Here is a 61,509-nt window from a genome sequence, read left to right as displayed (position 1 = left end):
TTTAATGTTTCATTAAAATCTAAATTTCGAATTTTGTACCTCTCAGTGATGGCTTCAGCAATTTGGACGAAAAACCGTCTTGATTTGATTACCTGAATTAAAAATTGGAATTTTTGTTTATAAAGGATTTTTCAACAGGGACGCTACAAAAGTAGAGCGACAGGGACAGCTAACGATACCATATTTCTCGCCGCTTTTTTGACATTTTTCTTCAATAAGGTTTGCTATTTTATGATGGAAAGATATACGAGTCAACAACGAGTCGAAATTATTTAAATTTACAACCGAAATTCGGAGTCAGTGGCCTCAAAGTTAAGATTTCCACGTCCAATTTGTGGTCGTCATAATCGTCCTAGCAGATCAATAATTGAGCATCTACAGAAACTTCCAGATTTCTACACCTCCCAGATGTTTTTGAGAGGATAGGACATTCTTGGAGGATGAGTCAATCCATTTTTACACAGATGGGTCAAAAATAAAAGAAAGGGTTGGTGGAGGTGTGTACTCTGAACGACTGATAGCCAGGCCGCTATCAAATCTCTGGACTCTGTCTCTACAAACTCTATAACAGTCCACAACTGTCGATCATCTCTAATGGAGATGCCACTACAGTTTAATATTCACCTTTGCTGCTTGCCGGGCCATAGAGACATTCCAGGAAACTGTAAGGTAGATGAACTCGCCAAGAACGGTACAGTACAGCCCATCCTACCACGTTTAGCAAGTACTGGCATACCAATCGCTACCTGTAAACTGCTGCTAATGCAAGAGGCTCTGAGGAGGGCAGGCACCAGGTGGAACAACATCACCACGTGTCAAGCCACAAAAAACATCTGGCCAACACTGGATTTAAAACGTTCAAGGTGCTTGCTCTCTCTAAGCAGATCGCATATGAGCTCGATAATAGGTGTCATAACCGGACACTTTCAAAATTGTCCTGTATTCTCAAATGACTTTTGCAGAAGCTGTATGGGCGAGGAAGAGGAGGAAACAATTCTTCATTTTTTCTGTGCATGCCCTGTTCTGGCTCGAAAACGCAAGAATTACCTAGGAGAATTCTTCTTTAAAGATCTAAACGATCTAAATCATATCGGTATAATCAGCAGCCTCTCACGTTTCGTAAGGGACTCAAGCTGGTTTCATTGAGCTAAGGAGGAAGCCTTAAGATTCACAATGGGCCATTAAACTGGCCTAAGTGTGTCCGTTTCCATCTTGGACAGCCACTATAACCTAACCTAACCTAACCTAACTGGCAAAATTTGAACCCATAGTACATAGCACAGTACAAAATGTTTCCGTACCAGTGAGACAGAAAAGTGTCCTTAGTGTCGAGAACATTGCTGCCGCTGAGGTTTCAGTTGCAAAAAGCCTAAATGTGTCTCTCACACGCCCGTCTCAAGCGTTGAGCATATCTGTGACGTCGTTGTGGCACTTATCTTGGCCTATATCCTTACGCGAGAACTGAAGTCACTTGACCACCAGAATCGTCGAATTACGTTCGTGAATTGAGCTGAGCAAGAACTTGAAAATAATTCGGAAATTTCATCCAAAAATCATCTTCAGCGATGAGGCTCACTTCTGGGCTCACTTTTTCAAAAAACAACGTATGCGGTATTGCTTAGGCAGCAATCCACACGTACTCCATGAGTCATCAAAAAATTTTCTTAAAACCTGAATTTCCGACTTTATTGATTTTGAAGTTAGAGAATGCAATTCCTTAAACTTGGCAGCACACTCCTTGAAAAAAGGATGAAAAAGCATGGAATTTAATAAACTTAAATAAAATACTTAGTAACCAGTAAATTTCTAAAATAGCAAAAAGAGGCACATCAACGATACGCGGATGCGGCTACGTGATTTCTTGTACAAAATCCATATGCAAGCGATATCTGCATTAGCGCAGATGACGCTGCCTCAGCAATTCTTTTATTTTATTTTCCAATTAAAATGTAAACAACACTGTTGTATCACCAAGGGTTATCGGCTTGTCTATTGCAGGGAAATATTCCAAAAATTAAAATATATGCACGCTATGATTATGAGCCTAATATTTAAAACGACAAGGTACGAAATTATCTGTCATCAACAGGTTGTGGTAGATAAAGTCAAAGAAATCAAATCATCCATTGTCAAAGTTCAAGGCTTGATGTGAAGCAGCAGCAGAAAAAAAAAAAACAAAAACAAAAAAACTAAGGTATCTACAGATAAGAGACATTCTTAGAGCTTCACATCTGGCTATAAAACTCGACTGCATTTCCAGTAAGGTATCAGTTCGTGAATCACATTCGATTTGATTTGACAAGCTTCACTATGAAATTCGCATTGTGCCAATTACCTGTAGGCCAAGATCCTACCACCAATGTCAATCAAGCTGTTGAAGCCATCAAGCAGGCTAAGGCAAAGAACCCTGACTTGAAAGTTGTCGTCTTACCTGAGTGTTTCAATGGCCCCTATGGAGAAGAATACTTTGCTCAATACGCCGAAAAAGTTCCTCAAGGTCCAACCTGTCAGGTGCTCTCCAAACTGGCCAAGAGCCTTGGTCTCTACATAATTGGTGGAACCATCGTCGAACAAGCTGATGGAGGTGATTTGTACAACACTTGCACCGTTTGGTCTCCCGAGGGCAAGCTAATTGGCAAGCACCGCAAGGTATGTATAGTGTTTTGAATAAATTAATTCCGAAATACATGACGAATTAACCCCTAGATGCATTTGTATGACATTAACATCACCTCCGCTGAACCCGTTGGAAGCAGCAGCTTCCATGAATCGTCAGCTCTTAAGCCAGGCAACGAGTTCACTGTGGTCGAAATTGAAAACCGAAAATTCGGAATTGGCATTTGTCACGATATTCGCTTCGAAGAATTGGCCCGAATCTATCGCAAGGAAGGTATATAGAGTATTCCAATATTTTGTTTGGCCAAGTAGCATTTTGGATGGAATATACTCACATTTATGTTTGTGTTTATTTTTGAAGGGTGTGACATGATTGTGTACCCAGCATGCTTCTGCTATAAGCAAGGCCCAGTTCAATGGGAGTTGTTGCAGAGGTCCCGTGCCAACGATAACCAACTTTTCGTGGCAGCAGTTGGACCGGCTCGTGATGAGAACGCTGCTTTCATTTCGTATGGACACTCGATGGCTGTAGATCCATGGGGCAGAGTAATGTGTGAGGCTGGAGAAAAACGCGAAATTGTAATCATTGATATTGGTAAGTTTTGCGAGGAAGAGTTTCTGCTTTTTAAATGATTTTCCAAGGATTAAAACATAATTTTCTGTTTTCAGATTTCTCGATGGTGGATGAAGTTCGCAAGCAAATTCCGATATTTGAGCAAAGGCGTACTGATTTGTACGATACCATCAAGAAGCATTAAATGAAATGGAATTGAATTGAATGAATTGATGTGCAAGCTAACTGGAGCAATATTTGTGTAATCAATTGACGTTTATTTGAATAAATGCCAAAATGCAATTACTCAATTTTGCAAAATGATGGAAATATTTGTGTTTTATTTATGCTTTGTAAGGAGATGCGCAAGAATCAATATTTAAAGTTTTATTTCACACTTTTTAAACATATCATCGCTTTTAGAACCAATCTTTGCGATGCATTTTATTTCGTGGTAAAGTTGTAATTACACAGTTAAACGCGCACTGTTTGGAGGTTGTATTTCAACCCTTATTTGATATTTAATTGCTGTAGTGTATATGATAATCTTCTAGTCCTTTTTCTTTCGGTTTTTGCTGAAGAATTTTTTTAATTTATTCTATCGAAGCATCTTTTTAATTATTACAGATAATTGATTTTGAATTAATACTGACTAAAATTGGATAGGTTTAATAACCAAGTTTTACAATACCAACATTTGGATAGTAATGGAGTAACTGAGAACTTGCCAATTAGCTGTCATTATTAATAAGTTGCTTCGATATAACCTTTCGAAAAATAAATTCAAATTTATCTTTAGCAAGTTTATAAATGTGCGTATTTTTATATATTATTACTTTTCGTGGCAGACTTATTTCTAAAGTTTTTTGCATACAACAGAACTTGGCTCGTTTTTCAACATATGTGTTTGTTGTTATTTCATGATAAAACATTCTAAATCAAAAATGAAGGTGATTTGGGTTATCGCTTTAATATAAGTTTAATTAATTTAAGTTTTTCTTTTGATGTTTATTTGTTTTGTGTTAAATCTGATTCCCAATTCGATCGTGTTTTCTTCACCTGACAGGAAAGCATTCGTTGTCATTTACTAAATGAAGTTCACATGGCCTCTCTCCGTCGGATGTTTTTCGAGTTCTAGGGACCCATTTAGCAAATCTAGACTAACGGCCATATTTCTGCCTAACATAACAGTCACACCAATTTTTATAACAATTGTTCTGTCTAATTATGCCGTCATATAGAAGAATCTTTTACGTATTTAAACCTCATTTAAAATAGTGGGTGGATACCACGCCCCTAATGTATATCGTGCAAATCGTTTTTTATGTTTGACTTTACGCATCGATCATTAGAAATCTGTTTAATTTCATCACTCTACAAGAATCAAAAGAAGTTCATTTAAACGATACCAAATAGTAAATACATTAAAAGTAGGCGAATATCACGCCCCTTTGGTGGATAACTTCATATTTTCGATTATTATCCTTGTATTTACTTCTTTCATTCTGCTTAGTTTCAGTTAAGTGCTATATTTCAAAAACTGTTTTTGGCTATGGAGCTGAAATTTGGTAAAGTGCATATAATTGACGATTTTAGTAAGTGTTACAAATTTAAAGGTTTAAGCTTGAATGGTTCTTTAGTAAGAGAAGGGTTATAAACCGGCTGAGAACTTAGCTGGTCACTACTGTGCCCTATGATAAGTTCTCTTTTAGTTCAAATCGAAAATTTGTGTATCTAAAGTGGTAGTTTAAATTAAAACTTTGTGTGTCAAAATCTATGTAGCATATTATTCCCAGAAAATTAAATAAAAGAAATTCCTTTAATAGGTATAATTCAATTTTAATGAAAAAAGAAAGTAAATGAATAACAATTATTAATTAAAAGAAAGCAAAGAAATCGGTTAGTGCACAGTGCAAGTCGTTGCTTAACTCAACTGTGTGTCTCTCTCGTGTCTACTTTTGGCTGCTTCAGTGGTAGTTTGTACCTTTGTGCCAAGGTTGCCACCCATACGGCCATCCTGAAATTCGACTGCCCCAGTCGAAGGAATAGCATCTTCAGCCTATTGATCATCATCTTCCTCAGAATCGGAATCAAACGTGCCTCATGTTCTCCTACTTTTTTAACCACGTAGCGATCGTTACGACTGACCTTAATTATTTCATAGGGCCCAAGATACTGTCCTGTCGCAAACTGCGTTTTTTGAATTGCAAATAGCTCGCCTAAATCATAAAAAGGTGCTGTTTTTCTGTTTTTTTCTTGTATTTTGTGTATTTGTATTTTCGTTTCCGCTCTCAACTGCTGACGGTCCTCCTCGAACGCAACCATGATCCCATCTCCAAGAAGCTGTCTTAAATTTACGACGTCATTCGTAGCCATTTTTACGCCAAACATCAGCACGAAAGGAGTCCTACCCGTGCTTTCAATGGAAAGCCGCGTTAATGCTCTAATGATAGTTTTGTTTATCCTTTCTGCTTGTCCATTGCTTCTCAAAACACCAGTTGTCAATAGATGATGCTCGATATTTTTCTCATAGCAATTTCCTTCAAAGTCGTTAGACATGAATACAGCTTCTTTGTCAGAAACAATTCGCCGAGGGTGACTAACAACTTGTGTGAATAAGTTCAAACGGTTGATTTCTGTGCTGGCCGTCATGCTTTTGACTGCATACATCCACATAAACTTGTAGAAAGAATCAACGATGACCAAGGTGTAACGATAATTTTTTGCTTTGAATGGAAGGGGCTCGAGATGATCAAGATGGAAAGTGATTAATGGCTGGTCCATCCTGGCAATGGGACGATGAAACGACTCCTTCTTACCATTCTTTTTGGCAGCGAATATATAGGGGATGATATTACTGATGACTTCAGCAATCTTGCGGTCCACCTGTGGAATAAAACAATCAATTTTAATAAGTTTAGAAACCTTACCTAGACCAAAATGTCCCCTTTCGTGAAACATTTGAATGATTTGCTCTGCAGACTCTTTGGAACTACTAAAACGTGAACACCATCCACGAATATATATATACAGCACATCATTAGTTTTCGTAGGTACCGAACTTGGCAAGAATTTCTTTAATAGAATTTCTTCAGTTGAGCATTCTTGACTGCTTTCACAGACCCGTCCTCTATTGCGAAAATATTTGATGGATGACGGCTTAGGGTGTCGAAGTGGTGCATAGCTGTCCCGGATCGGTGATGAACTTGGCAATAAAACTAGTCTAACTGAAGTGTCCAATTTGCAATGTGAGTATTTAAATTCCTTTTCGCCATAGTGTCACTAAACGCTTTGCAGTCGGTGAAAATATCAAATCTTAACCCCAGAAAGTAGATTCTCAATCGTTTAAGTGCTTTGACTATCGCGAGAACCTCTAGTTCATAGCTTGTACATTTTTTCTCCGAGTCAGTTGTTTTAAAGCTTACAAAAAAGACTGGATGGTGCTGATCGTCATCGTGTTTTTGGACAAGTACAGCCCCGAGTCCTTTCTTAGAGGCGTCGGTATGCAGCCGAATTTGTAAATCAGGATTGAAAAGTTTCAACACCGGCTCTTGGCAAAGCAACTCCTTAAATTTTATGTAGGAATTTTCTTCGGAGGGTCCCCATATAAACGTGGCATTTGGTTTTGTTAGGTCGTTTAATGGTTCTGCGATTCTAGCGTATCCTGGGATAAATTTTCTAAGGCCGAAAAACTGCATGACTGACTTGATGTTTTTCAGCACAAAAAAATGCTTAACAGCAAATGTTTTCTCTTTCGATGGTCTTATGCTGCCCTTCCTGATAATATCGCCAAGAAACTTTACTTCCGTTTCTTGAAAGGAACATTTACCTCAGTTATTTATAAGTTTTCCAATAGTTGTTGAGATGACCGAACTGGTTTTTGTACTTTCTTAAACTTTAAGATGCTCATTGTCCACTAATAAATGTGTTTTTTTTTTAGTAAAATGAGAACTTTTTCGCTTATTAAGCAAAGTAATTCTTGTTGATATCAAAACGTTAAAATCAGCTTATGCTTCAATTTTGATAATAATAATATCAATTGTACAATAATAATTTATAGTGAAAAATAATCCCTAAGAATTATGAATTATCAATGACTCTCAAGCGGGCTATTATTGATTTTCCATTAGTTTGTTGATATGTAACTTTTAAGCGCCTGAGGTTGTAAGTGGTTTAACAACTCTATTTCCACTGCTTCTTACATTTTTTTTAATGGATTATTTAGAACTTTAAATTCACTTATAATTATTTATTTTTTTAGTTGCCTTTGTTATTTATATATTCATTTATCTGCGAATATAAATCTTACAGATAACTAACAGTAATAAAGGGTGATTTTTTAAAAGCTGTAGGAAAGTTTCTCCAAAAAACACATACAATTAAAAAAAAAAAATGCAATGGAAATGTTCACCTCACATAGGACTCAAAAAAAATGCATGACATTTTTATTTGAATCGATAGAACGGTCCATCTAGGCGGCCAATTGACCGGATAAAATGTTTACCAAACTCGCCAATCAATAAGTCCAATGGAGCGTTCTGTGTCATGTGGCACTGTCTTGTTGAAACCACATGTCATGCAAGTCAAGCTCTTGCATTTTGGGTAAAAAATGTTGGATATATTCTCATGGTTGCGCTCACCATTCACAGTTACATTACGATACGATCATATTTGAAGAAGTATACGGTCCAATGATGCCACTAGCCCATAAACCGCACCAAACTGTGACTTTTTATGGATGCATTGGTAGTTCTTGCAATGATTCTGACTGATATTCACTCCAAAATCCACAATTCTGCTTATTTAACCAAAAATGGACTTCGTCGCTGAACAAAATTTTAAGTTTTCGGAAGAAGCGCGGGATGAACTTCCTTAAGAGAGCACGTATGTATTTTGATAATACAATTCAATAATTTGCAGGCGTTCGTTTGTAAGACGATTTATAATTAAACTAGCGGCTCGGTACGTGCTTCGCTACTTATAAGGCATAGTAATTAAAAACAATTATTATTAAGTTAATTTATTCAAACAAACAAATATTTTAAATAGCTAGCCAGTAGATATATCGACTTCAAATAAATTTTGTTATACAAATAATAATACAGAAAGATGCAGAAAGGACTTTTTTTGCGAACCAATATTGTGACGGATTGGAAAAATTCAAATAACATTTTTTTTTTATAAACCAATATAACTTACAAAATTATCATCACCTTGAATGTTTTAAAAACAAATAAATATTTTATGGAATAAGGATTTTGAGAAAAATCAAGATTACAGTTTTTTTTATAAAAAAAATTAATACCTAAAAATATTGGTAACTTCCTTAAAATTGATTTCCGACTTAAACATCTTTTCAAAAATAAAAAATATTGGCTTCAAATATTTTTCTTTGAGAAAATATTGTTTTTGACATTTCAAACAATTTTTATAAGAACCAACAGTTAGTTTTGTCATAAAAATTTAAATCTACAAAATATTACGCTAAAGTGGAAAGAATTGAAGAAGTGATATCTAACTTCAATAAATGAAGGTATTGGCTTCAAAATGATTTCATTCTATGCTAAATTTTCTTAGAAAAATCGAATCTGTATTTATTGATACTTTGGCGGATAGCTTCAAATTTCGATTTTCGTCTTTATATGTACATTGACTTCTTTCATTCTGCTTGAATTTTAGTTAAGGTTTTTTGTGATTTTTACAGTGCTGTATCTCAGAAACTCTTTCGACTATGAGGCTGAAATTCGATAAGGGGTATATTATCAACTATGTTGGTAAGTGTTGCAAATTTAAAGTTAAACATTGGTTTCTAGTTAGAGAAGGGCCAGTTTGAATTAAAATTTTACCAAAAACAATTCGTGCAATTAAAGCAATAACTACTAAACAGAAAAAAAGGTTGTCATAAAAATTATCGTTGCTCTGCTTGAAATTTGGCCAAATTGTTCCATTGACTACAAAAATAATAAACCTTATTTTACAAAATCGACTACTTAATAGTCAATAAAACAATTTTCGATTTTCAACTTTGTATTTCAATATTACAACAAAAGTAGTTGGTAGTACAACCTCAGTAGTCATTATGACAATTTGGTTGTCAAACTACGAAAATTGCTATATTGATTATACGGCAGTCAAATTAGGTTTCGATTTTTAGAAAAAATTGTCATATTGACTACCACAGTTGACAGTTGTAGTGTCAATATGACAACCGTAGTTTCCATTTCTTTCAACCAAAGTTATCATATTGACTATGAAGTTGTTAAAATATGTCGGATCCCTATTGGATGCCACGGTTATCGGCTGAATATTGACTAATAAATAGTCAATTTAACTACCAAAATAGTCAATAGGATGACTTTTCCGTTCTGTGTAAGATCGGCACACTGATATAGTTTTTTTTGGACTTTATTTAACTTTTAAATACTCCTTCTCCGCTAATAAATGTATTTTTTAGTTTAATGAAACCTTCTTGATTTTGGGAGCTAACTAATTCTCGTTGATATCACAATTTTAATACCGGGCTATTTCTTCATGCTTCAGTTTAGATTTTTTAGAATAGAAGAACTGATCGATTCTACCAATTCTACTAACATACATTTTTTTCAGTTTATCAACGACTTTAAAGCAGCCTTTTGTTAATTTTTAATTAGCTGACCGATAGGTTTTAAGCGACTGCATTTCCACTGATTGTCTACGATTTTTGACTGGGTTATATAGGACTCTTCTCTCATAACAAATTCCTTTTAACAGAGCCTTAGCCAGCTTATCAACGACTTTTAACCGGCTTATAATCTTCTTAATTAATATTTTTGGACTTTGATTTTACGACCAAAATGTGCCGGATTTAACGGAAAGTAGGCCGATAACTGGCTGTATTGAGAAAAAGCCGATACCTTGCGGTATTGAGGCTGAATTGTTTGAGAGGGGGGGGGGGTGCAACTGACTAAATCAACAGAACTCTTTTTGCAATTGTTTCAGTTATAGTTCTTTCGTCTATCATTTTCAAAGCTCTTTTTTGGATCATATCCAAAAGACTTAAACTCGTTTCAGGGGCACCTGAGCAAATACACGAGTTATGTTTAGGTTTTGGACGAATGAAGGCTTTGCAAATTACAGCCAGATCAGAACTGTTGAAGAAATCCTAAGCACTTAGCACTTCATTTTTGGCAATATCAAATATGTAGTTTCGTTTTGCATTTTAACAAAAATAGATCAACTCCTGAAATTTGCAAATTTATTTTATGAATCATGTTTCTGTTCGAAATACGCGTCGAACAATTTTTTTTAACGATCAATGCAGAACATTTCAAAAACACATTCGTGTTAAAAAAATTGCTTGTAAGAACAAAAACTATATTAATTTGTTACCTACTTTATTATAATAAATTAAATATTTTAACATAGATAAATTATCATTAAACTTAGAAACTACACAAATCGTTCTTATGAGAGATGTTTGAAAACATGTTCTCTTCGTATACAAATTAAAATTAAAACTTTTCTATAAATCAAGTGTTTCCACATCCACAATTCTCAAAATATTTGAATGCTTCATTATTTCCAAACAAACGTGCCAATTCCATACAATTGAGGCCATTCACATCCAGAGCCTTGAGATTTGATCCTTGCTGATGCAACAACTTGATAATCATCAAATCCGAATGCATTCCCACTGATGATTTGTGTAGATAGAAAATAAATGTACAAGGACAAGGACATAAAATTTTAATTTCCAGAAGGAGGGTAATGCTATATGGTTTTTTTCATCACAAAATAAAATAATTATACTTTTCCATCCCTCTATTAAATGTCTAAGTTCAGTTTAGGTCACACAAACCCCCTCCCCCCAAAAACCAAATCGATGCCACAGCCACCTACATACCTGCTCTCAAAAGCAGAGTCCATCCTGACATATCATCCACCGCTTCGATGTCGGCTCCATTGTCAAGTGCGAATCTCAAAATGTCATATTGGTTTGCATCGACAGCACAATGGCAGGGTGTCACGCCATTGTTATCCTTGACATTTATGTCGGCCTTCTTGTTCAGCAGGATTCGTGCCACTGGCAGGTGTCCATAAAAGAATGCCAGCTTTAAACACCCATCACCCAACATAAAAGAAGCAGAAAAAAAAAGGAACTGAAACTAAACCGTTTTAGGTTACCTTAAGTAGGCTAAAGCACTTACATGCAACGGTGTGCGACCGTTTGAGGGATTCCCATTGTGCACACTTGCCCCGGCCGTCAGGATAATGTCAATAATGCATATTTCACCCATTGTAATGGCATTGGCCAATGGAAGGTATCCATTCTGTGCGGGGTAATCAATCAGGCTGGGACGCTGTCGAAGGATCCTCTTGATCAGGAATTGTTGACCCTTCTTAATGGCCCGGTGCAGGCACATGGTTGAAGGAGGAGTTGAGAGTGTCATTCCCTGCAATTAAGTGGAGCTGCAACATTCCGGCATAAATATTCGCAAACGAAATTGAATCGACCCGACCGACTAATAAAGGCCGACAGCAGACAGGCGAAGCAGAAAGGAGCTCAGCTCATAAAACTTAATGACACTCTGACACCGCGTTTGATGCGATGCTGAGGTCGTCCTTACCACAATTTCCTCGGACAAGCCAACCGTAATAAATTCTCTTGGATGTTCATCAAAGGACTCTTCTTCGTTCTCATCTTCTTTGTCTTCATCTTCGCCGGTGATTGTAATTTTGTTGGTGGTGGTGGGGTTTGGGGAAAGTTTAAGGGCTTTAATATGAAATCGATATGCAAAGTTATCATCCAGCTGTTCAATTGTGGTCCTGCACGCACTCGTCCTTTAAAGGACAAAGTAAAGGAAGCAATTTTTACGACTGAGCTTATACAAATTTTTTGACAGAGTATGATATTTTTGCAAACTTTTTTTTTTTGTGTCATATAGGAAAGTCTTTTGTGCTCCAAAAAGGATTCTCTTTTTTCTTCTTTTATACCTACCAGGACACTCTGTGCCAGCCGAGCTTCTTACTGTATTTTTCAATTTCATAGACATCCGAGTTGGGAACTTGATTCCATTGAAGTGTGATTGTCGTTATGGTTTGACCAGAAACTTGTGCGTTGAAAAATTGGACATTGTCGTCCGAAACAGTTCCGTTTCCCAATGCCATCTCCATCACACCATCACAATCACTATCGCTCTATGATTGAAAAGAAACAAACTGATGCAACAACCAATAAAAACACTCACATATCCTTCGGAAGGACTTAGCTCCTTTGATCGAATGGTTGCTGTTGCTGGTTTTTGAATGTATACAAAAACTTGCTTGTTGTTTTATCAATATGAAAACGATGATGGTTTTTCTCGCATAGCAACAAACACAACAAGGACAAAACTTCATAACGCATTTTCAATTCCATAGATACAATATACGATTTCAATTGGTTTGGGATAGAGGAAAGAAAAATTGTTTAAATTGTTTGCAATTGAAAATCACATAAAAGGATATAATTTGTTGTTTCTCCATCATGCGGCAAGGATGTGCTCTAAAGTGGAGATATTTTAGATAAATAAATGTTTGAATGTCTGGATGTCGACACAGAGTTTGGTGGTATTTTGCGAGATAATGGCGGCGCACAAGTATCACCACACTTGGTTAGAATGAAAATTGATTGTTATTTGTCGATGGGGAGTTCTTTTCTTTTTGATGAAATGTTTCGTAAACAATGCTAATGCTACTTTAGAGAGTTTATATAAAAAAGGAACTTTATGTTGTCATTTTTTATTGTTTTTTATTATTCTATTTTATTTGAGATGGATACAAAGGAAATCAGTAGAAAGGATATTGGGAAGTTATTTCATAAAAATGAAATTTGAGAAATTTGAAATTAAACTGGAATACCGTTTTTTGTAGATAGATACAAATATAGTGCTTTTTTTAATTTGTTTATCTGTTTTCTTACTATTCACTTAAGGAAATTTTTGGTCCCAAAATTTAGTTTTTTTTTTTTTAATCAAATTTTGTAGTTTTTAGGAAAAAATATAACAGATATACGTATACAAGTCACGTACAATACGTACACATTTTTTAAAAGATATACATACAACTTTGAATTGGAATAGAACAGAGTTAAATTTGTGTAAGTTGACATGAAATTAGCTTCATTCGATAAGGTAATCTTTTGGCATTATAGTTTCATCAAGCTTTCAAGCTTTCAATCGTTTCTGGCTTATCGACTTCACATATCCCAACAGAAAATTAAGGGGACTGTTACGTGAAACTATGCAGCTACCAAACGTTCTTTAAGTCAATTGTGGCACGAGCTGTGTAACATGTTGCACGTTGCACCCGCTAAGCCACCACCGTTCGGTTGAAACCAGCTCAACATTCTTTCCTCGTATTTTTGTATATAAGAAATTCCATACACATTTAAAGATGCCTAGAAAATATGTATGGTAGAGCTTCTGCCATTTACATGCTTTTAATTCATACTTACTTTTCACAGAATATTTCATATAGCGAGGTGACAGAAGCGTCTCGTAATGTTTGGGTCTCGAAATAGCTAATTTCTTTACGTCGGTTATTTTGCCATCAACTTGTTCTAAGTGTATCATGGACAGGCATAGGCCACCCGTTTTGTTTGAATACTTTTTAAAGGGCTTGGTTTAAAAAAGGAAAAGAAAGATAAATCCAACTGGATTACACCACGTTTTATTTTCGAATGAAAAGTATTTCAATTCATTCTGCTGAATTGACAAAATGAATATAATGACAAATCATATATGCAGATTGGAAAGGTGCCCACTTATTATTTTGAGAGCTTAGTACTTTTCAACATTCCACTTTTATGCTGGCCTTCGATTTTTGCCACTTGTTTCTTACTTGTAGATCAGGAGGAGTTGTTTCCAACGTGAGAGTCTACCTTTCTTGATGTCGATCATATCCGGTTCCGGAGTGGCAGTGAAAGTACTGCCCACCAAAAAGTGCCCAGAGGTGAAGGCAGAAAAATCTTCAGGATCATCTGAGTGCCGATTGTTCGCTTTAGATGGTGCTTACTGCTCTTGACTTCAGCCTCTCATATGTCTCCAAAGTTTGGGCAGCCTGGTAGAATAAAGTGCCAAGACAGCATAGCAAGTCATGGATCGTGCACCTGCTTCCAACTGTTTGATAAGCCGCAAAGTCTTGTTTCAATACTGCATTTGCACTTGCAAACGTCGCTATAGATGCTAGAGCGTTGACATGAGTATAAGGCTGCAAGGAATGTCTCGGTTTTCATGTCACTAATGAGTTCTAGATGAATAGCTCTAGTGCTCAGACCGACAAAAATAGCGACCCATCCCTTGTAACTTCGAAGACCTCGTTGTATAAATCGCATAGGGTTCGGCATAGTCTAGTCCGGAATGCTTAAACAGATCAGTGGCTGTGTACCCAGGTGTAGGAAGAATTCCCAAAAATTTAGCTTGCTCTTTGAGCTGACAGGTTTGCCTTGAAGGGGACAAGAAACTTCATCAGTAGAATGTATTCTTTGATTCTTATCCAAAACTGTAAGGTAACTTGTCTGTGCACCAAGATGAGGTACCTTGTGGTCGTTTTAGTTTGAAGACAATATAGCGATAGAACCAGCATGTTACACCAATTAAAGTGTTGATGTCAGAGTATTTCTAGAGAAGACCCAATGCGATCTTATCTCCTGTTAGCTTCAACGGGCTATATGAGTAGCATGCACTTCACTGACGACAAATTTTGTTCATATTGTATTGTCTGCCATTTGCAGACGAGAATATCGACTTAGAAACCTTGATGTTCTCTATCGATTCGAGCTTTTCTCGAAATTGGATCCAGTTCTTTTGAGGAGTTTCTGGAAGTGAATCATCATAAGATATAAAAGAAAGCCAAAGTTGTTGTCACATAATTTTGCCTGTAATTACTACTGTAGCCAGTAGACAAGTTGGATCATAGATTTTGGCCTATCACAAAGCTGTTGGCGTTTGGTGTTGAGAGTTTTGTGATGTTTACTTTGTAACCAATGCAATCAGTTTGACAAAACCAGCAGATCCCAAGCGATTTGGTTTCACGATCCAAACTAAGATCGCAAGACTGTTCAACCAACTTGTCGTACACGCTTATTCCTTGTAGAAGCTCGGTAGAATTTGAGTTCCATTTTCGGAGCAAAAACCTCTCAGTTTTAGTACCTAAGTTCTGCAGTTCCAGCTTTAATTGTTGAGCTGCCTCAAAAGCGTCGGCACCGTGGAGACAGTCATCCATATAAAATTACTCACGAAGAACTTTACCAGCTTGAGGGAAACCACCTTCTTCTTCGTTGGGCAAAGTATGGAGAACTTTGATGGTGGCATACGGAGAATTCGTTAGGGACAGTCTCAATAAGCGCACCACCATTGCCTTTATATTATTTTTTATTCATAACTTCTGGAGGTTATATCATTATATCGTAGAATATTCTAAGGGGCAGTTTATTTCAGTTAATTAAGAACTGTCAGTTGATTTTTTATTAAGTTTCCAATTCACTTGTTACTTTGCACTTGTGAACGCCACCTGATTTGTGAAATCAATTTACTAAGCCTTTCTGTGGGCGGGGATTCAAAAACTTTTCTGGCCGAAGAATTGGTTTCTAAGCGCTTTACGTGACCCAGCCATCTCAGACTTTTATTCTTCTAGGTAGGTCTACGTTGCAGAGCATCCCGTACAGTTCTTTGCTCTTCTCGAAACGACCCAAGTTACTATCATCCGGCTTTGTCATAATCCAGGCTTCTGCACCGTATAGCAGGACGTTGATGATCAGTTCCTTCAAGGAGGGCTTTACTTCTCAATTGATTTCATTGCCCAAGGAAACAGCGGTTAGGAAGAGTAATTCTTCGTTCAAGCTCAGCACTGGTAGACGAAGTCCTTAATTACCTCAAGGTTACATCTATCGATGGTGATGTTTTGACCGAGACGTAGCTGTCGGTTGTTTCATTAGCCGCTAAATCCATTTTTCGGCCTCTGGCTCAGTACTCACAAAAGCGCAATTAACATCATACTGAGTTCTTCCTATTATGTTAATGTCATCATACGATGAATTGGACACGTTTTCGAAAGAAAAGTTAAAATATGAAAAAATACTTGTATTTTGAGACAACATTGTGGTCAAGAATAGATTTACCCAGATCAACTTCTGTTCTGTTAAAAAAAAAAAATAACTAGACCCATTCTCTGTAACTTAAGTTTTGATGGTTTATTTAAATAAGATGATACGAAATACGTTGCACTTAGCCATCCTATTTAAATATTCATACACATTTATCGAATCTTGAATAATTTTTCATTTTATGAGAAAATCTACAAAATATTTTAATTCAATCAAAAAACCTCAACAGCGATGCCATAGATTTAGAACAAGCCAGTCCGTTTTAATCCCTCACTTTATTTACAAATTTTAATGGTATCATAAATATCTGTTCGCCTTTGTCCATATATTGGAATTTGCTTTCGAACTTCATCCACCATCGTAAAGTCTAAAAACATACATAAATCAGTTTTAAACCATCATACCGAAATCATAACGCCCGCTATATGACCAAAATCCACCGACTTACCAATATCAGCGATTATAATATCACGTTCCTCACCAGCTTCACACATCACTCTGCCCCATGGATCCACAACCATCGAGTGTCCATATGAAACGAAATCAGCGGTCTCATCGCGTGAAGACGAAACTGTAACCACAAAGAGCTGATTTTCATTGGCAAGGGTCCTCTGCAGCAATTCCCAATGCATGAGACCATGAGCAACACAAAAGGACGAAGGATACACCATCATATCACATCCTGAAAAAATTACATTTAAATTAGAATTTCTTCGAAATGGTTTTTGGACTTTTGTTACCTTCTTTGCGATATAATCGTGCCAATTCGGGGAAGCGTAAATCATGACAAATGCCAATTCCCAATTTTCGACCCTCAATTTCGACAATCGTCAATTCGTTGCCAGGGGTAAGAGCTGACGATTCCATGAATTGTACTCCCCCAGCAAGTGGATTAGTGTCAAATAAGTGCATCTAGAAAATGACAATTTAAATAGCTTGAGTTTGATATTATTAACTATATGTATATGTATGTGTACCTTACGGTACTTGCCAATTTGTTTGCCATCTGGTGACCAAACGACGCAAGTATTGTATAATTTAAGTTCATCAACTTTTTCAATTATACTCCCACCAATTATGTAAATACCAAGGAGTTTTGCCAACTTAGATAAAGCTTGACAAGTTGAACCTTCAGGAATTTTTTCGGCAAATTTTGCAAAGTTATCTATGCCATAGGGACCATTAAAACACTCTGATAAAATAGCTAGTTTCAAATCAGGGTTTTTCGCTTTAGCCAACTTAATCGCTACCACGGCTTGGTTAACATTTGTAGTAGAATCTGTGCCTACCGGTAATTGAAACAGTGCAATTTTCATTTGGAAAGATAACTTCACTAATACTGAACGTAACTAATCGACTGAATATCTACTAAATAATAGTTAAGATCTTTCAGGTTTTTGGAATCAAGTTTAATTACGAGTACTTGGTTTTCTGTTATCTTCCGCGAACTTTTGTTCCATAAGCCCTTAAGAGTTAAAATATTTAGATATTTTATACGCACTATGATAATTTTAATGATAATTACTTTATGAACGGTCCATAAACTTTAGTAAATAAAGTTGAGTAAATTTGTTTAAATGATAAAGAAAAATAAAAAAAGCACAATTCTCACAAATTAAATTCTTAGTCAAATAAGGCAGTGAATGTCAAAAGTTTTCTATGTTTCATTTCAGCGCAAATATTAAGACTTGATAACAGACAACTACATACGTCTAAAGCTTATTAGAGTTCTTTTTGCGACTTCTAAGTTTCATATTTTCTTGGTGAAGTTCTTTTAGAGACAGCCAAACAGTGGCTATGAGTATGACTCTTCCTTATTAACAAGCTCAATTTACTAGAACGCAAAGGTGCTTTTAGAGCATTAAAAGTTTGACGAGGTTAAATCGCAGTATTTCGGCGGGGCGATCCGTCGTGATTTGACGTGAGTTTACCAAAACCTTAAATCAATTATACAGAATTTGTTGGGAAACGTCAACCAGGTGGAAGCGCTCTATTGCCGGTATGTTTCCGCATCATCCATTTAAGACAAAAGAAGTTAATAAAAATTCGAACTTCCCTCCAGACATAATGAGTTGAAAATTCTTATTTTGCTTTTGGTTTAATTCTTAATTATACAAATTTTTTTATTGACCGTCCAGAATCCAAAAATGGAATTAAACGCTAAAAACTAGAGTTACTTTTCAAGAATTACAGGTCCCATTTAGTGTACGCACGTTCGATGCATGTAGTCGCGTTTAACTTCAGTCCTTGGATCAGTTGAGTTTTTTACGAGTGCAAAGCCAGGACCAGTAGCAAAATCCGCCAAATTTCGAGTGGAAGACGCAATAGATATTGACAAGTAAAACATATGGCCGCTTTCAACTTTTGGAGTTTAGAAGCATTAATTGGAAGACCTATTATATCAAAGTTTCACCACCTTTCAGTTTAATGGAACTACAAATCAACATTAAAAACTAAGTTTTTAAATTTTTTAGTTTAAATGAATTGAAGTTTTTATTCATGTACTGTGAGGACACCCAATAAGTTATGAAAACCCTTATATTGAGTTGTTAAGCATTCCATATTCGTGTTGTGTGGATAAAAAAAAATGTACTTAACCTATCTACTCTTGGTTTTGTACCGATTTTGTTGCAATTCTAGAATTTCGCGTTTATAATGTCCGCTTAATATACACTCTCTAACGCCCTTTTCTTTTTGGTGTACCACAAAGTATCCACTTAGGCCCTCACCTTTTTATATTCACCCTTAGAAATCAACTTCTAAGCATTCCGATATTTAACTTTACGCTTTCAAGTTCATAAGTTCGATGCATGATTCTTACCGCACTCAACTAGACCTCTACAGATTCCCATTCTGGTGTGCAAAAAAACTTACTCCTGTGTGAACTAGGGTCTCACGTAACCCATTTCACTATCTACTGTCTATCAAAGACTTATCCTGCCAGAGCATTGGTTTCCATGCGCTCTACTCGACCCAGCCATTTCAGTCGTTGGACTTTTACCCTTCTTGTTAACTCTACGTGTCGCTGCACAGCCCGTACAGTTCGTCGTTTCATCTTCTCCTCCACTCAACTTCGATGCATAAGGAACTGTAGATCAGGCGAAGACGAAGTTTTTAACTACCTCAGAGTTACGTTTGTCGATGGTGACGATTGGATAGAGACGTCGTGTCGGTGTTGTAGGTTTTTTCATGATGGCACCATTTTCTTTGTTTTGCTCCCATTATTCCCTAAACCCATATTTGTTGCCTCAGACTCAATACTCGATAAAGCCCAATTGACATCACGCTGAGTTATTCCGATTATGTATGTCAATATCATCATCATATGTCACTGATTGGGCGAACGTTTGAAAGATAGTGTCTCTAGTGCCGACTTTAGGAGTTATTTCCAAACTTTATGTAGCAACGCGAATTCTCCATAATCATCCTGCAAAACGGATGGGTATGACATTCGTTCGTCCATGTAGATGCTATCATATGCAGCCTTGAAATCGATGAAGAGATGGTTATTTTTTCCAGAGCCTGCCATAATATGAATATTTGATCGACTGGTCCACACTGATAAGAACTTATCAGGTTGTTAACGATGGGCTTTCTTTCTTCCTTCGGCAGTGAAGATTTTGTAAGCAATGTTAAGTAGATTGATTTTTCTATAGTTGGTGCAGTTCAAAGGGTCTTCTTTTTTCAGTCAACAATACTGAGGTCCCATTCGGGCATTCCGACCATAATGTACAGATAAGTTGGTGCATGCTCCAAACAATCTTATTTCCAGCTGCTTTAAACAGCTCGGCATTCAAGCAATCCGCGCCAGCGGCCTTATTAGACTTCAGCTTAGATATGGCAATCTTTACTTTGTCCAAGTCGGGAGGACGGGATTGTTGGCTTTCTTCGTCTATGTTGAATGGATCAACCTGCCTAACAGCGGAATTCAGTTCGTCGTCGCCGTTATACAGTCTGCAGATGATGTTTAAACTTTCGTCTTTGCAGCCTTCGGTTCGAAGTTTATGTACCTGTGAATTTCAATATTTCATTTCACCTGTTCATAAAACTTTCGAACTTCATTGCTGCTCTTAAACCTCTCAACATCTTCGAGCGCACGCTTCCCATGCCCTCTCTTTTTCCTTCTGAGGAGTCGGCGTTCCTCTCGCCTCTTCTGCTCATAGAGCTCATGAGCAGCTCTCGTCCTTTTATGCAGCTCCGCGCACCGCTTTACGTGCCTGTTGTTTGGCTGCATTTGCCTGCCGACATTCCTCATTCCTTGTTGGTGTCTGCTTGAAACCCAGCACATCAGAGGCGGCTTCTCTGATTGCATCTTGGCAATGTTGTTTTTGGTTTTTGATACGTTGTGTTGGCGGCAGAGAACTTCGAGAGAGGTTACTTTTAATTCGTCGGAAAAGGATTTGTTGATCCCTTGCGATTGTAGGCGTTCGAGCTGGTTCTCTGAGTCGATGTTAGCTCTTTGGAAAGTTGGGACATCCATTATAGTCAATTACAATATTGTCAATCTAGTTGACAGTAGTTTGATCTGAAATACTCCAAGTTCCTTTGCGAATGTTGAGGTGTGGAAAACGCGTACTGGCTGCCATGACGTTTCGACCCTCAGCAATATCGATGAGCCTGAACCCTTGTCGGAAGTGTAGTCGTGCAGGCTGTTCTTCCTGATTATTTCACAAAAGATATCTTCCCTTACTAGCTTGGCATTAAAATCGTCCACAACAATTTTAATCTCGTAGGCAAACGAGAGAGGGGGGAGAGGTGTTTCCACTAAGGCACCTCTCCTTATCCAGGCGGCAGCGGACGAATTCTCGAGGTAGAATCAACGGTGGCGTCTACAGTTCCAGTAAGGTCGAACTACTTAGTGAACACCTTATAGAGCTTCTTCGACATATTTGGAGCCCAGGCCTATAAGGAGCGGTTCATCCGGCTCCCCTTCCTTGGAGTTATACTAAGGATCTGGCCCTCCAGGTTGGGGGTTGTGCCGTCGGGGTGACTTCCTGGCCACGTAAAAACATCATAGTTTCGAAGCAACAACAAGCCTCATATACGGACGGATTCACTGTTGACAACCCACGCAAACGAAATGTGGACAACGAACTTCGGATATGTACGTGGAATGTTAGGTCCCTTAACAGAAAACGTGCAGCCGAACAATTAGCGGAAGACCAAAACTGCTGCAAGGCAGATATTACAGCCATCCAAGAAGTGCGATGGGATGGATGCGATATATACTATGGCGACTGCTACCGAAAACAAAGACAGCGTCTATTTGGGTGTGGATTTGTTGTTGGAACTAGCCTCAGGCAAAAAGTCTTGAGTTTCAACAGTGTGAGCGAGCGCATCACGACAATCCGCATCAAGGCTAAATTCGCCAACATAAGCCTAATATGCGCGCATGCCCCAACAGAGGAGAAAGATGAAGACACCAAAGATATGTTCTTCGAGCTCTTGGACAAGACATATGAGCAGTGCCCTGGCTATGACATTAAAATTGTCTTAGGAGATTTTAATGCCAAGCTAGGAAGAGAAGACATCTTTGGTGGCATAATCGCGAGATACAGCATACACGACACTATCTCCAACAACGGATTCAGGCTGGTCGATTTCGCTGCGGGGCGAGACGTTCTGGTAGCTAGCATGCAGTTCACGCATCTTAATATCCACAAGGGGACATGGAAATCTCCTGATCAATCAACCGTCAACCAGATTGACCACATTGCGATCGACGCACGACACTTCTCCAGTATCCAGGATATCCGAACATTCCGAGAGGCCAACATTGACTTGGACCACTACCTCGTTGTAGCCAAGATACGGCTATGGATATCCCGATCCAAGCCAAAGCAAGGAAGTACTGTGAGAAGATTCGACGTTAGACGGCTACAATCGCAAGAGACTGCCATGTCCTTTTCCGATCGAGTCTCTAATAACCTCCTAAGGAGTCCTATGCTTCCTGCATTAAGCATTAAAAACCAGTGGCAACATTGCCTTGCAGCCATCAGAGATGCCGCCTCTGAAGTGCTAGGTTTCACACGGCCACCACAGCGAAACCCCTGGTTTGACGACGAATGCCGGCAAGCTCACGCAGCGAAACAAGAGGCATACAAAACGGCGCTGCACAAAAGGACGAGAGCTGCTCGCGAGCTCTACGAGCAGAAGAGGAGAGAGGAACACCGGCTTCTTAGACGGAAAAAAAGAGAGCATGAGAAGCGCGCGATCGAGGAGATAGAGGGATGTCACAACAGGAATGAGGTTCGTAAATTTTACCAAAAGGTAAAAAAAACCTCCCAAGGGTACCAGCCACGAACCGAAGCCTGTAAAGACGATCAAGGGAACATTGTAGTAGAACCACAGTCGATGCTGAGAATATGGAAAAATCACTTCTCCAAATTATATAACGGCGATGACGAACCGAATTCCGCTGTAAGGGAGATAGAACCACTCAACCTCGGCGACGCAGATCAACAATTCCGCCTACCCGACCTTGACGAAGTGAAGATAGCTATATCTAAACTTAAGTCAAACAAAGCTGCTGGAGCTGACGGCATCACCGCCGAACTATTCAAAGCAGCAGGCGATGACTTGGTAGGGAGCATGCACCAACTCATCTGCAAAATTTGGTCGGAAGAAAGCATGCCCGATGAGTGGAATCTCAGCATAGTGTGCCCGATACATAAGAAAGGAGACCCTCTAAACTGCGCCAACTACAGAGGCATCAGTCTCCTTAACATTGCGTATAAGATCCTCTCTGCCATATTATGTGAACGTCTGAAGCCATTCGTCAACAACCTGATTGGTCCTTATCAGTGTGGCTTCAGACCAGGAAAGTCCACTATCGACCAAATATTCACACTACGGCAGATCTTGGAAAAAACCCAGGAGCTTCAAATCGATACCCACCATCTCTTTATCGATTTTAAAGCCGCGTATGACAGCATCTATAGGGAAGAGCTCTACCGAGCAATGTCTAGTTTTGGCATCCCTGTCAAACTTATCCGTTTGTGCAGAATGACGATGGAGAATGCACGCTGCTCTATCAAGGTCGGAAAAGATCTTACCGATGCATTTGATGTCAAAAAAGGTTTTAGACAAGGCGATGCACTGTCATGCGACTTCTTCAACATCGTTCTGGAAAGAATTGTGCAAAACTCAACCGTCAACACTAGAGGCACAATCTTCCAAAGATCCATCCAATTACTCGGATACGCAGATGATATTGACATAATTGGAAGATCAAAGCGTGATGTCAGTGGAGCGTTTTTGAGCATTGCGACGGAAGCGAAGAAGATGGGTTTAGTGGTCAATGAGGGCAAGACCAAGTATAGGCTGTCATCAAAAAAGGACACTGAACGACGACTCCTTGGACAAAACGTCACCTTGGACAGCTATAACTTTGAGGTAGTTAAGGACTTTGTCTACCTAGTCACCGCTATAAACACAGACAACGACACCAGCGCTGAAATAAAACGAAGAATAACTCTTGCAAATGGCTGCTTCTTTGGACTTAGAAGGCAATTGAGAAGTAAAGTCCTCTCTCGAGCATGTAAAATCACCATCTATAAGACACTCATCATCCCGGTTCTCATTTATGGCGCTGAGGCCTGGACCCTGTCAAAGAAAGATAAGAGCGTCTTAGGATGCTTTGAGAGAAAAATTCTTCGGGTGATTTTTGGTCCCGTACGCATAGATGGAGAATGGAGGAGAAGATATAACGACGAGCTGTACGGGCTGTACAGCGACACTGACCTAGTTAGCAGAATTAAAGTCCAACGGCTTAGATGGCTAGGTCATGTAGAGCGGATGGACATCAACGCTCCAGCCCGGAAGGTCTTCGAATCTAATCCCGAGGGACGGCGCAGTAGAGGAAGACCGCGACTCAGGTGGCGCACCCAGGTGGGAGAGGACCTCAACCAACTTGGCGTGCGAAACTGGAGACAGCTAGCTAGGGACCGAGCTGGCTGGAGACGCTTGTTGGTTGAGGCCCAGGTCCGCCCCGGACTGTAGCGCCACCTTAAGTAAGCAAGTAAGTAAGGTGGGACACTGCTCATATGCTTATTCTATGAGCTCGAATAACATATCTTTGGTGTTGTCATCCTTCTCTTCTGTGGGGGCGTTTGCGCATACTAGTCTAGGGCATCCGCTAATTCTTTGGCTTCATGTGGTCTGTTAAGGGACCTAACATTCTACGTGCAATTCCGAAGTTCATTGTCCTTAAACATGTTGGTGCTTTGCAACTACGTTTTGTTTTACGTTGTCAGGAAGTCACCCTGAGGCACTTCCTTCAATCTGAAGAACGAAGTCGTTGCTTTATCTCCAAGGGCAAAAGCCAACGTCATCGCGCCATGCATTCCTTTAGTAGCCCTGTGGACGCTTGTCATTTTCTGCCATTTTTACGTCGTTAATAAAACTGCTAAGACCTAAATATGAACAAATATCCGTCTACTAAGGTAAGAACTTCAAACCAAGAACTAAATTTCGGTGCTCATAAAGGTGATATAGTAATAAAATCCAACTCAGCGCTCGGTTTTGTAAAGCGTTGGTCAAATTTTAAAACCCTTACGTCCCCTTTTTGAAAATACGCTTCTCAAGTATGGTCTCCTTACCAAGGCGTGCATAAACTTAAGAGTTCTTTTATAAAAGATTGAAATATGTAAGTTTACACTTAGTCAATAGCCTTTCAATTTTTGTTTACTTCCATTGATGCGAGCATTGTTACTTTTCAATGTACTTACCCTTTATCTGACCTATAAATAATAGCTCTGCCATCACCATGAAATTAAACCTCGAAAAAGAAATGAGGACGTGGACAACGCTGCGCTTTACTTTTAATTATTATACTTTTTTGTGTGTTTTTAGTTTTTCTATCAAATGTTTTGATATTACCAAAACCACCCTTTTTCATTAAAATTTATTGAGAATCCACTTAATGAAATTGATGTTGGTGTCCTGTATTTTAGAATTTCGATTTAAAACGCTTTTGCTTTGTGAATCACTTTTAAATATTGAAGAAATAAAAAAAATCGGAAAAATATGAAAACGCTTTGAAATGAATTGTATTGTCTTATGAAAGCTGATTTTAATGAAAAAGTATAACCCTAGCGAAAACTCAACGCCTAAAGATTCTTGAAATGAAAAAAAAATTAGAACAACTTAAATTCCGATAGAATTTATTTGTAAGTTTGTATTTTTATTATATTTAATTGTATTTCTTATTTAAAAACATTCTGCCCCTTTAGGAGTTTGATAGCCACACGAATAAACATTATAGAAGTCTTGATTCTGCTTCAACCCCAAAAAGAACACATTCTCAGCTATTTCCTTCCCGAAATCACAAAAGTTCTGCGCATAAAGTGTGAAAAACAAACGCTTATTATCCAATTTATAACGCTTTAGAATTTCATTTTCATGATCGTAGATTTCATTGGTAACTGGCGTCGATACGATCCAATCCCGATATTCAGCCCAGGCTTGTTGGAAACTCTTAATATAAATTACAGCCATCAGGCGTGCTTCATCCAGAACATTGAGAACCGGGGGAAGTTTGAGACAGTCGGCAATCCGGCCATACTTAGCTGGATCCATTCTTGCTGAACTATTGTAAAACATCATCCAGAGGTGGACATTGAGGGTTGACATATAATAGGACATGGGTTTATTTCGACTCTGGTACATGTACATTGTCCAATCGAGAATAGTTTTGGGCACACCGCGCATGTAGGTTGAGTTATTGCTTTTGCGTAGTTCTTCCAGGGCTTTGATATTATGGTCGTAGCCATCGTTATAGATCCTGACATACTTGTATTCTTCATCTAAATCGTTAGTCTAGAAATAAATTGAGGAAATAAGTACAGAAAATTAACTGAGAAAAGTTAACAAAAAAAGAAGAAGAGCTTCCTGAGATCATAGCATATACAAAAACTATAATTTCTATAAACGGAAATTGACACAAAAGCACAGTTAATCGGGCCAATTATTAGTTCTAGGACTATTTTTAACAAGTACGTCATTGTATTGTAAGCTTGTTCATTGTAAAAATTAGTCTTTACTGAAAGTTTGGTAATCTTTATTAGCAAAGTTTGCAAGTTTCACTTGAAAAACCTTAAGTTTCAAAATTAAGTAATGAATGTATTTGTTAAAAATTAAATAATAATTGGTCAAATATTATTCTAAGCAATAGATATTAATAAATTTGGGATGCCATTCCCAAAAAAAAAACAATCGACGAGGATGGGATTCGAACACACGCGTGCAGAGCACATTGGATTAGCAGTCCAACGCCTTAACCACTCGGCCACCTCGTCATGTTAGAAAAGTTTGCAAACAAATTTCCACGGCAAGGGTGGGCTATAAAACTGGCGACAGTGTTCAATGTCAATATAAACAAAGGGTGTTTTTTCGTATATCAAAAATTAACAAACTTACATCTTTAATTTAATCTTCTAATAGGAAAAAATCGAGATACCTGTTTACCTTCTGCACAAGAATATAGTGCTTATTATAACCTCATGAATAAATTACGGTGTCAAAAAAGGGACTAGAACAGAAGCCACCACTTCGGTACCCCTATACATTTTTGAAGCCGAGAAGTCACTTGAATTCTTCTGAAAGTATTACATAAATGCTTTGTTTAAGAGAAAATAAGTTCAACGTTATAATCTTTCTTTGTCCTCAAGATATTTTTAATTAATAATGATAATTGTTATACAACCATCAAAACGATTACTTTTATATGGAAACTAGCTGACCCGACAAACTTTGTTTTGTCATATAAATAATTTCTAGAGAATATTTTGATAGAAATAAAAACCTAATTGTAAGTTGTAAGGATGTGGTATATAAGTGGGAGAGATATAGAGCCCTGTAAGGTGAGAAAATACTTAAATAACAAATCACCAAACATTTTTTTTCAATTTATTGAAATTAATTTTTTAAAATTATATATGTATGTACAAATCGCTAATTATAACTACAAAAAAAATATACATAAATCCTTTAATGCAACAGAGTGTACAATATTTTGTCTGATCTCATCTTGCACCAATTCAAAGAAACTGGACAGCATGCCACGAATAGTTGCCCGTATTAGACTTATTGATAGTCATTGCAAATGCCAATTTAATTGGAAATTGAATTGAATTGTTACACCTGTTTGTATAATAGTGATTCACGTTAATAATATATTTTGACCTCGGAATTTGTTATTTAGAATTATTGAGGCATTGAGAGAAGATGTTGCGTAACCCCAAATTGCAATAATTAAGAAAATCAGAAGATCTTGGATATGTCTGTAAATGTGTGATTTACTGGTTTGACGATGAATGCCGACAAGCGCACGCAGCGAAACAAGAGGCATACAAAACGGAGCTGCACAAAAGGACTAGAGCTGCTCGCAAGCTCTACGAGCAGAAGAGGAGAGAGGAACACCCGCTTTTTAGATGAAAAAAAAAGAGAGCATGAGAAGCGCGCGATCGAGGAGATAGAGAGATATCACAACAGGAATGAGGTTCGTAAATTTTACCAAAAGGTAGAAAAAACCTCCCAAGGATACCAGCCACGAACAGAAGCCTGTAAAGACGATCAGGGGGACATCGTAGTAGAACTGCAGTCGATGCTGAGAAAGATCACTTCTCCAAATTATATAACGGCGATTGCGAACCGAATTCCGCTGTAAGGGAGACAGAACCACTCAACCTCGGCGACGCAGATCAACAATTCCGCCTACCCGACCTCGACGAGGTGAAGATAGCTATATTCCTACTTAAGTCAAAAAAAGCAGCTGGAGCTAAGAACATCGCTGCCGAACAATCCAAAGCAGCTGGCGATGACTTGGTAGGGAGCATGCACCAACTCATCTGCAAAATATGGTCGGAAGAAAGCAGGCCCGATGAGTGGAATCTCAGCATAGTGTGCCCGATACATAAGAAAGGAGACCCTCTAAACTGCGCCAACTACAGAGGCATCAGTCTCTTTAACATTGTGTATAAGATCCTCTCTGCCGTATTATGTGCACGTCTGAAGCCGTTCGTCAACATTCTGATAGGTCCTTATCGGTGTGGCTTCAGACCAGGAAAGTCCACTATCGACCAAATATTCACACTACGGCAGATCTTGGAAAAAACCCAGGAGCTTCAAATCGATACCCACCATCTCTTTATCGATTTTAAAGCCGCGTATGACAGCATCTATAGGGAAGAGCTCTACCGAGCAATGTCTAGTTTTGGCATCCCTGTCAAACTTATCCGTTTGTGCAGAATGACGATGGAGAATGCACGCTGCTCTATCAAGGTCGGAAAAGATCTTACCGATGCATTTGATGTCAAAAAAGGTTTTAGACAAGGCGATGCACTGTCATGCGACTTCTTCAACATCGTTCTGGAAAGAATTGTGCAAAACTCAACCGTCAACACTAGAGGCACAATCTTCCAAAGATCCATCCAATTACTCGGATACGCAGATGATATTGACATAATTGGAAGATCAAAGCGTGATGTCAGTGGAGCGTTTTTGAGCATTGCGACGGAAGCGAAGAAGATGGGTTTAGTGGTCAATGAGGGCAAGACCAAGTATATGCTGTCATCAAAAAACGACATTGAACAACGACTACTTGGACAAAACGTCACCATTTGTCTACCTAGTCACCACTATAAACACAGACAACGACACCAGCGCTGAAATCAAACGAAGAATAACTCTTGCAAATGGCTGCTTCTTTGGACTTAGATGGCAATTGAGAAGTAAAGTCCTCTCTCGAGCATCTAAAATAACCATCTATAAGACACTCATCATCCCGGTTCTCATTTATGGCGCTGAGGCCTGGACTCTGTCAAAGAAAGATGAAAGCGTCTTAGGATGCTTCGAGATATAAATTCTTCGGGTGATTATTGATCCCGTACGCATAGATGGAGAATGGAGGAGAAGATATAACGACGAACTGTACGGGCTGTACAGCAACACTGACCTAGTTAGCAGAATTAAAGTCCAACGGCTTAGATGGCTAGGTCATGTGAGCGGATGGACATTAAAGCTCCAGCGCAGTAGAGGAAGACCGCGACTCAGGTGGCGCACCCAGGTGGGAGAGGACCTTAACCAACTTGGCGTGCGAAACTGGAGACAGCTAGCTAGGGACCGAGATGGCTGGAGACGCATGTTGGTTGAGGCCCAGGTCCGCCCCGGACTGTAGCGCCACCTTAAGTAAGTAGGTATGTTATAAACAAATATGTGCTACGCCACTTCTGCATCGAAAGAAATTTTAATTTTGGTCATGTCAGTGTAATAAAATCAAAATTGGAAAAATGAGGGTTACGCCACTCTCAGTGCCTAGATTATGGCTTCGATTACATTTTTCATTAATTTTTAACTTCCCATAGGAAGGTTTTGTAATGGGTCCGATTCGTCAAATTGAAAATTTTGACATTTCTCGACGTTTCAAGGTCCCTAGAGTGGAAATAAAAGATTTTTAGAAAGATGTCTGTGCGTGCGTGTGTACGTTCGTTTGTACGTCGGTATGTCCGTATGTCCGTACGTTTGTACGTCCGTATGTCCGTAGGTCCGTTCGTTCGAGCATTTTCTACACTGATAACATCCCATTCGTGCCCATTTGTCGATTTTTCTAATTATTCAACAAAATATTATCAACATTTTGTGTGAGATGAAAAAACGTTAGCCATTATCTTTTATCGTTCTAAGACTTGTCATCAAAATTTTGTTTTCTAAAAAATTAAGTAAAAGTTAGCTACAATATTTTGTATTTGTTAAAATATGTTGGATTTAAATTTTTTTTTTCGTTTCTGAGATTTTTTATCGTAAATCAATTTTTATCAACTTAAGCAGTATTTTTAAAAGTTTATACAATTATCTAACGTTAACAACTAAATGCAACCATTTTGAAGTCAATACCTTCATTTATTTACGAAATATCGAGAATCCAACATCAATTTGTTCCAATTTTGTGTAGTATTTTTTGTAGATAGTAAAAAACTAACTGTTGGATTTTCATGCAAATTGTTTAAAGCAACATTTTTTATAAAGTAAACTGAATTTAAAGCCAATATCTTTTATTTTTGAAAATGTATTTACGTCGAGAACCTGCATGTGATTTTTTAAATTCGTTTCGAGAACCTGCGTGTGATTTTTTAAATTTGTTTTCATTCATTTTGACCCTGATGAATACCGAAATGATTGAAGTGGTCAAAATCAGTTTAACCACTCTTTGAACAAAAAAAAAGAAACAGACTATAAAACCGAAACAGAAAAAGATCAATTACGCTATTTTATATGCCCACTAGACTTATCTTAATTAAAAAAAATTAAACCAAATAAAATAAAAAATTAAAAACACAATGTCACCTTAAAATAAACCCTTGGATCCTTGAATCTCTCCCTCAACGCTTCCATCTTGAACTTGAATAAGTGACTCCCGAAATGTTCCGTATTCTTAGCTCGACTAATAAATCTCTCCAGCAAATCAATCAGATTCTGATGATCATGCATCTCCATATGTTTATGTGCCACAATATATCCAAAAACTGGCCGGAAATAGTCAAAAGTCTCCCGATAACAATCATCAACTGATTTAACTATGCAACACGACAAATGAAAACTCAACATTTTGTTCTTAGCTTCGAACTTCTGACCATCGCCATCGTTTTGCAGCTCCCTCCACAAGGAAATCAATTCCCTTTCTGATGGCAAATTGCCCATAATCGAGAACATCGGTTGATTCCGGTTGCACACATATTCGTAGTACCGCTCACAAGGCGGATGTTCCTGGTAAATTGAATGATCCAATCGATCGGCGAGATTCATCAACTCCTTGATGCGTAGGTTCGAAATATGACGCGTATAGGCTATCTGACCTAAAACCCCTCGTGGGGCAATTGACAGAAGCCCGAAAAACAATCCGAACGTTATTGACCAATAGAACATGTCGCACATCAACTTTACTACTAAAAACATCGAACTTCTCAAACCTTTCAAAGAGCTTAATCGGAGAGGGATTTCATTTTTTTAAAGATTTTTTGTGTTGATTTCCAAGACGGAATTAGGGTAAGTTCCATCTAAGTATGTAAATAGTTCTCACAGTTGGAGTTCACATATTTGACATTTCCACAACAAGTAAATAGAACCACGAGATACGAGAAATTCTGTTTGTTTTATAAAATAAGTTATTCATTGAGATTAATTACATCATAATGTTATGATGGCGGAAAGCATACACCGAATAATCTCTTCAAATAGCTTTGGGAGAAATCTTCGAGTTATTTGAAATGAATTTGTATAATTTACAGTGATAAGAAATGAGAATATATGATTATTATACAGTCCGGTTAATTGAGTTGACTTTTGGTTAATTTACTTTGGGAGCCTTGAATTTAGGTCATTTAAAGATATGTGTACGTCTGGATTTCACTAAAAGTACAAATTATTTCTTTTTTTAAATAACTTACAGGGAAGGATATAAGAGAAGATACCGGTGCACATTGGTCTTAAAGTTTGGAATATCAAAATGGGAGGAAAAACAAAGTTTTCTTAAGTATGGGAAGTTAATAAAATAAACAACAATTGAGCTAGGTGACTCCCTTGAGGTACACCAGAAATGACGTTGGGAGAATTAAGAGAAGAGCTTAGGTTTGGTTAAACTGGGTCACCGGGATGGGGTAAGACACACTTATGGCTTGCGTACACCTAATCCGTCATCAGCCGAATTTCGCTCAGGCGTTGTCAGAGGAACCAAACCGCCGATCGATCCAAACAAATAGGGAGGAAAGAGAGCGTGTACATCACTGAAAGGGATATCGTCCTATAATGTATGATGACGTCTGAAAGAAAAGTCTTGTTGGGCTTACTACGACTTACTTTTCTTTTAAGCAAAACGAATGAAACATGTCCCAGCCAAGAAGATGACACGGCACCTCAGCCAAATGTATCAAAGCCTGCTTTTCCGCCGTTATCGCAGCCCGGAACCTCAACAAATTGCCGACCTAAGATACCCAAGTCAAAACAACATAAAAAACTCTATGAGAAAGCGGTGCCCATAACTTAAAATCCACGTTTACTTCTCAAAAATTTGGAAGGTTTATGTAAAGAAATATTGAAACGTTTGGTGGGTTGTAACTTCAAATCTTCAGTACTTTTCCTTGCATAAATATTTCATTGGCACATACAAATTGACGACAAAACTCCAGACCGATATCGTCCGCGGTTGGAAGCAGTGTATGCAATCGAACGTCTGAGAAGGTCGTCCAAATCGTTCCGACCGATAATTCGGTTTTAGTGTACGCGAGCCGTTATAGGCTTTTTGATTGGCCTGTTGTGATATCACATGCATTTTGAGGCTTTCTCTTGAGCTCATTGAAACCAGTTTGAGTCCCTTACGAAACATGAGAGACTGATTATGTAAATATTATTGAGATCGTTATAGAAGAATTCTCCTAGGTAATTCTTGCGTTTTTGAGCTAGAGCAGTTCAGGCACAGAGGAGTTGAAGAACTCTGTACTCATACGGTGTATGGTATCGGAGAAAGGAATTATGTCTAGGACTTCTTTTCGAGTTTTAGAAACAGGAGGTTAATTGTAACATTATTTACTACAAGGTTAGTATAAAAAAGAGACTCACCTCTGTCGTTGATATGTGTACTTCCCCATACAGTATGATGATCGTTAATATCGGTACCAATGATCAGGCTATGATCTTCTGCCGTTCTGCTTGAGTGATTATTATCCCAAGGGTATGACCAGGAGGGCCAAGGTAGTCGTGACTCAGAGAGGAAAACACTTCGGCTTAAAATAATTTGCGAACATATTCGAAATTGACTCTGGAAGGTGGCTTGAAGAATGTTGAAAGGTCGTACTAGCTATATATCTGTCAAATTTGCTTTTACTATTAACGCATCTCCAAAGCATGTGGGTTCATTTTTAGATCACATTCAGTATTCAAAATTAATTGAAATTACAAACAGCTTGAATAAGTCACAAAGTCGTATTGCAGACCTTGGTAAACTCTAAGCGTCTAATTGCTATTCGATAGGTTGAACTTCAACCAGGCTTTATTTACTTTATTTTTTAAAAGTTATTAAATGCGAATCAAACCATGGTAGCTAATATTTAAAATTTTTAATTCGTGATGGGAAATTATCTTAAAAATAATCAAAGAATTTCTACAATATTTTTTTCATACGTGCTTTAATTAGGTCCTTTTAAGTCCGTTGGTGACTCCTTAAGATGCATGTGGGGCCTCTATTACACCTACGCGGCATCGTGTACGGTTTCCGGAGATGTGTTTCAGCTTCCTCGAACTCTTGCCTATTGACGCTTATTCCACCTCGACTGTCCCACGCAGTAAGTGGATTCCACTGCATTGCTTGGCCTCCAATATGCAGTCGTAACCTTTTCGAAGCGTATGTCCAATCCATTGCACTTACGTCTTCGTATTATAGATTCGATAGGTTCCTGACCTCTCCTTCTATGAAAGACCGCATTCGATAATCGGTTCCTCCAAATTTTTGAGATGCGGCAGATGACGTTTTTATCGGTTCCATCTTCGATGGAAACGATACCCCCAAGGTATTGAATGCTCTTCATCGGTTGCGAGAAAATATTTATTTGAAAGGGTATTTGGGTTCCAAGGCTCATCATTTCTGTTTTTCCGGAATTTATTTTCAGCCCCAACCTTGTTGCCATTTGATGGAGATCCATGATCCTATGAGAGAGTAAGCAAACTTTGTCCGCCTTATCCAAACGCTTTTAATAGGATGTCAAAGTAGAGCTGAGTGCATTACATCGCTTATCAAAAATAAAAACAATATTGGCGACAAAATACAGCCCTGTCTGACTCGGCTGCGGATTTCAAAATCATCCGAAAACCTACCATCGTGCAGAACATGAAACTTAGATCCATCATATGTTGTTTTAATAAAAGCAATTAGTTTTTCTGGTATGCCTCTCCTCCGCAAAGTTTACCCGATTTACTCCGTAGTAGTCATGTTCGATATTTAACGCACTGTTCAATAAGGATCCGCAGGGTGTTGATGTGATCAATACAGGAGGATCCAGCGGGGAATCCTGCTTGTTCGGCTTCGAGTGTGGCCTCAAGGTTTTCCCTGATGCGTTCCAGTCGACTTTTGCTACTATTTTGGCAACTGCAGGTAGAACGCAGGTTCCCTTCCAGTATTTGTACTTTGTAAGATCTTCTTTTTTTGGGAGCTTGGCGATAATTCCCTTTTTCTACTCATGGGGAAAGCTTTTGGTGGCCCAGGTTTCTTTTTGAGCGGATAAAGCAGTTAGCTTGATGACGTTGGCGCTGCTTGTAGAAGCTCTGCGGGAATTCCATCAAGGCCTATCACTTTGTTATTCTTAAGTGCTTTAACTTTGGTAACGATCTCAACTTAACTAGGATTTGCGGTGCGGACTCGGAGATTAGTTTTTTCAGGCGCTTCAAAAGGTATAGTCTGCACGTTGTTTGCAAACACTCGGTTTAAGACCGAGGAAAAGTGTTCTTTTCACCTTCTGTCTTACTCATCTACCGAACTTATCACAGTACCGTCTACTTATTTCACCAGGTGTTGCTTTGAACTGTGTGCACTGGTCAGCTCTTTGGTTATTTTGTAAACGGCCCTGCAGTCACACCTGTTTGCAGCATCTTCTGATTCTTAGGCCAATGCGTTGATGTAGTTACGCTTGTTGCGGCGCACACTGCGGTGAACCTATCTCTTTTTCATGCGATACGAGGACTCTAGCTCGTTTCTTTCATCCTCTTGTGCAGCAATTATTCGAGCATTTAACTGTTTGCGTTCGTTGATCCTTGCCCAAGATTCTTCTGAAAGCCAAGTGTTGTTGCTTCCGACCGAATATTCTGTCAGCACCTGAAATGAAAACATTTTTCACAGCATTCTAATGGCGTTCGGTGCCGTCATGTACTGTGCTGCTGATTGTTCTCATTTCGGGTGACAGGTGGTCCCTAAATTGTTGACGAGTCGTGGGATCCTTTTAGTCTGGCGATGTTGAATTTTGTGGCTCGTGTTGTTCCGTTGGATCTTCGAACTGTAGCAGTACGCAATCTTAAGGTAGCTATCATTAGGTGGTGGTCACGGGCAAGTCCCATTTCGGCGCCTCTTCTGTTTCGTACATCTAAGAGGCTGCTAAAGCGTAGATTAATCCCGAAGTGGTCAATTTAGTTAGTCAGGCAATCGTACTGTCCGTCGACACCCAGCTAATTTTATGACAGAGTTTGTGTTCAAACATAGTGCCACTTATCACAAGGTTATTAGCGTTGCAGAAGTCAATGAACCTCTCACCATTATCATTGCAATTTCCGACACCAAACACAAGGCTATTGGCGTTGCAGAAGTCAATGAACACCGTTATCATTGAAATTTCCGACACCATTACATGCCTTAGCCCGTTGTTGTTATTGCCAACCTTAGCATAGAGGGCTCCCATAACCAAAATAATATCTCCGAATTGGGTGTTGTTGTAGGAGGATCCTAGTTGACTATAAAAGCATTCTTTCTCTTCATCATATGCGAGCTCCGTCGGTGCGTAACACTGTATAATAGTGACGGGTCGTATTTTACTCTGAAACCTACCTTTGATAAGCCTTTCCCCATGGGGCTCTCACGAAATAAGGTTTCTGGTTGCCGTTTTTGTAAGGAGTAACCCAACTCCAGCTTCTCTAGATTTTCCCGGATCGTGCCTAGAGTAGAGCAGTACAGTGTTACGTGTCGGTGACTTGTATTTTCCCGATCCCAACCATCGCACTTCGCTTAATCCTAAGATATCTATCCTGTACCGCATACATTTTCTTTTTAATTGGAGGAATGTGGCATTGTGCGGACCTACACTTCCGGCTTCCATAAGCATCCTCACATTCCAGAAACCAATATTTGTCCGGGTACAATAGCCAAAAGTTGTCAACGAGTTATCACATATCAGTAATTATCCGAGGCGTAATTTCGGTTTCCGTTGCGGGATGGAGTTCAGTTAGGAAGAGTGCTAATCTCCGTTACCTATCCTGAAGAGTCAGGAAACTTCGCCCTTGCAGTTTTAGCTAACTTATGTATATAGGGATACACAAATCACTGCCCGGGGGCCACCAACGAGGAGGTAAAGCAAGAACTTGAACATGGGAAGAAAGTTGCTTTGCTGACCGAAACCAAGTTTGATACCAGATCTGCCATGCCGCAAGCACCCAAAATATTATTTTTGCCATGCTCTTATAAACCTTTAAAATGAGCCTTTTATAATAAGTATGGACACATGATGTATACGTAATTAATGGATTAAATATCAAGAACATGCTTAGTTTTGTTTTTTAAATAAATTTGCAATGTAACATCCCAGACTATATCGAAAAAGCGTGCTGTTTGCTGTTTTGAATTGCAAGAATCTATGATGCTGATATTTGAGTTCTTCATATAGAATTTATAATTTAATTATTAACAGTTACTTGTTTCTGTCTTTGAAACAAACTTTCTGCTATTAAATTAATTTGAATATAAAGTTTGGTTTTCCAGAAGTCCAAAAACGCCAAAATGCAGGCTTTTATTTATTCACGTATTCACGCACTCAAGCTGTTCAGGGTTTCTAAATGAGAAAAATAACCTAGCAGCTCTCGGTCTAAGATTTGACTTACTCGTAAAGAAAACTGAACAAAAAATTGTAATTGTGAAAAAAAAATAATCTAATTGGTTCATCAAATGATAAGAAGCCCGAAAACAAAATAGTTCTAAATACCCATTAGAGGTATTGCTTATGTTTACAAATAGGCAAATTTTCACAGAAATTTATGGATATGGTTTTGAGAAAACACAAGATTTTAAGCTTGTTTCAAAAGTTACAATAATTTAGCAGAACAAACTGATGCCTGGTTTCGTGGAGTTTAAGAAATATAGCAAAATCCTATTAAGGCTGAGGTTGGTTAATTAAGTTCAATCCGTAATTATAGATTAAATTGTTTCATTTATGTTCCACGACCCTATTTAGTATACCCAGAGTCTCTGTAAGCTCTGCGTAGTTCGAAATACCTTAGATTTGTGCTAAGGCTCCACTTAACGCATTTGACCATAAACAACCAGTATCTCATTAGATGCTTCGCTTTACGAACATTTAATTCCACTCTGCTAAATTGCAGCAATTTAATATTAATAAAGACATCATTGACACCACTTGATTTGCATAATGTGCGAGGAACACACCTACTACCATTCACAAATGAAGGATTATGACACAGGAAGTATCAGGGTGCTATAACGAGCTCTATGGAGGAGGACAATTTGATATGAACGTTCTATGCGGGTATATACACAATAAGAAGACTGAAATCAGGGTCCCTGAAAAAGAAATACCTTACCTATAGGAATTTTTTGATGAGGGTTGATTTTTAAAGGAGAGGTATTTTTAGCTGTCATATGATACCGTTATAATTTCGTTTTTCCAAGAAATTGTGACAATGATAATCGAAAGTACTCAAAGATGGTCTTAATGTAAGTAAGCCAAACTGTCAAGTAGAAGTAAGTACTTATTCTAACGTAATTTGTCATATTTTAAAGAAAAAGCAAAAATGCGTTTCCATAGTTTCGGCGTTCTAATAAAAATTATTCTTTTATTCGCAACGTATGGCACATGTTTTAAATTTAATTTGAAATTTTTGTGAAATTGGGGTGTTTTAGGAACACTTTAAAAATCTTTAATGAATGTGTTATAAGATCTATACAAAAATTCATATTTATAAAATTATAAGGGGTTATCCATTTTGCGGTTTTAAAAGTATAAGGGCTGGAATTCGACATCTTTCAAAGTAAGTTGTTAAACCATTTTTTTTCAGTTGAAAGTCTAACTTTTACGACGCTTAACGCATACAAATTGTTAAAGAAAATGGTGTTACTGCCACAGCCACATATCGGTGTTTAAGAGGAAATTATGGTTTACATAATCGTCCACCTGCGAAAGCTATTGGCAAAATTGTGAGGAAATTTGAAGAGACTGAATTGGTTACAGATATTGTAAGGAATGTGCATAAGCACATTGCTGTTAGTATAAAGAGTTGCCGAAGACCCGAATGTGTCGATTCCTCGTTTTCAGGAATAGGACTGTTTTGAGGCACATTATGACGTATTTTGCATTTGGATCTACACCTTCATCCAAATAAAGCCCATCTCACACAACAACTGAAGCTAGCTAACCATACACAACATCGAATGGATGCTTCAAAGACAGCCGAAGGACGGCGATTTCTCTAACAAAATTTGGTTTAACGACGAAGCATATTTCTCACTCGGTGGGAATGTTAATAAATAAAATTGTCGCATTTAAAGTTTAAACGTTCCTCAAATAATTGAAGAGAGGCCATTAAATCCACAAAACGTCACTGTTTGGTGTGTTCTTTGGTTTGGAAGTGTGATTGGACCTTACTTTATCAAAAACGACGATGTCCCCGTCAATTAGGATCGTTATGGTCAAATGATAAGCTAATTTTTTTGCCAGCTATTGAAGATAACGACTTAGAAAACATGCCACACAATTCGAGCGAATGTGTCTTTATTTCAGGAGACATTTATTGGCCGCGTGATTTCTCGTCGTGGAGAATCAACTGGCCACGAAGATCGTGCGATTTATCACCGCTGAACTTATTTTCTAAGTACCTTTTTGTCGGTTAAGCGAGAGACCGTTTTTATGCAGATAAACCTTTAACTCTTGCGCACTTAGAAACCAACATTCGTCAAGTTGTGGCTGACATAGCCCCTTATATTTATGTCAAAAATGGTCGAAAACTACCTTAAAAGAATCGATGCTTGCAACAATTCGTGTGGTGGTCATTTTAATGCTTTTTTTTATAATAAGCGCATACTCAAGGGGATAATACTACCCTTATTATGTAGACACAGTGTGTGCACTAGGAAAGGGAGAGATGGGATGAAAGAAGGTTTCAGTGCACATTGGTTTTGAATTTCTAAATGGCTGGGAAAGACAGAGTGCGGCAAGGCATTCCACATTCGCATAGTACGACAAAGGAACGAATCTCTGTACTTGACAGTACGACCGAAGTTGGGATCGAGGGTATATTGATGAGCATTCCTAGAAGCGCGAGTAAAACGGTTGAAATGTTTAAGGGGAGGAATGCAACTGGCATTTCCCTAGAGCATAAACCATTAAAATAACGGTAAAAAGGGTGAGACAAGAAACATTTAAACGATTTTTAGGCGACGTAAATTATCCTATAATATCACCAATCAATCTAAATGCTCTACGTTAAATACTGTCCAAGAAGCTTAAGTAAGTTGCTGGAGCACCAGCTCAAATGTGGGAGTTAAACTCAAGCTTTGGACGTATATAATTATTTTAGATAACAGCCAGATTAGAGGGGGAGACAAAATTCTTGCATCGCCTTAGAAAACCCAAACATCTTGCAGCATTTTTGGCGACACCGCGTATGTGATAGTTCCACAAAAGGTGATTGGCTTTAACGATACAAGACAGAATTGGGTTTTCGAAGCATTAAATTCCACGCGGTTTCTTATTCCCCATTGTACAATGCTGTTTAGGTCGTCATTAAATAAGCTTATCAGTCTTTGCAGTTCCACATGCGAAGAAGAGGGATGTGAGTTTTAAAACGATTATGAAAATCAAAAAGTACTATCATCAGCGAAACAATGTATTTAATTAGAAGTTGCAGACAGGTGATCATTACTTAAAATTAGAAAGAGTGTTGGAGATAGAACAGAGTCATAGGGCACACCAGCATTTATTTTGTGGTTTTCAGACTTGAATCCATCCAATACAACTTGTATTGAACGATTCGAAAGGTAATTACTAATCCAATGAAGGAGGGATTCATGCAAACCGAAAGCACGCATTTTCGATAAGAGAGCCTGATGCCAAACCCTATCAAATGCTTTTGAAATATCTAGTGCAATAATCTTACTTTCTCCAAAACTATGTAAAGATTTGTTCCACTATTGGATGAGATGAGATCACCAGTGCACCTATTGCTACGGAAACAGTGTTGTCGGTAATTAAGAAGCTTTCGATCTTCGAGATATTTCTTGAGCTGATAATTATTCAACGTTTACATGACCTTGGAAAGAAGGTACGTAAGGGCAATCGGTCGGTAATTAGACGGTGAGAAAGATTCGCCTTTTTTGAGAATAGGCTGGACAAATGCAGTTTTCCATCCGCTCGGAACTAGACCTGAGAAGTAGGATAGATAAAAAAGCTTACGCAATGGTTTTGCCAGCGTTGAAGAACACCTCTTTAGAACAACAGCGGGGATTTCATCGGGACCAGCGGATTTACGAATGCTGAGATCTTTAAGAACACAGTATGAGTGCTAAAAAAGATTGGTCCCATAGAAACACTAACGCGCTCGATGACATGCGGAGTAATAACACTCACTTGGTCGTTGAATTGGTGGAGAACAGCCAAGCACAGATTAGCTTCCTCTAAAGAGCTAACAAAAGGAATGTCATTCACAACGAATGTAGGAACCGACGAAGAGGAAGAATTTCTCATGTTTTTTACAAATTACCAAAAACTTGTACTGCCTTTGGGACATTGCAATATTTTTTGCCGTAATTTTTGGTCATGTAAAAATTCAGTCCGTCGAATATGAGTGTTGCATTGCAGGCCTTCCTACATAAACCTAGAATGGAAGGCTGCAAGGACGAAAGTGGAAACATCATAGTGGAACCGCAGTCAATGCTGAGGATATGGAAGGACCACTTCTGCAGACTGTATACTGTATAACGGCGACGAAGAACTGAATTCCGCTGTCAGGCAGGATGACCCATTCGATATAGACGACGAAAGCCAACAATCCTGTCCTCCCGACTTAGACGAAGTAAAGATTGCCATATCTAAGTTGAAGTCTAATAAAGCAGCTGGAGCAGATGACTTCAATGCCGAACTCTTTAAAGCAGCTAGGGATAAGCTGGTTAGGAGCATGCACCAACTTATCTGTAAGATATGGTCGGAAGAAAAAATGCCCGATGAATGGAACCTCAGTATTGTTTGCCCGATCATGAAAAAGGAGACCCTCTAAACTGCACCAACTATAGAGGAATAAGTCTTCTTAACATCGCCTAAAAAATCTTCTCTGCCGTAGTATGTGAACGTCTAAAGCCCATCGACAACAACCTGATAGGTCCTTATCAGTGTGGTTTTAGACCAGGAAAGTCCACAGTTGATCAAATATTCACATTACGGCAGATCCTAGAAAAAACTCAAGAACACCAAATCGACACCCACTATCTTTTCATCGATTTCAAGACCGCATATGACAGCATCTACAGGGACGAGCTGTATAGAGCCATGTCTAGTTTTGGCATCCCTGCCAAACTCGTCCGCTTGTGCAGGATGACCATGGAGAATTCACGCTGCTCCATAAAGGTTGGAAACAACTTAACAGAACCTTTTAATGTCAAAAAAGGCTTTAGACAATTTGATGCGCTGTCATGCGATTTTTTTTTAACATCGTGCTTGAAAGAATAGTGTAAAGCTCACACGTCAACACTAGAGGCACTATCTTTCAAAAGTCTGTCCAATTACTGGCATATGCTGATGACATTGACATAATCGGAAGAACTCAGCGTGATGTTAATGGGGCTTTTGTGAGTATTGAGGCAGAGGCGGGTTTAACGGTTAATGAGGGCAAAACAAAGAACATGCTGTAGTCTAGAAAGGACATAGAACACCGACGTTTTGGTCAAAACGTCACAATCGACAGACGTAACTTTGAGGTAGCCAAGGACTTCGTTCTTCGTCTACCTAGGCTCCGCTGTAAACGCAGAAAACAACACCAGCGCTGAGATCAAACGCAGAATAACTCTTGCTAACCGTTGTTTCTTTGGACTAAGAAAGCAATTGAGTGGTAAAGTCCTCTCTCGAGGGACCAAAGTGTTGCTATATAAGACCCTTATCATCCCCGTCCTGCTATACGGTGCAGAAGCATGGACCATGACAAAAGCGGATGAAAGCACCTTAAGTCGCTTCGAGAGAAAAGTTCTTCGTGTGATCTACGGTCCCATATGCATCGAAGTGGAGGAGAAGATGGAACGACGAACTGTACGGGCTGTACAGCGACGTAGACTTAGCCAGAAGAGTAAAAGTCCAACGACGCATGAAAACCAATGCCCCGGCCCGGAAAGTCTTCGAATCCGCACCCACAGGACAGCGCAGTAGAGGAAGACCGCGGAGAAGTTTGTTGGGTGAGGCCCTAGTTCACACAGGACTGTAGCGCCACCTTAAGTAACCTTAAGTAAGTAAGTAAGGCTTCCTGGCTTCCTTGAACTTATTCCTGTTTACCTCAGTTGGATTGACTTTAAAACAACGAAAACGTACCTTCTTGACCCTAATAACCTCTTTACAGCTCGCATCAAACCATGCATTTTCCTTATTTGGGATAAAACTCGTGATCATATCAACGCTGTCATCAATGTCACTATCGAGGGACATATTGCCCAGTTAAAGATCCTAAAATAATTATTGATTGAAACCGTCCCAGTTGGCTTTATCGTATTGCCAAACAATTCTCTTAGGATCTCTTTCTTTTACTGCAGAGTTTTTACACAGAAAATTTGCTGATATTACACGATGGTCAGATGTGCCAAGAGGAGATAGAACACTTATAGTGTCAGAGTGTAGTGAGGTAAGAACAAGTCAAGAGTATTTTGTGCTCGACATACCACGTCCGATATTCGAGTGGGCTCGTTGACCAGCTGAGTTAGGTGGTTCAACTCAGTGAGCAGAGTTAACAGTCGGCGTGTTTAAAACAGTATGTGAGTACACAAAAAAAAAATCACTCTAAGCTCATGAATATTACAATAATCTACCTTGAAATTTACAGCCATTGAAAATAAAAAAATACCAAAAACCAAAGCAGACAAAGATTATAAAAAAAATATCACTGAGCTAAACCACAGAATGCCATACGATACACGCCACTACTAGTGTTATGCCTCGAATCCGGCCCTGAAAATGATTGAGTATTTCACACATAATGTTTAAATTTAAATAATAAACATAAGTTCAATTCAAAATTATATGTAAAAAAAATTATAATTCGTTAAAGCATCACGTGCAAATTCAACAATTTTAAGATGATTTTGAAATAAAAAAATATATCAATTTGTACATGATTTAAAACACAAAATAATTAGAAAACTTTGTTTGAACCTTCAATTGCAATAATAGTTGCAGAGTTATGGAAAACTATTGCGGTAATTTAGAGCATGTTTGCAGTTTCTATAGACAGTTCACCATCCAAAGTTTCCATTAAGGATTTCAAAGAACCGAGTTAGGGGAAGAAAACTCAGTTCGAAATACAGCCGTCGAATCTCTTGAAGTAGAGGACACGATGCAAAGAAGTGTGTGATATCTTCCGGTTCTCCGGTGTTAAAAAGTTAAGATTCAGTTTTTCGACTGGGGCTCTACATATTATGTAACCCTAGAAGAAAACTCGTAACTGAAATAATTAGCCTGTTATATTATTTGGTGGTTGAGGTTTCTTTACACATTTCTTGATAATGTTGTTGAGGCTCTTGAAAGATGTTCACTGAAGATATGTGCATCAGTTCTGGCGATCAGATCATTGAACATGGCGTGCGATTGATTCGAATTAGACTGCAAAAAGAATAGATTACTGCTATTTGAAGAAACTATCTGGTTCCACTCCTTAAACGGGGAGACAGTTGTTTGCGTAAGCCTTGTCATAATGGATTTGTGAAGGCTTCTTTCATCCCTTCTCATTACTTTCAATATGTAGTCTGAGTTGGTTTTAAGGTTTGTAAAGAGGTGTCATGCCTAACTCTACATATCTATCTAGCAAAATTGGGCGTAGAAGATGGCAATCTGAAAAAGCGTTTGAAGAAATACCTTTGCAGGGCTTCAATTTTCTCCAGTTGTAAATATCCAAAAACTTTGGTACGGTAGCACATGCAGCAGTTCACAGTTGCTTTAAAAAATCGATAGTTGGATTTAAGATCGATTTTTTAGTGAGAGTAAAACTTAGGCCAAATCAAGTTTAAAGCCACTTTGGCTTCGTTGCTTTTTTTCACGTGTTTTGAAGCATTAAGATTGTAAGACAGCAAAACTCGAAGATATTTGAAATGATGAACGAGCTCAATAGGCGCGTTGTTTAGGGACTCTGCGAGTCTTCATCTCTGACGCGGTTCAAAAATCATTATTTTTGTTAGTATGGACGCAGAGGCTCCAGGAGACGCCAGTAAAACTAAATCATCGCCGTAGAGCAAAACTTAGATTTTTTCACCGGCAAAGAGTATTGTGACTTCCCACTACGTTGATTTTGAGGTTGTCGTGGTTAGGTGGCGCGCCATGGTTGAAAGTTAGCATCAGCAGCAGAAGAAGAAGAAGATGGAGGAGTAGATGATAGATCGCTGTCATCGAAGAAATCAATCGATCTGACAGCAAACATTTGGGGTATTAAAGACAAGTCTGATTTTATTTTGACAATCAAACCTCGTGAATATTTTTAAACAAACGATTTACCATTGATTTGTAATTTATCGCCTTTAAGAATTATTTCTGCGTTTGAATTTGTCTCCAGCAACTTGAGCCTTATTTCGACGAGAGCTTGTTTTCTCTTTCGATATATAAGAGATTGTTCGTGGAATACACTAATAACTGAACCTTTTCGCGCCGCGGCAATGATCTTATCAGCAATTTCTGAGGAGTGAAGCTCCGCGTTGTTGTTGTAAATTGCCCGGGAACTTCTGATGGTCATATTCTCATCTTCCTTCATCTTTAGCAGCCCTTTGCAAGTCTGCAATGCGACTTGAGTTGCATCGGTTTCTTCATTTAATGAAAGGTGAACGACAACGGATGACTCATTATCATCGTGAAATTATTTCCGGCTAGTTTTCTAGCAGTTCGCATCTTTGAGACATATCGCTTAGTTTGAGGTTGAGCTGAGTGTTCGCGGTTCTTAAAGTGCAGACTTCATCGTAGAGTCGTGTAAAGTCGTCCTTTGTAGCTTTTCAGTGATTTGTGTGTCCAGAGTAGTTTCCAGTTTTTTTTTTTAATCTTCAACAGACATCTTACCACTTCCGTTGCCATACCTTTTTTGTATAATACTTTTTATTATCAAAATTTGTTTCGGGTGAGATTTCGTTAAGAATTGTTTTGTGTGTAGTTTTATACATAGGGAAAATCCCGTAAAGGCGTAATTGACTTTGCTCGAAGTTAAAATTAATTAAAGAAAAGCTTCGTACCTTTGTTTGAATGATGAAATTAAAAACGCCGAAACATACACAACTTCAAAAAATGTTGAAATACAACTTTTAAATTATTAAAGTGACTTTAATTTAATTTAAATATGAACTAGTGGCATTAAACTTAAACACTTCAACCTTCGACAGATAAAATGTCAATTTTATTGCGTTCAGAAAGTAAATCAGGTCTTTAATTTTCATTTTGGAAAGTTCACCAAGATCTTTAACGATTGCCGTTTTGAAAGTTGACATTCTAGAACGGACTAGGGCATGCCCTTTCGTGTTGGCCTCTGCATTTTTATAATATATTATTCTATTACTTTATTCGCATTTACTAACTCTAAACTGTCAAATGTCAAATTGTACTATTATAGTTTACCATTCTAAAAAATTGCTATGAATTTGACTTGCCTCATGTGACACAGTTACATTGACATTGACTTATCAAGAACTTAGGTTTTACTATTAAGTTCGTAATTGCATGTTTTTATCTCAATTCCGTTTATAGAACACATCATGTATTATGAGTCTTAAGGATTGAGCTATTTTCACCCGTTTGTTATGCGTTTCACACCCGTTTTGGATAAGTCTCAATATTCACCTAGCATTTTGTAAGTCTTTAAAAAGTGTATAAATGGGAATTCGTCTAAAAGTTTACAAATGACTAAAACTTAATCCAAAAGAAATAAGTTTTTGAAAAAAATTGAAGCTAAATACCGACAATAAGAACATAAAAGTGCCTGGCAATATTCCACAACACATTTTTTTTTGTTTATTTCATCGCCATCACTTTATTTAATTATGTTTTTTAGGAATTAATTGTTTATTTTCTTTTGTTTTCTGTTTAATAAAACGCTGAATCGGTTTCAATGTATTTTTTTTTGTTTTATTTATACTTATTTCTTTAGCGAGATCAAAAATGACACGTCCGACCGATATGACTAACACAATTCAACTGAACTAACTACTTCGGTTGGCGTGCTTTTTGATTCTCTCTCTTTACTTAAATTCTATTCTAGTGGCAGCCCTTTACATTTATTATTTTAAATAAAGAAAAGAGATCTTACAGTTGTACATTTGGTTTTGTTTTTATTCTGTTTTTTTATATTTTTTGCTTACAATTCGGCCTTCCTGACACACAATCGTCCCGATTGTCTTCCGCTAACCGATCTTGATTGATGTATGGCTTAAGGTTTGCTACCTCCCATACTCCACTATAGGGTATTTGGCTGATCTGAAACCCTTCAACGTCACCCAGCACATATCTGTCATTAGGTAATACTTGCCTAACTTCGTAGGGCCCTTTAAACTTGGGTATTATTTTCTTACAGACATTTGATTTACTAACAAAATTTTTCACCAATACATAATCTCCTACTTGATATTTCTTATTCACTCTCATCTGATCTTTCTTTTGTTTATTATACTCCTGTACTCTCATTATCTTCACAGCCGCTCTCGTTCGTATTTTCTTTAAATCCCTATCACTCTCATTATTCACTAATCCCTCCAATACCTCCTTTAATGGATCAACAACATCTCCCCTTTGACTTACACCAAAAAGCAACTGACTTGGATGAGTTCCTATTCCTTTATGTAAAGTATTATTCATGACGAACTCAATCTTCACTAACGCCTTATCAAGTGACAATTCTAAGCCGCCGTTTGTGTTCACCCTTTCGACCTGTCCATTGGCCTGAGGTGATGCTGTGGCAATTTTCACGTGCCTGACGTTGTTTTTACCTAAAAATTCACTAAAGGCAGCAGAGGTAAACGCACTGCCTCTATCAGACACAATGACTTTAGGTCTACTATACGCATTGAAGTAAGATTTTAAACAAGAAATCACTTCTTTTGTGCCTGCAGAACTTACTGCATACAACCTAGTGAATTTTGAAAACCCGTCTACTACCAAGAAAACATATCTTTTCTTGCAAGATCTAAGCGTCACCGGACCAAAGTGGTCGATATGCACAGTGTCGAATGGTACATCACCCTTCGGGATGTTGTGCATGAGACCTTCATGCTTGCCCATCTTTGCTGAAAATACTAAACATTTAAGGCAGTTACTAATGTGGTCCTTCACTTTTTTATTTAATTCTGGAAACCAATAGGATTTCAGAATGTTGTCTACCACTTTTTCGGATCCTACATGTCCTAACTCATCGTGATATTTTTGCAAAATATTTCGTTCCATGCATGATGGCACTACAAACAGTATATTCTTTCCCATTTTCCTATAGACTAACCCGTTCCTCAACTCGTACATCCTATCCTCTTGCACCTGTAACTTTTCCCTAATCTTTTGTATATTCTCATCCTTATTTTGGCAAATCGACAACGTTTGTTCGAATGTGTTATCTTCAAGTACCAATATGGTGGGTATACGACTCAACGCATCCACATGCTGCATCTTCCCACCACTTCGATGCTCCAAGACGTAATCATAGTCTTGTAGCTCGAGAGCCCATCTAGCAATTCTAGGATTTATTTCCTTTTTATTTAATGTTAACGTCAAAGAGTTACAATCTGTAACAATCTTAAACTTTAACCCGTGTAAATAAATCCTGAATCTTTTTAACGCATTGATAATTGCTAGTGTCTCTAATTCGAAGCTATGATACCGTGATTCGCACTCTGTTGTACGCTTCGAAAAATAAAAGACTGGGTGGAAAATCCCATCTTTTTTCTTTTGTAGAAGAATTGCCCCAAAACCCAACGCGCTAGCATCGCAATGCAACTCGGTTTCGTCCCGCGGATCGTAAATCGCTAATATTGGTGACTCGAGTAATTTCTGTTGAAGCACTCGGAAAGTGTCAACCTCTTTTTTTTCAAATTTGAACACTGCATCTTTCTTTATTAATTTATATAACGGTTCAGCTAACAGAGAGAATCCCTTAACGAACCTCCTAAAGTAGGAACATAGTCCCAAAAAACTATGTACTTCCTTAGCATTCCGTGGGATAGGAAAATTCTTCACTGACTCTATCCCTTTTTCGTCAGGCCTAATACCTTTCTCTGATATTACATACCCTAAGTAATGGATTTCTGATTCTAGAAACCTACATTTATCCTGACGCAACTCTAACTTATTCGCAACTAACCTCTCAAAAACCTCATACAATATTTCCAAATGTTCTTCCACCATTTCAGTCGCTACCATAATGTCATCTAAGTAGATGGCAACCTTACCAGCTCGAATTAAATCCTCAAAAACCTCGTTAATGAATCGTTGAAAAGTCGAAGGCGCGTTCCTTAAGCCAAATGGCATTTTGAGGAACTCATACTGTCCTAATGGAGTCACAAACGATGTATATTTAACTGACTCTTCCTCCATTTTGATATGATAAAAAGCGCTTTTCAAATCTAATAGTGAGAATATCTTTTTATTTGCTAATCTATCCAACAAGTCATCTATTAGAGGAAGGGGGTAGTTATCTTTAAGTGTAATTTTATTCAAGGTCCTGTAATCGATACATAATCTTATATCGCCTGTTTTTTTCCTTACCAATACTATGGGAGAGGCATACTCCGATTTGCTAGCCCTGATTACGCCTTTCTCTAATAACTCATCTAATATTTCCTGAACTTTCGCCTTTTCTAAATAGGATAACCTTCTGGGTGCACAATTGAAAGGTTTATCATTTGATATCCTAATCTTCATCTGCAGATCGGTTTCGGGACACTCGGGACGCCTGCGGTTCATGAAATCCCGGTACATTTCTTTAAATGCTTTCTTTATTTTTAGTGGTTGTTTACATTTTTCGTTAAATTCTACTTCGTTTAATTCATCAATATTTATGTTCATTAATTTAAAATATTCTTCAACAGTATTGTTTTTTTTTCATTTGTTACATTCATAGATTTAAATGCATCTTCATCTGTAACTTCATAATCGCTTTCATTATTTTCTTTTTCTAGTATACTCTCATTTATAATATCATTTTTTTCTAATTTATCTTCTCTCATTTTTTTCTCTTTTTTTAATTTTAATCCTGCCAATTTTAAAAAATCTCTACCAAGTAATACTGAATGCTTCAAAGTATCATCTTCTACGACATACAGTTTTAATTCAATCTCCTCGAAATCAAAATAAATACAAACATTGACAAAACCGAGTATTTTTAATTGACTTTTATTGATACCATAAACTATTCTACATTCGTTATCTTTAATTAAAAAATATGAGGGCACATGTTGCCTTTTTATTATTGAAATAGGGCTGCCAGTGTCTAATAATGTTCCTAAAGATAATTTATATGTTAACAAATTTATTCTTAATACAAAATATAATTGTCTTACATATTCGTCCTCTTCATCTTTGTTGATGGCATGTAGTACTACGGCCTTCCTACCGGGGCACTCGGCTGCTCGATGTCCAAACTGGGAGCAAACATGACATGCTCCGTATTGTCTCCTTTCCTTTCGGCACTCATAAGCGTAATGCCCAAGTGAGTTACAATTGTAACATCGGATCGTCTTGATGTCTACCTTTCCTGGAACTGCCACTTGTCTGGATGTAGAAGGACCCGCGTTCGCTGGAGCGGACATCCTTGACGATAGCACCTTAGCCTTGGGCAATTCGATTTGCCTGAATGCGTCAGCCAACTGTTGCTTCGTCGTGAAACACTGGATGCGTGCTTGAGTCTTCAATCCAGGATCAGGTATTCCTTCGATTAGATTCTCCAACACTTCCTCTTCGTCCAGATCTAGTTTATTTGCGAGAATAATTTTCTCATGCATATAATTTTGGAAACTCTCCGCAGTCTGCCATACTCTCCCCTCGAACGCTCGTTTTAAACTTAATCGGCTCTCATTTGTCGCAAACATTCCATCCATCTCCCTCAATAATTGCTCTGTCGTCATGAAAGCGAGATTGGATTTTGAGTGAAACCATCTTAACGCATTTCCACTCAAACGACTCGAAATAAGTATTCGCGCATTATTGTCATTTAATTTGTATGCTTCAACTACATCCCTCAGCTGAGCAGCCCAGTGTGAAAAGTACTCTCCTCGGAATTCTGGTAAGAGTTCTTTTAATGCTGCTACAGCTACTCCGACGCCACTGGAACTAGGAGTATTGAATTCTTTCTCCTTTAAAATTTCCAGTTCTCTTTTTAAGAGCTCGTTCTCTTTCATTTGCAAATTGAGTTCTTTCTTCAGTGATGTCATCTCTCGCTCCATTTGTTCCATTCGCTCTTTTGTTCTGTCGTTTTGTTGTCTCTCGTTCTCATTGTTTCTCTCGTCTGTATCTCTTTCATTATTTCCCTCATTTGTTTTTTCGATGTGTGTGCTCTCCATCTCCATATTTGCTGTGGCAGCGTTTACGCTGTCTACAAATATATCTATGTGCGCATCATCGCTGTCGTCGTCGTCGCCGCCGGCATCTGGCTGCACGTACTCACCCCTTATTTCTGCTGGTAGGGAGAGCAATCGCAATATTAGTTCGGCTTTTGTGCCGTTGGTTTTTTTTTGTAGCCTGTCTAGCCACGACCGCAGCTGAACGGCTGTATATTTTTTCAGCGATTCGACTCGTGATTCGTCGTTTTCCATTTTGCGCGACACAAATTTCGTAACTGAATGCGGTTTCAAGAGCAAAAATGTTAGTTAGGCCTTATATATTTTCTTTCTTTTTTTTTTTTTTTTAGTACACTAAACCGCATACAGATTTGGCGGATATCTATCCCACTTCTGATTTTTAGGAATTAATTGTTTATTTTCTTTTGTTTTCTGTTTAATAAAACGCTGAATCGGTTTCAATGTATTTTTTTTTGTTTTATTTATACTTATTTCTTTAGCGAGATCAAAAATGACACGTCCGACCGATATGACTAACACAATTCAACTGAACTAACTACTTCGGTTGGCGTGCTTTTTGATTCTCTCTCTTTACTTAAATTCTATTCTAGTGGCAGCCCTTTACATTTATTATTTTAAATAAAGAAAAGAGATCTTACAGTTGTACATTTGGTTTTGTTTTTATTCTGTTTTTTTATATTTTTTGCTTACAGTTTTTAACTTTTTTTCTCAGCAATTTTATTTTTACACAACCGATATGCTACAAGAACTTCATACGTGCTTGTACAGCTATGGTCAACAAAATGGAAACATTTCTTACTTCTGAGTTTAATTGTTTTTTTACTTAAAAAGAACTTTAAATGGGCATTCCTAGAAGTACGGGTAAAATGGTTAAATTGTTTGAGAGGAGGAATGTATCTGGCTATTTCACTAGAGCTTTGTTTATAAAAATAGCGACAAGATAATGACAGACATAAAACCTTGTGAGGCAGCTCAAGTGATTACGATCACCTATCATTTTTAAAGCTTTCTCATGAATTCTGTCCAAAAGACTCAATTGAGTTATTTTAACACCTGTCCAGATATGCGAATTTTAATCGAGTTTAGAATTTTGGAGTCTTTATAAATTACAGCCAGATTAAAAGGGGGTAAAAAACCTTTTGCATCGGCGGAGAAAACCTACAGAGTTAACAGCATTTTTGGCGACTTCGCATATGTTCTCACTCCACAAGAGATAGTCTGTGATACTCATACGAAGAACTTCAAGCTCGCACTAACCATGGATAGTGGCAAAGGAGGAGGGTTACGTTTTTGAGACAGTAGATACAATGGAGTTTTGGAAGCATTCAATTCTACACGATTTCTATTACCCATTGGACGATGCTGTTACGATCACAATTTAATGAGCTTATCATATGCTGCCGTTGGTAGTCCACATCCAAAGAACAAGGTTGAGAATAAACGACGAATCTGAAAAGCTGAGGGTATTGTCATCAGCGAAACAATTAAGTGGGTTAGAAGTTTCAGACAAAAGATCATTTATAGAAAAGTGTCGGAGACAAAACTGAGCCCTGGGGAACACCAGCGTTTATTTTGTGGATATCGGATTTGATTTTAACACGTCCAATACTAATTGTTTTTAACGTTCCAAAAGGTAATTTATAACCCAACAAATTCATCAATACCAAATGCAACCATCTTTCTCAAAACCGATGAAAAGTTTTGTGTCACTGTTTGGTGATTAAAAACCATGGTATCCCCAGTGGACCTACTAGTACTATCATCAAGAAGCTTTCGTTCTTCAAGATTTTATTTAAGTTGAAAGTTGATCAACGTTTCTATGGCATTGAAAAGAGATTACGTAAGTATAATTCAACGATAGTTGGACGTGGAGTACCATTCGCCTTTTTTAGGGATAGGCTGGATAAATGATGTTTTCCATCCACTTATGCTTTCAAATTCAGGAGCATTCATGTCACCCAATGGCGTCATCGAATCAACAGTAACAGTAGTGTTAGAAATGTTTACCAACTTTGGTACATTGTATAATCTTTGCGTCATTTCTGTTCATGTACAAATCTAATGCGCCGAAAATGTCCGCTACATGTCATTCTACTTGCTTACTTATACTAAGGCCCTCAGACCTGTTAAATTCGTTGGGAACCCCTTAAGGGGCATATGACGTCTACTACGCCTACGCTCTTACGTGTGCTGTTTCCGGAGATGTCTAGTTCCTGACCTCATTGGTTATTCGGTTTTTCCAGAAGATCCTTCGGTTGCTGCAAAGACAACTATTCACGAAGATTTGTAGCTTGTAATCGTTGAAGTAACCAAAAAGTTATTCCTCCAAATTTTCGACAGCATACCGAACCCCGCTTTTGCTTTGCCGATGCTGCAGATGAAGTCTTGTTGTTTTGCCGGAATTGATTTTCAGGCCCACGACTTCTGCTTCTCTCTCCACTCTTGTTGTCATTTGATGGAGATCCATAATCCTATGAGACGGTAAGCAAACATGGTCCGCGTAATCCAAGTGGTTTAAATAGGATGTCAAAGTCCGTTGGATCCTTCCGCTACCTGACAAATCTGCAAGCAGTACATCGCTTGTCACCAACAAAAATAATGTCTTTCTAGCTTTCTTGAAATTATCCCGGTTTTAATTAGTTGGGTTGGATTTGTAAATCCGGAAACTTTCATCTTTGATCCTCGTAACCTCTTTACAGCTCGAATCAAACCTTGAGTTGTAGTTGTCCTTGGATTTCATAAATTTTACGTTATTTGGAATAAATTGTCTTATTCTACAAAGAAACCAAATCTGCGCTGGAATTTACGTCACTATCGAGGATGCAGTTCAGTTGAAGTTCTTGAAGAAGTTGTTGAGACGGTCCCAGTAGGCTTTTTCGTATTGCCAAACGGTTCTCTTATGAGTTTTTACGTTTACTGGGGTATTTTGGCATGAGAAATTTGCAGATAGCTTAATGTGCCTGATAGCATATTTACCCGGATCAGAGGTAAGAAGCAAGAAGAAAGTGTTGGCGGATTGACTTGCAAAATCAAGAATCCGAGTTAGCTTGTCAACTAACTAAGTCAGGTGGTTAACCTCAGCAAAAATCTCGAAATACCTTCCTTCGGGTGCTGACGGATCAGAATAGCGAACCCAAAAACAATTGTCCATAAAAACGATCTCACTGCGCGGAAAATGGGATGCAATTCTCTGGACAGAGACGGACCGCGCATCGAATTCTTGGGAAGTCGAATTACTATCCACACTTAGGCTGCGTATGAACGATGCCCCTTTACATACATACATTGGGTGGCGCAACAGTCCGTTGGGAACTAGGGCCTAGTGACGTACAACTCTCAACCATTCCTGTGTGCGAGTACTGTTGTCAGGAATTGAAGGGACCTACAATTTTGGGCCGAATCCGAACGGCTAATTTGAGAAAGCACTTTGTCATGACAAGAATTACTCTTTAAGGATTTGTCAATTCCTCGCAAGAGGCACAGGCAGGGATTGAACCCAAGACCCCTTGCATGACAGTCCAACGCACTAACCATCATGCCACGGGTACGATGCCCCTTTAGTCAGTAAATTTGAATAAAAATCATATCCAAAACTAATCATTGTAGTACTGAAGTCCTCAAGAAATATGTTAGTACCAACTTAGCTCTATAAAAAACGTTTGCATGAAGTATTACTATTTTACTCCTACTGCAAAAAAATCAGATGTAAAGAAATATTAACAAGATATTTACATTTTATTAAAATAAAATGTTTAAAATTTGATTAGTTCTCTTAGACAAGTACAAAGGACATAATTACCATAAATTAAGCATTGTTCTATTGTTTCTGCCACAGCTGTAGGTACTTACATATACTCAGTACTTACGAGTAAAGCATTTTTCCAGCTGCTAACTGGATTCGGGCTTAATTCATTGAAAAGAAGAGAAGTACCAACAAAATATTTTCGTTTTTCTCAACATGTCCGCCATACTCTGCTACTTATATACCAGTGTTACCTCAAACGCCCCTCCCCTATTTCCTTATTTCCACCACCTCTTTATCCTGTCGATAATATTCATGTTCCATGTTGAACTTTGTTCTCAACAGTTTTTTGTAATACCTTATAGTTTTTTTTTGTTTTGTTTAAAGGAAGTATTTTTATCCGAAACACGCCCGCCCAACCCAAACCTATGAACAAGACTCGTACATACCTATAAAAAGCACACAATGAAAATGAAAAGTTTTTCAACTTTTTCCGCTGAGTTGAAAACTTTCAACATTTTGCAATAAATTTGTGTGGAATAAACTTACCCCCTTCATTTATTCATTTATTATTGTGAGACTCACAATTCAAGCCCGAAACATTTTCTCTCACTTGTTTCCTCTATTCGATAGCGATACAGCTACCATCAGCACGTAAATTTATGAACTCCTAACTCTGAGGCAAGATGCTGCTGCCGTCCTTCGTCGTTGCTGCTGCTACTGCTTCTGCTACTGTTGTCCTCGAAAAATAGTCCAACTCTTTAACAACGAAAAGTAAAAATCCGAAATTCGAAATCTGCACAACTAAGAAAAAATCAAACAAAGTTAAACATTCGATTGGGTCGTAGAAACTTGTCGGAAACATGAGAAGGAGCTGATATTTTGAAAAGATTGCAATTATTTACCTGCTCACGACCAAAAGGAATTGTAATTATTATATCAACTTAAAAAAGGGAGAAGAACATCTTTGTCTCAGTGAAAATGTAGGGAGAATGCGTATCTTCTAGAAGAAAGAGGATTGTCATAACAGAATGGCGTTTGGAAGTTTTCAAACAGGTTAAAAATCTGCACGATACGAGGAACATCGAAGCAGAATCATTCTGAAAACTTGCAAGTTGGATCGTATAATTCGAATAAGGCGACGCAGAACAAAATGTTTCCGCCTACCAGATCTAGACGAAGTGAATATACATAAGATATATTGAATCTAAAGGCTAGAGCTAAAGGCTTCGACATCAACTCTTCTGCAAAATTTAGACGTAAGATATTATGCCCCCCTTTTTTGTTCAATTTCAAAAAAGCAGCCTTTTGAACGGTGCCAAAAAACAGAGGCATCAGTCTCCTTAACATCTTAACGTCTGAAGCTGTTCTTCAATATTTCCATATCAGTATGGCTTCAGACCGTGGAAGGGAAGTCCATTATAGACTAAATACTCACATTTTTGCAGATCTTGGAAGAAAAACAGAAATTTCAACTCGATACTCATTACCTTATTATCGATTTCCAGTGTAAGACATCATCTCCATCTCTGTCAAACTTGTTTCCTTGGCCAGAACGACGATGGAGAATAAAGGATCCTCCATTACGGTTAGACAAGATCTCACCGATAGATTTGATGTCCAAAAAGGTTTAATACAAGGCTGTTATGCGACATTGTTTTGGAGAGAATTGGGCAAGCCTCACATTAAGGGCCATCGATTCTTAAATGTCAACATTTGTAAACTTTCGGAGGAATTCGACTGCCTACAGAGAACAGTGCCGGACAACGACACCACGCTGAAATTTAAAGAGATAACTTGAGACTCGTTGCTTCTTTGGATTTGGTATTTAATTGAGAAGAATAAGATCCTCTCTTGGCCAAATAAAGCTCCCCTTTGTAAAAACCTATTTAATTGTGTAGAGGCTTAGACATTGTCGAGGCAGAACGAGAATGTTTAGGATTCTTTGAGAGAAAAATTCTCCGGGTTATTTCTGGTTCCGTTTGCATGGATAAAACCACAAGCTGTACGGGCTCTACAGCGACACTGACTCCTCAAAAGAGTAAGATGGCTGTGTAATGTCTTCGAATCCAATTATTAGAACAGTGATGTAGAATAAGAGAATGGTTTAGGTAGTGCTCACAGGTAGAAGAGGACGTCAACTAATTTTGTTTGTAAAAGCGGACACTAAAGGCTGGAAACGAACTTTTATTAAAGTCCAGTTCCATTCCGGACTGTAGTGCCACTTTAAGTATGTAAGCTTTCGGAGCCTTAAGATCATAGATTGCTTCTAAGTTTTGATGAATTTATATTTCAATCTGAATGTGCCATGTTTTTGCGAATCCAAAACTTGCTCTTGAGTATGTCTAATATATATCGCAAGTAAAAATTATAACAAACGGAAGAACACCAAGAAAAACGATCCGAATCCATCGCAAGGGTTAATAATGCTGTGCAATGTGGGTTAGAGAGGTTAGACGAAAGTTTAGTTCTTTGTGGTTCTAGTGGAAGTAGTAGAACTTTTCTTCTTTACTGATGATGTTGTGTATAGTTCATTGAAATGAAACTATAGTTTGGTACCTACAAACTTGTAGATATATTTGTATATCTATATCTTCTATATATAGAGGAACGAATTAACGATAACCCTCGAGGAACCAAACAAATGTGAAGGAACAAGGAAGACTCCTCCGTCAGCCCTCTTTGCCGCTGATGTAGAACAGGGAAGCGCGAGACAGCAAGAGCAAGAGGATAGATTTATGCAATCTGAGTGAATATTAAATTACCCTAGATCCGCTTTGCTATAAATTTTGTGCAATTTATTGTGGAACAACTTATGAAGAATCGGTGCCTTGAGTAAGGTAGTGGTGAATAAGGGAGTATCTATATAATGTATGTACGAGATGAGTATGTGTTTGGAACTAATTCATAAATTTAATCGTTTAATTTTTTGTCTTTAAGAACTTAAGTATAAATTGTTCTACTCTACTCACATAATAGAGATGAATTTCGTACTATAAGGAAATTTTGAAGACCAACATTTTTTTGGTACAACAATACACTTTTCATGTACAGTTCTTGTCTACTAAGAATTGATTACTTTAAAAAGAGTGAGGGAATATTATAAAGGGTTTTTCAATAGGGGCGGGTAGATGTTGCAAAGTATTCCATTTCAAGCTGTGTGAGGTATTGACAAGATTATTTATGCCATTAAGTCTGAAATATGACATCAATCAAATGCCCGCCTCGGCTTCTTACGGTGGCACCGATCCGAGTGGTCCAATTTTCAATGACTCTTCCGCATAGACCCGGCTGAATTTGAGCATGTGTTATGTTCAAATAATCGATCAATCGATTGTGGTTTATTTACATAGACCTGCGACTTCAAGAAATCCCACAGGAAAAAGTCTTGAGTTGTCAAATCACATTACATTGGTAGCCAATTCACATCTACCTTGCAAGAGATAACCTAACGCTCAAATCTTACTTACTTACGTAATGTGGCGCCACAGTCCTGTGTGAACTAGGGCCTCACCAAACAAACTTCTCCATCTAGCTCGGTCCCTAGCTAGATGTCTCCAATTTCGCGCTCCACGTTGGGTGAGGTCACTTTCCACTTGTGCGCGCCACCTGATCCGCGGTCTTCCTCTACTGCACTGTCCTGTAGGTGTGGATACGAAGACCCTCAAATAGTTCCTGCCAAATGTCAATCGTGGCTTTTACTGTGTGGCACATAGCGCCCCGCCGCGCCTTCCTGCTGAAACATGTCGTCTAGGTTCATATGCTTCAATTAAGCCAAAAAAGTAGATGGACCAATAACGCCGCCGGCCTTAAATCCACACAAAACGGTAACTTTTTGAGGATGTACTATCACCTGACGAACCTCGCGTGGTTTGGTGTTATCTCATATACCTTTATTTCGCTTGTTAACACAGCCATTCATGCAAAAATGGGCCTCGTTTTTAAAAACGATTTTTCGGACAAAATTGGGGTCCTCTTCCAAACGATTCGAAGTTCAGTCAGAGAACAAACGGCGTTGTCTATGGTCATAATCATGAACTGTGAGCTCCTAGGTTAGTTGGATCTTGTACGGGTGTAGGCCCACGTCCAAGTTGCCGACTTCTTGTGCAGCGAGGAATAGACTGCCCCGGGTTCTGCTGTATACTTGAACGTACGTGTTTCGAAAAAGGAGTTTCCAACCTATTTCTTTGGTCAAATTGAAGTAGCAGCGTTTCGCTAGGGTAATTCTTCGTCGGATTTAAATTAAGGCGTTGTTCGTTAAATTGCAACTTTTTCCCAGGTAGATGAACTACTCGACTTTCTCTCGACTGGCATAGCCAGAAATTCTGAAAACCTGTTAAAGATAGTGCAATCACTCCTGTGCACTATCTGATCCAGGACTATGTGTTGAAGAAATCAAATCACACATGGAATACCTCGGATAAGTTACTATGCAGTTACTCGTTCCACCGCGGATTTTCGAATTTTGAAATAGTCATCTGGAGCTATGAAAAAGGCAAACGGAGGAACCATTTTTGAAGAGCTTATGTTGAGTGTTTTTTTTTCAGAGGAATAGAACTTCCTTTGGCGATGTATAAAAGATGACAGTGAAAGGTGATTTCAGAAATTAAACATGAACAAAATTGCGCCAGAACTATGTTTTTAATTCCTGAACACTTATTTCTGAAATTCTCATTTGTGATGTTTACGATGCACTTATTTCTGGTTTTAGGCATATGCAATTAGGAGCCGCATTACATCCCTAAACATGACTAAAATAGTGAACGCTATACAGGCAAATGGTTTGTAGTCGTCTTATTCCTCATGATTGCAAATCATTTTGATAAGAAATGTTTCCAACAGCGGTAGCTCTGGAAAACCAATTTTTTCCGGATTAGCTAAAGAAATTGACCTGGGAATTGGATACTCGTTTGTGTGAAATGATTGCATTACTATGTCATTATGCCGATGAAATATTATAAATAAATGGTTTTTCAAAATATCTTCTCTTAATCAGTCACTTAAGATAAGCCATCATGCAAGTTACAGCGTAGAGCAACACGTGCACACGATAAGACTTTAGTATCCAAATAGTTGTCCTATGATACATGGTGTTTTTTTTTAAGTCCACTATTCAACGTTTGGTGGCCGAATTCGAGTATACCGGCTAAGTGAACAATCAGTCAACTCCGGAACATCAATGAAACGCAAGATCTGCCATAAACATCACCGCTGTTCGTTGAAGTCTTTTTTGCAGATTCTGAGGCAGTCAATACCGCGTCGCTAATGGCGAATCTTTTTTTGTGATTTGAGCCTGCAAAACCCAACTGGCTTAAGAGCTGAAAGCAGCATATGGAAGTCGAGCAATCATTTCAAGCGATGAGGGGCATATTTGGATTAATGGCTAAAATAAGAAAAATTGCTGGATTTGGGACGACACCAATCTAGCGAGGTGCTAATCCATCCACATAAAGCAAATGTTATGAAAATTATTCTTGATGACCTCTAACTATTTGTGGCCTGAAATTTATCATATAGACAAAGACGTAAGGTTTCAATAGGATGACACTACGTGCGGCACAGCTCAACCCAAAATCAATACTCTACACTAGCGGTATCATGGCATGGTTATCTCGTGTCAAGGAGACGTGAAATAGTGTGATTTGAACCATTTCGACTTTTTTGTGTGCGGGTTTCTAAAGTCGTAGGGCGTGGATAAAACGTGAACTGACTTGGCCTTCAAAAACAACATAATCGATGCCAACGGCTAAATTAAGTGTGCCAACCAGAGGAGGCATGATGGTTTGCGTTTCGTTAAATCATAAATTTCGCTAAGTTTTACACTTCTTTTATTTCCTTTTATGAAGAAGTACGAATGTATGCGATCATTTTCCTCCTTATTAGTTCTGCTTACACCTCGTGCAACAAATCAAACATAATATTTTTGTAAGTTGTATTGTATTATATTTAAAGGAAGTGAGTTTCAATTGATTTTAATTTATAAATTCCATAAGTGGTGACCCCGGTTCATTCAAGATAGCTAAAATGCTGATAACTAATAAAATGGACAACAACGAAGACAAAACTAATAACTCAAACAACGCTACAACACTGGCATGCATCAGCATTAGAATATGTACCGGAAACAATTATCCAAGTTGAAATCCGTATACCTCCATTTTGGCACGAGAACCCCCAAATATGGTTTTCACAAATCGTGGCCCAGTTTATAAATTCAAAACCATTATTGTTGCAATAGAGTCTCAAGTCTCTGATGTGGCAGTAACCCCACCAAAGGAAACTACGTTAATATAAGGCACTGATCATAGAACGATTCGGAGACTCTGAACAACGTAAGATAAAAAAACTACTCTCTGATGTCGATCTTGGCGATAAAAGACAATCACAGCATCTTAACGAACTAAAAAGCTAGGAGGTAATCATATCGCCGACGAATTTTTTAAATCATTGTGGTTACAAAGTTTAACTAAACAAGTACGCGCCATATTACCAGCTTCAAATAAAGAGCTTATCGCTTTGTCTAAATTAGTTGACAAAACAATGGAAGTTGGCAATTTTTCTCCTACTTCAGAAGCACATTCAATTGGCATCAGTTAAATGAGTTATTAATAAATCACGATGTGACTGCAGTAACCATCACAGTAGAAGCTCTAGTTTTCGACGGCCTTTTTCGACTCGCTCTCGTCAACACAAAGAAAAAACCTTAATTACTGCTGTTTTTACAACATGTATGGTAGTGATGCAAAAAAATTCGTGAACCTTGTACTTTCAAAAGAGAATCAAAAAACTAGAAGCGCTCTCGTTAACCACGCGGCTACACCAAGTAAACAACGCTTTGGTCAATAGATATTAAAATAAGTTGCTTACGATTCATCTTCCAAAAAGAAATTTTCCATCGACATCGGAGAAGACATTTTAGTTCTACCTCCTTCATAAAGTGA

General features: G+C 38.2%; 6 protein-coding genes and 1 non-coding gene across 7 annotated transcripts; 1 reads left to right on the top strand and 6 right to left on the bottom strand.

Annotated features, from left to right (window-relative positions):
• The first annotated feature begins 2,258 nt into the window (after positions 1-2,258).
• On the top strand, positions 2,259-3,499 carry LOC129939825 (omega-amidase NIT2-like). The gene is made up of 4 exons (XM_056047987.1): positions 2,259-2,649; positions 2,707-2,890; positions 2,978-3,211; positions 3,286-3,499. Exons 1-4 carry the CDS (start codon positions 2,311-2,313, stop codon positions 3,372-3,374), a joined length of 846 nt encoding a protein of 281 aa, XP_055903962.1. The 5' UTR covers positions 2,259-2,310; the 3' UTR covers positions 3,375-3,499.
• A 7,125-nt stretch (positions 3,500-10,624) lies between these two features.
• On the bottom strand, positions 10,625-12,429 carry LOC129941040 (putative ankyrin repeat protein RF_0381). The gene is made up of 5 exons (XM_056049580.1): positions 12,147-12,429; positions 11,776-11,989; positions 11,356-11,601; positions 11,052-11,259; positions 10,625-10,841 (listed from the first exon to the last, which is right to left on the bottom strand). The coding sequence occupies exons 1-5, from the start codon at positions 12,320-12,322 to the stop codon at positions 10,678-10,680; spliced, it is 1,008 nt and encodes a 335-aa protein (XP_055905555.1). The 5' UTR covers positions 12,323-12,429; the 3' UTR covers positions 10,625-10,677.
• Positions 12,430-16,548: 4,119 nt separating this feature from the next.
• On the bottom strand, positions 16,549-16,970 carry LOC129943453 (omega-amidase NIT2-like). The gene is made up of 2 exons (XM_056052920.1): positions 16,741-16,970; positions 16,549-16,659 (listed from the first exon to the last, which is right to left on the bottom strand). Exons 1-2 carry the CDS (start codon positions 16,964-16,966, stop codon positions 16,568-16,570), a joined length of 318 nt encoding a protein of 105 aa, XP_055908895.1. The 5' UTR covers positions 16,967-16,970; the 3' UTR covers positions 16,549-16,567.
• A 24-nt stretch (positions 16,971-16,994) lies between these two features.
• LOC129940677 (omega-amidase NIT2-like) lies at positions 16,995-17,608 on the bottom strand. Its single transcript, XM_056049088.1, has 2 exons — positions 17,270-17,608; positions 16,995-17,204 (listed from the first exon to the last, which is right to left on the bottom strand). Exons 1-2 carry the CDS (start codon positions 17,606-17,608, stop codon positions 16,995-16,997), a joined length of 549 nt encoding a protein of 182 aa, XP_055905063.1.
• A 7,821-nt stretch (positions 17,609-25,429) lies between these two features.
• Positions 25,430-31,272, bottom strand: LOC129939114 (uncharacterized). The gene is made up of 2 exons (XM_056046990.1): positions 30,636-31,272; positions 25,430-26,111 (listed from the first exon to the last, which is right to left on the bottom strand). Exons 1-2 carry the CDS (start codon positions 31,242-31,244, stop codon positions 25,503-25,505), a joined length of 1,218 nt encoding a protein of 405 aa, XP_055902965.1. The 5' UTR covers positions 31,245-31,272; the 3' UTR covers positions 25,430-25,502.
• Positions 26,509-26,590, bottom strand: Trnas-gcu (transfer RNA serine (anticodon GCU)). Its single transcript has one exon. It is a non-coding gene; the product is annotated as a tRNA-Ser (tRNA).
• A 17,915-nt stretch (positions 31,273-49,187) lies between the features above and the next one.
• On the bottom strand, positions 49,188-50,354 carry LOC129942776 (uncharacterized). Its single transcript, XM_056051845.1, has 2 exons — positions 49,810-50,354; positions 49,188-49,751 (listed from the first exon to the last, which is right to left on the bottom strand). Exons 1-2 carry the CDS (start codon positions 50,344-50,346, stop codon positions 49,740-49,742), a joined length of 549 nt encoding a protein of 182 aa, XP_055907820.1. The 5' UTR covers positions 50,347-50,354; the 3' UTR covers positions 49,188-49,739.
• Positions 50,355-61,509: the final 11,155 nt, after the last annotated feature.

Source organism: Eupeodes corollae, chromosome 1 (genome assembly GCF_945859685.1).
Source record: "Eupeodes corollae chromosome 1, idEupCoro1.1, whole genome shotgun sequence".
NCBI classification, from domain to species: domain Eukaryota; kingdom Metazoa; phylum Arthropoda; class Insecta; order Diptera; family Syrphidae; genus Eupeodes; species Eupeodes corollae.
The sequence above is the reverse complement of the archived record's forward strand: the minus strand, read 5'-3'. Positions and strand labels throughout refer to the sequence as shown.

Excerpts from the sequence above, each read along its gene's own strand:
- LOC129939825 (XM_056047987.1), top strand. The coding sequence starts at position 2,311 with ATGAAATTCGCATTGTGCCAATTACCTGTAGGCCAAGATCCTACCACC. Across the intron at positions 2,650-2,706 it reads TAATTGGCAAGCACCGCAAG|ATGCATTTGTATGACATTAA; the intron begins GTATGTATAGTG and ends ATTAACCCCTAG. Across the intron at positions 3,212-3,285 it reads AATTGTAATCATTGATATTG|ATTTCTCGATGGTGGATGAA; the intron begins GTAAGTTTTGCG and ends TTCTGTTTTCAG.
- LOC129941040 (XM_056049580.1), bottom strand. The coding sequence starts at position 12,322 with ATGGAGATGGCATTGGGAAACGGAACTGTTTCGGACGACAATGTCCAA. Across the intron at positions 11,990-12,146 it reads GGCTGGCACAGAGTGTCCTG|GACGAGTGCGTGCAGGACCA; the intron begins GTAGGTATAAAA and ends TGTCCTTTAAAG. Across the intron at positions 11,602-11,775 it reads GCTTGTCCGAGGAAATTGTG|GGAATGACACTCTCAACTCC; the intron begins GTAAGGACGACC and ends ACTTAATTGCAG.
- LOC129943453 (XM_056052920.1), bottom strand. The coding sequence starts at position 16,966 with ATGATGGTGTATCCTTCGTCCTTTTGTGTTGCTCATGGTCTCATGCAT. Across the intron at positions 16,660-16,740 it reads TATTATAATCGCTGATATTG|ACTTTACGATGGTGGATGAA; the intron begins GTAAGTCGGTGG and ends GTATGTTTTTAG.
- LOC129940677 (XM_056049088.1), bottom strand. The coding sequence starts at position 17,608 with ATGAAAATTGCACTGTTTCAATTACCGGTAGGCACAGATTCTACTACA. Across the intron at positions 17,205-17,269 it reads AAATTGGCAAGTACCGTAAG|ATGCACTTATTTGACACTAA; the intron begins GTACACATACAT and ends GTCATTTTCTAG.
- LOC129939114 (XM_056046990.1), bottom strand. The coding sequence starts at position 31,244 with ATGTTTTTAGTAGTAAAGTTGATGTGCGACATGTTCTATTGGTCAATA. Across the intron at positions 26,112-30,635 it reads ATCCAAGGGTTTATTTTAAG|ACTAACGATTTAGATGAAGA; the intron begins GTGACATTGTGT and ends ATTTATTTCTAG.
- LOC129942776 (XM_056051845.1), bottom strand. The coding sequence starts at position 50,346 with ATGGATGGAATGTTTGCGACAAATGAGAGCCGATTAAGTTTAAAACGA.